The sequence below is a fragment of the Hoplias malabaricus genome, chromosome 8 (assembly GCF_029633855.1).
Source record: "Hoplias malabaricus isolate fHopMal1 chromosome 8, fHopMal1.hap1, whole genome shotgun sequence".
Taxonomy (NCBI): domain Eukaryota; kingdom Metazoa; phylum Chordata; class Actinopteri; order Characiformes; family Erythrinidae; genus Hoplias; species Hoplias malabaricus.
Genome location: NC_089807.1, coordinates 21420274 through 21492362, shown reverse-complemented (window position 1 = coordinate 21492362; position 72089 = coordinate 21420274).

Below are 72089 nucleotides of genomic sequence, written 5' to 3'. Positions count from 1 at the left end.
GTGTCCACCACCGAGTGTGGGGATTGCCACCTCGACAGGCACCGACAACCTTGCAGCCACAGCTCCGTTCAGCCGCCTCAACAATGGAGGTCTGGAACATGGTCCATTCAGACTCTATGTCACCGGCCTCCCCCAGGATGAAGTCAAAGCTCTGCCGGATGTGGGAGTTGAAGATCTTTCTGACAGGTTCCTCTGCCAAATGTTCCCAGCAAACCCTCAGCATATGTTTAGGCCTGCTAAGTCTGTCCAGCATCCTCCCCCACCATCTGATCCAACTCACCACAAGGTGGTGACCAGTTGACAGCTCAGCACCTCTCTTCAGCAGAGTGTCCAGAACATATGGCCGCAGGTCCGATGATAGGACTATAAAGTCGATCATTGAAATGCGGCTTAGGGTATCCTCATGCCAGGTGTACTTGTGGACACCCTTATGCTTATGGTGTTCGTAATGGACAAACTGTGATGGGCACAGAAATCCAATAACTGAACACCACTCGGGTTCAGATCAGCGGGGCCATTCCTCCCAATCGCGCCCCTCCAGGTCTCACTATCATTACCCACGTGAAGTTCCCCAGCAGAACAATGGAGTCCCCAGAATGAGTGTTCTCCAGCACCCCCTCTAGGGTCCCCAAGAAGGCATGGTACTCTGAATTGCTGTTCAGTGCATAAGCACAAACAACAGTCAGAGCCCCTTCCCCAACCCGAAGGCGCAGGGAAATTACCTTCTCATCCACTGGGATAAGCCCTAATGTACAGGCGCTAAGCCGGGGGGCTATGAGTAAGCCCACTCCTGCCTTACGCCTCTCACCCTGGGCAACTCCAGAGTGAAAGAGCATCCAGCCCTTCTCAAGGAGATTGGTTCCAGAGCCCATACTGTGTGTCGAGGTGAGCCCAACTATATCTAGCCGGTACCTCTCAACCTCGCTCACCAGCTCAGGCTCTTTTCCCACCAGAGAGGTTACGTTCCATGTTCCAAAATCCAGTTTCAATAACTGAGGATCAGAATGCCAGGGCCCCCGACCCCGGCTGCCTCCCAATCCACAATGCACCAGACCCGGATTACTACTTCTCCCACAGGTGGTGGGCCCATGGGAGAGTGGACCCATGTTACTCCTTCAGGCTGAGCCCGGCCGGACCCCATGAGTGAATGTCCGGCCACTAAGTGCACGCCAAGGTGCCCCTCCTCCAGGCCTGGCTCCAGGGTGAGGCCCCGGTAACCTTACTCCGGGCAAGGGAAGCCGTGTCTCTGTTCTTAATCTCTTCATCCTTGTCTTTATGGATCACTCTTTGTTTGGCCCATCACCTAGGACCGATTTGCCTTGGGAGACCCTACCAGGGGCTATTGCTCCTGACAACATAGCTCCTAGGCTCACGCAAGCACGCAAACCCCTCCACCACGTTAAGGTGGTGATCCGGGGAGGGGCCTACTTATGATGTGAGTGGGAAAACATCTCCAAAATTAACTTTTCCCACCTACATATGATGTGAGTGGGAAATGTTCATTTCGGAGATGTTTTTGTGATTTGAATTATTTACAATTACAGCTTTTTTGTCATCTGAACTGAAATTTTGTGTTTAATATCTATCTTTTTTTATTTAAAGTATTCATATTTATAAACCTGTTCATTATTATTGTAGTTCACACAATTAACACTATAATATGCTTTACCACCTGAAATGCACTTTTTATATTGATCTGATGAAACATTTTCATTCAAGAAATTTTTAATGTCCAGATATTGATTCTTCAGTTTAAGTTGGGCCTGGGGCTAGTAGTGAACCAGGTCTTCTTTGTAAATACATGTCACTGTCAGTCTGTTGTCCCCGCTATGTGCTTTATTCGCACATGGCTATGTTTTGTTTATATCCTTGTCTCCGCCCTCGTCCCGCCTCCTCGTCCGTGTCCTGTGTTAGCCCGTCCTCGTTATCTGTCCAGGTGTGTCTCGTTTGTGTCTGTATTTAAGCCCTCTTGTGTCACGTCCTGTTTGTCGTTCATTTCACAGTTCTCATTTCACGTTTATCCTATGTCTAGTCGGTCGTGTTTTCTAGTCTGTCCGTCTGTCTCCACAGTTTCTCCGTGTTTGTTTCCCTAGTCGTTGTTTCGTGTCATAGTTTCTTTTCCTCTCTCGTGCCTTCGTTTACTCTTTAGTCTGTCAGTCCCGTTTGCCCTGTTTAGCTCCCCTTGTTTAGTTTAGCCTGTTTGGCTCCCTGTTTGTTTTCGTTTTGTTAAAGTCTCTTTGTTTTGTTGTTTTCCTTTATTAAATATACCGTGTTTTAGCAAATGCGTCCACCTCAGTCAGTCCGCTCCGTGATTCCTGACAATACATCCCCCAATTCCTCTTACAACCTTCTTAGAAATTACACAAACATAAATTTGAACACAGATTGACTTGAAAACTAGAAACAAAAATTTACAGTGTATCCAAACAGCACAAAACTAGTTGTCTAAAATGGCCACCTGTTGCGTTCAGCTACATGGCGAAGTTATGTGCAGTTTTACAGTTTCAGAGCTAGTTAACTACACTCTAAAACCCAATAACTAGCCTTAATGAACATGTGGTTGTGGTTAGAGCAATTAGGAGAAGTTCTGGGGATGTATTTGTGGAAAATCTCTTTTGGTGTTTGTTAGCAGTGTTATCCTGTTAAGTCCAGTGCTAAAATGCAGACCCTAAAACTGCCTGTGCTGACTGACTGCATTTGGGGTCAGTACAACAGTTTGGGTAAATGACAGTCCCTCAGCTACAAAACTCATTTAAAAGTGATTTAAGTTTTCCTTTTTTCCCAAGTATTTTTCTAGAAGCTTTCAGTAAAGAGCAGTTTGTTGCTCTTTACTAATATGAAGATACACAGAGGGTGTGATGTTAGACTGGATCTGATTACTGTTAGGAATGGCTGGGAGGCTTTTTGTGGCGGAATGCTTTCTCAATCGTGCATTCCAGTGTCAAAACAAAGTTAAACTGCTCTCTGGGTGCTGAGAGAGAGAGAGAGAGAGAGAGAGAGAGATTGAGCAAATGTGCCTGAGGGAAATGTACTGTGTCTAGACCGGTCCAAGGCTAGGCTTTCTAGGCTGGGCTCTTGTTATTCTTGTAAGTTCTTACCCTTCAAATAGGCCTAATGCACTGAAGGCCTCATCCTGTTTTAATAAGAACATAATCATATGTCTCTATTTACATCACCATCAGCCCAGATGCTTTATACTAACTCATCTCCACATTGTGTTTCAAGTCCTGTGAAACCCATTTCACTCATACAACACATACAATGAAACAGTGTAGAATTGGGTAAGCAAGTAGGTAGAGATTTATAGGGGTTAGAGAGGAAAATGAGCAAAGAAAATATTGCTTGGTATTATAAAATGTAATCCCATTAATTATGGGATTTTTTTTTTTGGGATACTTTTTAAGTAATCCACCCAGACCAGTAGCAGTATTTTGCACACTGAATGGTAAAGATTCACCTGTGTTTCAATGTGAATTCCCCATTCCCAGGATTTGATTGCTATAAGGTGTAGGAATTATTGTTCAGCCTTGCAGTTTACTCAGCATGAAAAACCAGTCTTATACAGGTCACTGAATCTTCACAATGATTTTGAAGCTGTCATTTTAAATTCAAAATACTACCAAGTGTTGCTTTAAGAACTTAAAACTGTTACTTTACTTCACATGAAGTTATTTTGCAAATGTTATATTAAGCTAGAAATATTTCATAGTGTTATAATATTAAAGTAAAGTAATAGTAATATTACTTTAAAAATAAAGTGTTTTTGTTAGTAGCACTAACCAAAACACTAACAATAACCTGAAGCCATAACCATAACAATATTCCACAACACTAAGCTTAACCAAAAACCCACCTCCAACCCAACCCAAATCCCCAAAAGGTTAGAAGGAGCAAGGTTTTCTTTTGCTACCCTCCCATGTAACATTCTTATACAATATTTCAGTGCTCTTTCTGTAATTTCTCTGGCTACAGAACAGACAGTTTGTGTGGATTTAGTGAAACCAATGAACATGCACTCACCTAATGATCCTAAAATAAATGCAAATCATCACATAGAAATGTTTAATACATTTATAGGTTGTAACTTCTCTAGAGAGAAATCGGACTCTTGCCCAAATCTAATTCTTCCCATTCTCCATTTCTGAAAGGTGTATCAGGTTTAGCAAAGCTCAAGTTAAATCATTTTGCAATTTCATCAAGAATTAAATTTCAATTATTAAATGCTGCTACTGTTAACAGTTTTTTCAGCCATTGTCTCCTAGTCTGGTTTTATAATAAGAAGAAAAAAATCATATGAACTGAAAATGTGTTTACATAGTTGATTATTTGTCAAGCAACTTTTATTTCATAGTAACATCATTAAAACAAAATATTGAAAAGTCCTCAAAAGCCAATGGTTTACTGTGGATATAAAATTTAAAATACATTATTGAACAAATAAACAAACAAATAAATAGAGTGAAGAGAGTTCCTGGAGCAAGAATAGGTATGTTCACTCCATGAACTTATACAATACATTGTATAAGTATGTTCCCTAACTAAATGTACTGAAGACAACCTTGAGGATAATATTACACTGATATCAGGGGTACCACTGCCATGCCAGTGACAGTTTCTATAGTCTTTAGTCACACACACACACACACACACACACACACACACACACACAGTTCCACTGACCCTCAGTCCCCCTGTCCCTGACACCTGCTTTAGTTTTTGAATGAGCCTCTCTTTCATATTGGGTTCTACCTCCGTCATGAGTCGGTGGGCAGACGTGCGGCAGTTCCCATGCTGTAAGCCGATAAGGCGTCGTCTGAGATTGTTTTTGAGCGAGTGAATGCGGGCAGAGGTGAAGGGAGTTCACAGCTCTACTTGGCTCTTTTGTTCTCTGCTGTGCTGGAACCGGTAACTGAATTTTCAAAAGCTGCGTAAAATATCTCCCCCCTGCACTGTATGATTTACTATGGAAAGGAAATAACATTAACCGGCAGGGACTTTTTTGTTCCCGAATTTGTTTACTACAGTCTGTATGGAAAAGTCCTTCAGGAATTTGCAGGAAGTTGCTGTAGCTGTTTGGAGCTGCTGCTTTATGAGGCTGCAGATGAATGAGGGGGAAGGGGTGGGGGCACCACATATCCTGTCATATCTAGGGCTATGGCCATGCAAGAAATAAAGTGTTATTTTATAGATAGAGGGTGATGACACAAGCTGTGCATTTAAGGATTCCTATGGCTGATTCAAATAACTGGTTCAGCACCAGGGTGATATAATGTAGCCATGCTAATGAATGGAATTGCACTTTAGGAAAATCCCAACAGTTGTACACTCTGTAGCATTCCTCCCCTGGATCATTAAGTTATTAGATGGAATGACCCTTTCCATATTAACAGACAAATGCTGTATTATTGTGGATTATTGTGAAAACAGTTTTCATCATTTGCAAAATAGCTGTCTGTCCAACATTCACTCATCTTTTCTAAGCACATCTTTCTTGTTGGGGTGCAGAGCAAGAACACACTGGGTCACAAGTCCATCACAGGGCATTACACACTCATCTAGTAGCTAAGACACTGACACTTGTGGACACTTTCACACAGCCTATCTGCCTACCAATATGTGTTTTTGGATGGTGAAGGGAAACCCACGCAGACACAGGGAGAAAACACCCATCTCCTCACAGACCATGACTGTAGGAAGGGATAGAATACATAAATCCAAAAACCCAGAGCTGTATTCAACAGTTTATGTACATCAACAGTCCCACCATGCTCCTGCACTTTGAGGGTTATCTAGTTAAGACAGTGGTTTTATATATAGAATGCTTGAAACTTTTCAATGTATAAATGGTGTATCCTCTAGATGACTGATTCTTCTCCACTGTTAATTGGTAATTATATATATACATACTGGATTCCAAAAAAAGTTGGGACACTAATCAAATTGTGAATAAAAACTGAATGCAACGATGTGGACATGGCGAATGTCAATATTTTATTTGTAATAGAACATAGATGACAGATCAAAATTTTAATCTGAGTAAATGTAACATTTTAAAGAAAAAATATGTTGATTCACAATTTCACAGTGTCAACAAATCCCAAAAAAGTTGGGACAAGTAGCAATAAGTGGCTGGAAAAATTAAAATTGAGCATATAACAAACAGCTGGAAGACCAATTAACACTAATTAGGTCAATTGACAACATGATTAGGTATAAAAAGAGCTTCTCAGAGTGTTAGTGTCTCTCTGAAGCCAAGATGGTAAGAGGATCACCAATTCCACCATTGTTGCACAGAAAGATAGTGCAACAATACCAGAATGGTGTTACCCAGCGTAAAATAGCGAAGACTTTTAAGTTATCATCATCAACCGTGCATAACATCATCAAAAGATTCAGAGAATGTGGAACAATTGCTGTGCATAAAGGTCAAGGCCGTAAAACTCTACTGGATGCTCGTGATCTCCGGGCCCTTAAACGTCACTGCGCCTCAAACAGGAATGCCACACTCAAGGGCTCAGGAATACTTCCAGAAAGCATTGTCAGTGAACACAATCCACCGTGCCATCCGCCGTTACCAGCTGAAATTCTACAGTGCAAAGAGGAATCCATTTCTAAGCAAGCTCCACAAGCTCAGACGTTTTCACTGGGCCAGGGGTCTTTTAAAATGGAATGTGGCAAAATGGAAGACTGTTCTGTGGTCAGATGAAGTTTGAACTTCAGTTTGAAGTTCTTTATGGAACACTGGGACGCCATGTCATCCGGACCAGAGAGGACAAGGATAACCCAAGTTGTTATCAACGCTCCGTTCAGAATCCTGCATTTTTCAACAAGATAATGCCAGACCACATTCTGCAGCAATAACAACATCATGGCTACTTAGGAGAAGGATCCAGGTACTGAAATGGCCAGCCTGCAGTCCAGATCTTTCACCTATAGAGAACATTTGGCGCATCATAAAGAGGAAGGTGCGACAAAGAAGGCCCAAGACGATTGAACAGTTAGAGGCCTGTATTAGACATGAATGGGAGAGCATTCCTATTTCTAAACTTGAGAAACTGGTCTCCACTGTCCAACACCAGACGTCTGAGTGTTGTAAGAAGAAGTGGGGATGCTACAAAGTGGTAAAAAGTGGCCTTGTCCCTACTTTTTTGGGATTTGTTGACGCCATGAAATTTTGAAATAACATATGTTTCCCTTAAAATGATACATTCTCTCAGTTTAAACTTTTGATCTGTGATTTGTGTTCTATTCTGAATAAAATATTAGATGTTCCACATCATTGCATTCAGTTTTTATTCACAATTTGTTTAGTGTCCCAACTTTTTTGGAATCCGGTTTGTATAATATCAATATACAACCATTTGAATGGTGACCTGATTCTTTGCAGGTTGATGGAGAATATATGGAATATGGTTCTGTGTAACCCCTTTTTGAAAATGGTTCTAAACAACACAGCAATGTGTTCTATTGTTACAATGTCCAGCTTGTTATAAAAGAAAAAAATTGGTGCCATTTTCAAAAAGGTTTTACACAAATCTGAATCAACTTTATATTGTGTACCTCTTAAGATATAGAACCCTTGCCTTTACTAAAGTATCCTAGGAAGTGTTAGGTTTACAAATAAGTTTTTGCCAGACCGCCTACTGGGCTGGCCTAGAAGAGACATTTGCGCTCACTGACTGATTAACTGACACCTAATGTTGAAATGCACATGCGTGAGTAGGAACTGTGAGTTCAGCCGTATTTCACAGAGAATATTTAAGGTGGCACTACTACAGCCTCTGTTGTTCTTTCAAGCATATTTCACATTCCAGTTCCTGAATTAAATTTGGAACCATTTGGTGGTGACCAGATGTCCTCTTTTCCCTGGACAAATACTTTTTTTGGACCTAAAAAATGCATGGGGCAGGGATGAGATTTTGCTGTCTGCAGGCTTTCGCCTGTCCCATTTCTTGTTATAATCCATAAATCCTTCATTAAAATGTTCACTTTGATGACATTTGATGACAAAAGGTCCAAGGGTTGAAGTGTTCAAGGGGTCAGAGAGTTGAGAGCTGAATTGGGACACACTCACTCCACTTCAGCGCTGTAGGTCCACCATTCACCGCGGTGCAGCTCAGAGTTTTACTGGAGCCTCGAACAGAAATGTGTTGTATGTTGTTGAGGTAATATTTATCACAGTCTTTTCTTTATGTTTGGGGAATGTTTCTGTGACACAGCATTTTGTTTTCTACTATATATTTAGCAAACAGAAAGTCATCTTGTGTGTCCCTATAACGACACGAATACACGGACACACCTCATCATTACTGACTTTCTGACGAGTAAATTACATCTGCACAGCTTTATGTTTAACTTTACAAAAAAAAAAAAAAAAAAAAAAAAAAAATTATCTCTGGATTATTAAAGCCAGAACACCAGAGTGAGGTGTTACTCAAAATAAATGAGGCTGTGAATATGTTACAGTTCTGTTTTATCAGTCAGACCCTTACAGAAATATAAGACAGTAATAAATATCTAGTTCCTGCGATGCCATGTTCCTTTATCAAGTACAGATTACTTGGTTGATAAAATGTTAAGGTGCTTGGTTTTAGAAATGTTCAAAAACTTAAATGTTAAAATGTTGTCTTGTTGCTGTCTGGTAAACGAGTTGCTTTAATGTCATCTCAACATGGTGCTTCAGATTTGTAACAGGCTTTTCCATGATCATTCATACACTGTCAGCAACTGATGAGATAAACTATTTTTATAGTTTGTTATTATTTGTTATTGTTGTAAACAAAGTCATAGATTTGAAGCACATTTAAAGGTACAACAGTGGTTTAATTCCAGTTGAGTTACCTAAAGATTACATTCTCTTCTCCTGAGGGAGAGGTGAATATTAATAATCTTTCATTATAGACCAATGTAAAATAAAATAGCATGATATAAGTTCTGGAGCTGAAATGGAGCGTATGAAATCAACAAAATTTTAAAATCTACTATTATTATTGAATAAGATACAATTACGTTCCCTGACACCCAAGACAATCCAGGGAAAGGTTCAGTCCACCAATAGGTAACTACACACACCTACAGCTACTCAGACTTACTGATTCTTGTTTGAGTGTGAAAAGTGTCTGTGTAAAAGCCCTGTGTTTCTTGTCTAACCCTCCTATATGCCCCCCCCCCCACCACACACACACACAAATACACACATATCAAATGTAAAATGTAAAACTTTTATTTGTTACAAACAAGTCTCACACTAATTCCTCATCTACAGTGTACATCTACCAACAGAAACGACAAGTAAATAATAATTAAAAAAATAATCATTTCTTCTTGTCTGGTTTTCTAAAATCAGGCCAACCCGCATCAGTAAATCATATATTTTTACAACTCCCATACCGTGGCCATCACTGAAAAACTATGCTGTAGATGATACACAGCCATAGGATCATGAAACATACATGTTTAGAAATCAGATCCCACAATAAAGCTATAATTGATTTACAGTGACTAGAACAACTGCGCATGCTGGGTTGATGGTAAATGGACACTACTTATCACGTATGCAACAGGGGCAGAGAAGGTCTGTGCCTCAGCAAACCTTAAAATGAGTATTTAGCATTATCTGATGGAGGTGTAATCTGATCTATGCTGGGGCTGGAGATGGATGAGATGAAGAGCAGGACTGGTGGAGGGAGGGGGTGGACTGAGTGAAAACAGAGGATGGGGTAAAGAGCACAAGAAAGATCAAGTGGAGGATTTGAATCTCTGCAAATAGTAGTTACACTGTCACGCTCTCAATGTTATCCGTGATGTGTGAGTGCATGGTTACCACTGACTTTTCCAAAACATGAATTAGAATGCATTTCCATCTGTTCCTGTGTACAAGTTAGTTTCTCGAAATCAGACATATTCATATTCTGTCTGAGCTGGCTTCTTATTCACATTTTTATTTTTCACCCCAAATAATATCTAACTTCAGCATTTTTAGGTGGAAAGGAAAAGTAGAAAAAGGAGCTAAATACAGCGACCACACTAATTGAAGAAATCATTGAGAATGTATACGACTGAATAAGGTGTCTTATTTCATTCTACTTTAATCGTGCAGTAGTTACATTCAGGCTTCAAATGGGTTGGGGATTATTTGTTGCAAGCTAAAAAAAACTCAAACTGGATAGAATACATCTGCAAATGGTGATGTTAATATTTCATATAATATTTTGTTTTTTAAATGGTTTTCTATACTCTGATACTTTGAAACAATGGACATATTTTTTTTACCTTAGTATCAAACCTTTCAAGTTTCAAACTGTAGCACTTGTGCTCTAAAGGGAAGAGACAAGCTCCTCCACCAGATAAAGGTGGATCAATCCAGAAATACAGAGCACCCACACTGTCAGAGCTTTCTGTATTGTAGCTCCACCCTATCTGCAGGAAAGTCCTCTAAGCCTTTTGATCCAGATTTAATCTGTATCTAATTGAAAGGTAACTTCTTTCTGGGATTAAATGTAATAAGCCATCTACCTAGTGCTGAGGAAGACTTCAAGGCCAATCCCAGTCTTTTTAGGCTTCGGTTAGAAAAGAAATGTTTCCATAGACTAGGCATTTAGCACTAAAAACACAGTTTAATGCCACAACTTCTAGTATCCCTCAGTTTTCTCTGTAGGACTTTAACCTAGCTGTAGAAGCTACTGAGATCATTCAGGATCAAGAGAAATGAGCCCATGCTAGTAAAAAAAAATACTAATCCATGATTATTTCTTGTGAGAGAGACTTACATGTCATCAGAGCTGATTTGAAACCTTGTCTCCACTTTCTCTCCATTGTTTTTAGTTGCCCGATTTACATTGTGTGAAGATTCCATTGAAATCTGTCCAAAAGAGCACAGCAATTCTCAGCTTTGCTTAGTGATGTTAACCAAGAGTTATTTCAGATCTGTTTGATTGGACAAGAGAAATTCCCTAGAGAATATATATTAACCAGTAAGCACATATAGTTCAGTTCATACCACCAGGAATTTGGCTGTGCTTTTAGTCATTCTGGATCTGGGTTTGATTTCTCTGATGACTCTGTGATTGTCGGCCTCATCACAAATGAGGATGACAGAGAATACAGGGAACTGATTCAGGACTTTGAGAACTGGTGTCTACAGAATCAACTCCAGATCAACTTGGGGAAGACAAAGGATCTGGTGGTGGATTTCTGCAGATGTACACACTTCCCTTCACCAGTGAACATCCAGAGAACAGACATTGAGAGGGTGAGCTCTTATAAGTACCTGGGTGTTCACCAGAATAATAAACTGGACTTCACAGATAACACTACTGCACTTTACAGAAAAGGACAATGTGGACTCTACCTGCTCAGGAGGTTTAGGTCATTTGGAGAGCAGGGACCACTCCTGAGGACCTTTTTTTTTGATGCGGTAGTGGCATTAGCCATCTTTTATGGAGTGGTCTGCTGGCGCAGCAATATCTATTCATATCAGACATTAGGAGACTGGACAAACTCACTGTCCTGGGAAGCACCCTAGACCCAGTGCAGGTGGTGGGAGAGAGGACGATGTTAACCAAGTTAATATCCATGCTGGAGAATGACTCTCTCACCCCATGGATGAGACACTGGCAGCACTGGGCAGTCACCCCAAGTGTGTGAAGGACTGCTATCACAGGTCCTTCCTTCCTGCTGATGTTAGACATTACAACCAGCGCTGCTCCCAGTAAACCACTTTACAACCAACTTTACAATCATCAATGCTCCCAGTAAACCACTCACATCTATCTACACTGACACTTAACTTACACTAAGAATACAGAACGTAGGTTTATTTGGATGATATATCTTTTGTGCAATACTTAATACTTAATACAGTACTGTGATATTCTTCAGTATAATGTACAATGTTTCATTCTATCTACTAATGTGCAATATTTCCATATACGATAGTCATGTTAATTGTAAATATTCTTCAGAGCTTTTGATATTTCTGTTTTATTATTCTTTATATTCCATTATTTATGTTTATATTTATTATATAAAAATAAGTTTTGAGTACTTTACTGTCCCTTTGCTGCTGTAACACTGTGAATTTCCCAACTGTCGGACTAATAAAGAATTATCTTATCTTATCTTATCTTAGTGATGGGTAGCATTAGCAATGATTAATAATAGAGCAGACATTTCAGAGAAAAAATTAGGGCTAAAAAAAGCATATATATATATATATATATATATATATATATATATATATATATATATATATAACATAATGGACAGAATTTGAGCCAAAGATACTAACACATGAGAGGCCATATGAAGCTGCCTTATGGTGCTTGTTATACCCCACAAGCCATTAGTTTGAGACTCCTGATGTAGAGAATAGCTTCCATTACTCATGTCGGGGTTATCAGTGTTAAAGCAGCCATGGTGCTGGGAAAGTTTGGCTTGCTGTGTAATGTTTAGTATTGTGTTTTTGGACTGGAGCATCCACAATGACTTCAAAGAATTCCCGAGGCAGTAGGGCACAAGAGGCAGGAAGCTGACTGCAGTGCACTTCAGCAAGTTCACAAAGTTCTTTTCTACTCAAGGGAAAAGTTTTCTGAAACTTCTTTCAAGAGGACAAATAGATCTTTTGATTTGTGACTCTGTGAATCTGGCTGAACCAACGTTTGCATCACTCCAAATCCTTTGTGTGACTTGATGAGTGTTGCATGAAGCCCAAACGAAGTGTCTTAAAGGAGCCATATTATGAAAAAACCCACTTTGTCAGTGCATGGTCACATTAATGTGGGGATCTGGAGCCTAACATCCCACACACTATGAAATGAAACACCCCAGTCGTCATTATAGTGCTGCCTTCATTGAAAACATGGAATAAGACCAGCCGCTCTAGTTTTGCTCTGCTTTTGACATAAAGTGCTGAGACTTTGAAATCATCCCACCTCCTCGCCTGGGTGTCTCCAATCACAGCGCTGAACCTCGTTTATGCGAGAGTCCAAATAAAAGGTTTAACAGTATAAAGGTGAGACCAGCACAAAGGAGTGAGTGTACTGACTAAATGTGGTTTTTAGCCCTTTTTCACTTTTGCCAGAGTTGATGCTCTTCACTTCTCACTGCTGTGTGCTCAATCTGAGTGCCTCAATCTCATTTAAAAGAACAATAGCTGAAACAGTTTGTTCTGAACAGGGCTGTTTACAGAGTGCAAGAACCTTGTCTAACATTCCAGGCAAATGTATTGTGGCATTGTTAGCCGAAGAAAATCAGATTTAATCCAATCAGCAGAAAATATCTGCTGTTGTGTTCCCCAACACTACTCTGTTGACTTTACTGAAGTGTATTTAGAGCTAATAAAATTTTACTGGTAGGTCTAGGAACATTTTAGATCCACCAATTACTCAGTAACATAGATCATAAAGTTTTCCAGAGGTTGTTTTGATCATATGACGTATAAATGCTACACATTGAAAATTCACCACATAATATGGGGATTGTGGTTGATGTGAAAATTGAATAGTTTTTTGATTTTTGAACCTGGTGAAAACAAGAGCATTGAAGGAAGAGAACAAAGTTAAAACTCTAAAAATAAGTGTTGAGCGGGAAGAGATCCAAGATAAAATTAAAAAATGAGAGAAGGAAAGGAAGACAAACAGATAAAACTGTGAATATTAGAGTGGAGAAAGATGAGAACAAAACTACAACTATGAAAATAAGGTTGGAGAAAGTTACAGCTGAGAAGGAAGAGAACAAAGCTAAAACTCTAAACATGAGAGCAGAAAAGAGAACCAAGCTAAACCTGTGAATAGGAGAGCAAGTAGAATAGAACTAAACTGCAAAAATGAGAGTTCGTGTGTGTCAGTTTCTGTTGCTTGAAATTTGGGTATGTGCTGTGTGTGGCCTATTCTTATTTAAAGGTACAGGAGCTGAAATTGGTCTTTTTTAAGAGTTTAGGGACATGTCTCTACCAATACCCAGTGGCTACTGAATTGTTCATAATTATTTTGGACATAAATTAATACAATGGTCTATTGGTGTCTAAGCAATACTAGAGCATACAGAGGAGTGTTTCGTGTGTCCCCACCAATGTTGAGATCTAATCTATGCCCTTGGCTGCAGAGTTTGATTCTTGTGGTATTTTGGCCAAGGCATGGCAGATGTTTTTGTGAATATGGTGTGTAGATTTGTTAGCACACTTTTCTGTTGCTCTCCAGTGAAAAGTCTGTCTGTGTGTTGATTTAGGAGGTATGTAAAAAGACCTATCATCTAACAGAAATATCAGTCTATCTGCTATAAATTTCCTTGTAGCATTACAAAGCTGAACGGGTGGAGATCTCCATAATCTGTCCAGAATGGAAATGATACTACTTTGGAATTGTTTTGCAATAAACTAATGTCAAAATGGGCTGGCCACTGTGGCAGTGACCTGCACTGTAAAAAAAAAAAAAAAACACAGCTCCCATAGATTAAAGGAGGGGCCGGCCGTCTCTCTCCTGCTGTAAGTTATGAGGTGAGAATTTAGCCCATCTGCTGTTTGATTAATGAGGACTGAAGCAGCTCTCTCCTGAGGGGTCCACAGTGGCCCTAGGCCCCCTACTGTCGCCATGGCTCCTTATTTACAGCTCAGCATGTAGGAGAGGGCCCAGGGCATGAAATACACACTGTCTCCTCTCAGAGGATAAAAGCTCACTGCACACAGCTCACTGCAGAAAGCCTTAGATTAGCAGTCAATCTTAGTGGGGTAGCTCAGAGGACAGTGTTCACACACTAGGTGTGTTTGGATAAATTTATTATCAGGGCTGTTCTTTAGAAGGACATGAACAAACCAATGCAAATCACAGGCAAAACTAGGCTTCGCCTCTCTTTTTTTAAACCCTCAGCCTTACTGTGCTGTTTCTAAGTAATTAATAGGTAGAATTAGAATTAGTCATTTTTATCACAGTATTAAATACGATTGATTCTACTAATTCTACTACTAATAAATTGATTTGTAGAGGAAGAACATGTTTGCTTCCACTGTGTTCAATTCGGGGAGTGAAAGGGTGAAACTGGAGATAACAAACTGGGGATAAACTGATAAAAAAAAAAAAAAATACAAAAGAAAGCACATTTTGAAATATTAAAGAAAGTGTGTGACAAAGCAGAAATAGCTGTATTGTGTGTGTCTATAAACAAATGAACTTTTTCTAGAACTACATTTGACCCTGGTGTTTGGAGCCAGTTGTTCTCTGAAGCCTCTGAGAGAAAACAATTTTATGCAGCTATGAAATGAAGCAAAATAAAGCCTGTGCTGTGTGAGTGACCCAAAACACACTGGTTAGATGATGTACCAAACCCTGTATAAACCAGAGTGCATTGACTCATACATCAGTTCAGATGACTGGATTTATGAGGTATGGTCTTGGCTTACATGAAAAGCCACAACAAATACAAGACCACACTTGCATAGGATGGAGAGAGAGCCAGGGTGACTGTGTGTGTGTGTGTGTGTGTGTAGTGTTGTGTGTTTGTGAATTTGTTTTTGTATATTTTCAGGAAAAATAGTGTTTATTCTGAAATAGGAGTTAACTGTAAGCTTGTCCGCTCTTTACAAATCTAAAAGTTTTTATATCCCCTGATGTTTCACATGATGACTTGAAAGCATGTACATATATATATATATATATATATATATATATATATATATATATATATGTACATATCAGAGGCGATTGCTCTAAGACTGCAAGGGAAGCTCAGTTTCCCCTAAAATGTCAAAAAATAAGTGATCAAATATATACTGTTGAGTGTACATGTCATTGAATATATATGCACTACAACGCGCTCAACATTTGTTCAGAATCAGCTTCTTATCACTGGTAAAGACGCGACTTTCCCCTCAATCATTCCCGCAGCTTCACAGTGCTTTAAATGTCCACAGTGTTCAATGGCGAAGCAGCGAAGTGCAGTGAAACGAGACGAGTCATTGGATAAATGCTGGGCTTTGTCCCGCCCATCGGACACTCAGCGTCTCTGGGGGTGCTGCTGAGCCCCTCCACCGTCAAAAAGTACTCACAGGCGGACACACTTCACATGGGCCAAGGCTGTTTAAGCAGCCTAGCTCTGCTGGCCTTTGAGAGGACACTAGTCAAGTCCCTGGAAAAGACGCTTTGTTGTTACGACAGGGTCACAGATCATTTTCTTGAAAAGGAACGGAGGGTATATATATATATATATATTTTTTTTTGTATGGAGACTTTTTCTTATAAATATGAAATATTCAGTGTCAGGCAGATACACTTGGCGCACTGTGTAACACTATTATCTAGGAAAATATAAGTATGGGATCAGGACCGAGGGCAAAAAAATAACTTGATTATGACATCACTAATACACAGAGCATGTTGAACATAGACTGTACATGCTTCTATGTGTAGGATTGATTATTTTGATTGTAACTTTGCTTGGATTTAATTTGATCATTAAATAAATTTATAGTGAGTTTAAAAATGTGAACATTTGTCTTTCAGGGCATATTCCCCCTTTTCTAAAGAAGTTAGAACTTCAGTAGTACTGTACTGGGTATAATGTTCTGTGTGTTATTGTGTAAATATGTATGCAGTGCATGACATGACTGTAGTGTGGTCAGATGTAGAGCCACTGCTGAGGTTTACAGGCCAGGCTTGAGCAGAGCGATGACATCAGAGAACAAACTGTACTAACAACAGTGAGTGTTGCTAAGCAGAGAGTCTGGACTTGGCTCAGGGCAGCCGGTCTGCCACCGCTGTGATGGTGGTCAGCCCAGAGAGTGTCCACATCTCAGAGCAACGCCCTCCATCCTAGGCCCTCGCTATCATCTCATCATCATTTTCTCAGTTTAGCTTGGAGCAGAAGTCCTTCATAATTGCACCGAACATATTAGGGGCTTTTGGACATCTTTTCTCAGCCAGTAAATTTGAGTCCACATCTGCGTGGGAGTCATAAAAGCCAAAATATCAAATCCCTCACTACTCACTCTAATAGCTGTTTCCGACCAGTGAGCTCTTGTGTGTAGTTGTGAGGCTAAAAAAATACATGAGTTCAATCAGTGTACTGTACAGTAGGGTTTGAATTTATTATCAGCTTATGTGAAGAGTCAGACAGGTAAAGTACACTGTGTTTGAGTAAGACATGTTGTATACGCTGTGTAAAGTAAGTAATGGCTTTCCCTAAAACATACTGCACTGATTTTGACAAAGTTTGTTGAGTTCTTTCTATTAATCCTGTGAGGCTAAAACAAACACCTGGGTATTCCTTCTGTTTGCTTTCCATTAATCGACTGGTTTCTCAGTACTGTTGTTTCATGTACAAGATATGTAATGAAAATGAACAGTGTAGTTTTTCGCACCATTTACATTATTGACCCTTTCAAGGAGAAAATCAATTATCAAGCATGCCCAGTTTTAATTAGCACTACTGGTTCATCCAGTTTTAGCCATGGAGGTTAACAGTCTTTTAGCAAAATTAAAAACAATGTATAATATGCACTGCACTCTAAGTGAACTCAGGCACTCCCTGGAAAAAAAATCACAATAAATATCAAAAAATAAAGAAAGGATTGGGTATATTTCATATCTACATAGAAAACATACTTACAGGGTTTCCCAGAGATACCGCAGCTCTGTCGCCTGCAGATCAAGGTGATACCTCAGCCAAGGTGTTTGAATCCAGGTGATACCTCAACCAACCAAACCTGGGAGTCCTAGAGAGCACAACTGGTCCCCATTTTCTGATGGTGTGTGGCAGGACAGCCCCTTCCCCTCCATCTCTGCCAGTCTGTCAGATTGATGTCTCCTCCGGTGTTTAAGCACTACAGTGAAACAGAGCTGAGTCATGACAGGGTCGGCGTTTATTCTTTGTTTACAGCAGAGTCTGGTCAGCCTGAGATAAGATACATGTGTGAAAATGATGCTGAACTCTTGAGTCTCCTGAGCAGCTGGTGAACAGCAGAGAAAAGTGGCCAATACACCTCATAACAGCCCCAGAAACACACACACACACACACACACACACACACACACACACACAAATGGAGGGCATTCCTATTTACTTATGTAACATTCTGTAAATATACAATCCAACTCCACTGAGCCATAAGGCTTTATTTGAGGCTCTGTGCTCTTTCTGGAGCCCTTTTATTCCAGCTGGGAACTAACTTTTCTAGTTTGCAAACCAATTTATGTTGGTAAAAAGTGTAGAATGGTTCCAAAATTAGATTAACGAATGGCAACCAAACCAGTAATGGAGTAGAAGACAACTCATAATAGGGAAAAAATTCAGGAAAAACTGGGGATAAACAAATAAAATAAACATATAATATATAGGAATACATATATGCTCAGAAACCTGTAAATCTGTACACTGATGCATTTTATTTTATCCACATGCTGTAACTCCTCTGGAAGCAGATTTTACAAGTTTAAAGAACCAAAACAGAAACATTTGTAGGGATCAGTTTGGAATGGTGTACTACCGTGTACTACAAGGGGCGGAGTCTGGACAGAGACCAGACTGCTGTGTAGGAGAAAGACTTCTGACTACGGACACACCTGTGGCATTACTGAGGGCCAAACCAAAGACTCCCTGACCGGCCCAACAGTTGTCATGTAATGCCATTTGTTGTGTTTGGTTTTGTTCAGAAAATTCACGTCTGAAGCCTGCTTTAAAATCCCAGTCTCCAAACTGAGCAGGGGTTCACTGCCCAGCTCATTGCTTGCACACTAACCCCTGTATACACTGCTACTAAAGACACAGAATATACACGAGTTAACCAGGGCTTTGCAGAGTAGCAACCACAGAGGTTCTGTTCCCCCTATTACAGGACAGTTAATCTTCACAATGATTTTGAAGCTGTCATTTTAATGTAAAAATACTACCTAGTGTTACTTTAAGAACACATGCAGCCGATTTACACATTGTTTTGTACACAAACTCCAATTAAAGTGCAGTTTACAGCATCAGAAAGTATATTAACAAGCTCACTGAGGCTCAAACAAGGTCCTGGTGTTTGTTGATGTGGGTGTCAGGGAGAGACTGTCAAATCAGTGGCCTGGTTAGGATATCACTAGATTCATGGAAACAACCTGGCCTCATCCTTCTATACACGCACAAACACACACACACACACACACACACACACACACACACACACACTACACTACACTATTCTGCATAACATGCTGAATTATGTAATTACCTGTCCACTATTTTCAGTGCATGCAGCAAATTCAGTTACTATGGCAGCACTCCAGGGCATCTGGCATCCATTGTGGGTAATGATGGGCAGATAAGGCAGATGACGAATGGACATGGATGCCTGAGTTAAAGCTCAGCAGCTCCTGGAGGGAGCCAGACCTGGTCCACACAGCCCTGCAAGTGACCCACAACCCCACTGTAGATTTACACAAACCCAGCCTAACGTCTCTGATTCCACTCTTCTGTAGTAGTTAGCATGTGACTGATAGCTTCTATTGCAGAAACCTTCTTTCATATCACTTCATGTCTCTGAAGGTATCAAATATCATTGTTGTATTTGTGATCTTTCGTAAGTACGTATTTTTCCTCGTGCACATGCAATAGAAATCATTGCTGTCCAAAAAGAAAAGAAATCATGTATTTCCAAAATAACTTTACAGGAGCAGGAAAAACCTTCTTATTTAAAAAAAATATTTATTTCCAAGCAATCTGGGAGAATTTCTATTGGTGCATTCATCATGAAAATTTACACACAATGTGAAGGACCTGGTTTGATTCCACAACATTGCTGTGTTAAAAAAAAGTCCAGCGACAAAATTGTGGAATTACTTTGATAACCATGGCATTACACTTCTACCCAAGGACATTACTGAGTAATCTGTCATCTGTTTTCAGATACCAAACATTTTGAGGAGCTGGTTTGTATGTCACTCACACACCTACGGTGTGGATCATTGGCCAGGTTAGTGGTTTTCTTGTGTGTTCTCACAGGAGGAGCTGAAAATGACAACAACAACAACAACCAGTCAATTAACTATAGTATGGATCCATTTCACACACCTTTTCTATAATATTTTAATCTTTTTTCCCCCAGACTCTATGATAAATTGAAACCTAACACTGATAAAAAATAAAAGTAAAAAAAAAAAAAAAAAAAAAAAAACTGTCTAACAGTCAGCCCTCACTTTTCCAGTGGGAGAAAGGGTACAAATTAATAAAATTACTGTTCGAGTCGAATCACAGCAAAACCTTAAGCCTTACATCTGTGAGCAGTTGTGAAAGGATTATTTTTGCCAAGTGCACAAGTTACTTCTGACAGTTCATAGTTCTTCTGTCAGTGGAGGAAAAAAAGTGCCTTAGTCATAACATTCCCAACAAACTGAAGTGTCAAGTTATCTGCCATATGATGACTATTATTAGTCCCAGATGGAGCCTTGGGTTCTGAGCAGCTAACATTTACTGTAAATGAGGTTTTCACTGAAGCTGTGTTGATATTTACACAGTACAACTTGTACAGATTACTCCAGTATTATTAACGCATTTGATACAGTCTTTCTGGTTAATGAGTTTAGTTGCAGACTGCACTGTATTTCATCTGAAAAAAAAAAAAAAAACTCCCCAAAAAACAGCCTTAACAACCCTTATCAAAATAATCTTTCGTATTCATGAGTCACACTTTTTCCAACCGAACATCAAAACATCTAACATAATTGAGCCTAAGGCTGGACAATAATTCAGCATCAATATATATATTGCAATATAAGATGTTTCAGTAACAATTATATGGTTTTTAATCACATTTTCAGTCTTTCAGTATACATTATTTACAACGTCAGTCATTACAGGGCATCAATTTAAAATTTACAAAAACAATTTTAATATTTACAAACTAGTAGGTTTATTTTTGATGGTGATGTCATGTTTCTTGTTTGCTCTTGGAAGATTCTCAGTGGATTTTATACTTTTCATATCAATATCGGAATTAATTATATTGACCTAAATTAAGAAGTATATTGTGATATCAATTTTGGCCATATCATCAAGTCCTAATGGAGCCCTTGCAATGAAGAACCATAAATGTTAAAGCTTTAAAATCATCTCTTTAGCCTGAAATGATGTTGTTTGATGCACTGTATTTAAATTTTAAATTCTGTATTTATTCTGTATTTAAATTTTAATTTCATGGGTTTATTAGGATATATATGTTTATGCTGAAAAACTTCTTATCCATAATGCTAAGACTGTACAAGTAAACAATGCTACTGAAAATGTAAATGGCTGATATTTTAGAAGGCTGAATAGGTCTATAAAATAGAACATGGGATTTGATATTCCTCAGCTCACCCAACAGGTTTACATTAGACTTTGGAATGACAAAACATGAAAGCAGGTCAGGATTGGTACTGCTATGTGCCATTTGCAGGTATGTGTTGGATCATTGTCTTGCTGAAGGATCCAAACATGACCTGGTTTCAGCTTCCCGGTAACACACAGACTTCCATTTAAAATGACCTTGACCTTAATGATGCCATGTGTCATAAAAATGTTCCTAGGGCATCTGAAGGAACACTAGGCTCAGACAGTTGCAAATTAGCAGCCACCCCCATACTTCACAGTGGCATTTTTTTTTCTTTATAAGCATTTTTCTTTTTAACAAATCCAACTTTAAATGTTTGCTTTCAAAATCCTCTAATATTGCCTCATCTGACCATTGAACCTGGTTCCAGTCAAAGTTCCAGCAGCTTCTTGTAAAATTCAGCTGCTTAGTTTGTGGTTCGATGAAAGTAGAATTTTTCTACTTACTCGTCTTATGAAACCTTTGTTGTAGGTAGTTTTGTAGACTTGGTAATCTCAAAATGCTAACATAACTAGGATTTTTCTCACTACATCTCATTTAAAATTCTGGATCATTGCCCTCACAATGTTTATAGTGATTTCTGAAGCTCAGCACAGTTTCATATTATTTCATCTCTGCACATCTCCAGTCTTCTACATGTAGGTGAATGACTAGTGCCCAAAGAGAACCCTAAAGAACCTTTCACTTGGGTTTTAAACAACCACAAGTTACTCTTTTGTGGAATCAAACTATTAAGAACATTTCCGTCTTTATTTTCCATAAAATTACAAACATATTTCCAAACTATTTTTAGATATATAATTTATTTTAATGTTCTCATTTTCTCTTTGTCTCAGTGCTCTGTCTTATTTCAGTCTCTACATCTGTTTTTCTCTGTCTGTGGCGCAATCACGGTTTGACTATTTGTCCCCTTTTATTTTTTTCAGTGTGAAGAGAGGGCAAGTCAGAAGTTCACTGAGGGATTTCAAAACAAAGATGGCAAGGCATGAAATAAGCTCAGCACAAGTCCAATAACCAGAACCGCTCTGGTGGCCAAAATCAGTGCACTTCCTCGTTTAGGACATGTTGAGTTTTTTGTGCAAAGCTTCTTTTCTTTGAATTCTCATTGCCGTCAATATCTCCAGGTCATAATCAAGATCTTATCTGATTTGGAATTCATGTAAGAAGAAAACCATGTATGCAGGGTGTAATGTACTCAGTTTTCATTGTTGAACTGTCATAATACATGTACTGTAGAGGCACATCTTTGCTCACTATAACAATGAAAGAGACTTAATGTACCCTCAAATGTAAAATAGTGGTCTTAAATTCCATGTAAATTTTTTTGTGTACATTTTAATGTCTATATTAATATAATAATATAATGTCTTTAAGGTCTATAAACCAGTGCTACTTAAACATCTCCAACTGCAGTGGAATAGGGCAACAATGTGTTCTCTAAAGTATGAAAGATTCAGGGTACCACCATACTGATACGAAAAGCACCGCCCCCGTTGTTCTGAGAGTGTGCATAGGGTAGTGTGAAGAGTTAATCATTTTGAGGATGAGTGGTAAGTGTGACGCAGGCGTGAGAGAGGTAGCATACCTGCTGTAGATAACACACAGATTATCAGGCTCTATAGCAGCACTGCATTAGCTGTGTTCCAACATGCCTCAGCCTCACTTTATCACTCCACGGCTCAGTGTTTTGGCTCTCACACTGAATCCAAGACGGATTTGTTCCAGTGCTCTAGTGGTATACGAAAATCATGTAGAATCATATCAGTAGCACATCTCATGTTCGACACATCAATATCACATTCAATATCACACTGATTCTTGGCACTTGACTGTGGCCCTCAGTTGTGGATTTGTGCTTATTAAAATATCCAAAATACAAAAAAAATAATAAAAAACCTTAAGCACACACTTAAAAATGATGGTTCTAAAAGAGTTATTTGGTGAAGAATATGGTTCTACATTGAATCCTGAACACTTGATTAAAGGGTTCTTTGCATCATTAAAGAGTTCAGATTGATGGAGAATGTGCTATAGATGGTTCTACATGGTACCAAAAAAGGTTCCTCTATTGTTACAATGTCAGTATTGACCCTTTTGCTACAATATATAATTTGTTTATAAAAGGTGCTATATACAACCATCTATAGCACATCAATCAGAAGAACACCTTTATCATGTAATGAACCCTTTAATCATGCAAAAGATTCTTCATGTGTTTAGGGTTGTATTTAGAACCATTTTCTTCACTAAAGACCGTTTGTAGAACTATCATTTTTTCAGTGTACCTTAATATTAAAAAATAACAAGCTTGATTTATTTTGAAAGGTTTGTATAATTCTAAAAGGAACAATCAGTATTTTTCTCCTGTAGTTCTTACTGAGTGAGTGAATTAACTAATGATATTTATACTTGTATAATGTTTCTCTTGACACCCAGAGCAGGTTACCTTTTTTTTTGAGCATTTGGAAGTTGCCACAGTGTGATGCATCATTAGGGAAGATTTGATGGCAGTCAGTCTGCACCAATACGCTCATCATACAGCAGCTTTCAGGTTGAGAGAAGGTAAGAAAGAATGAATGAGCTGATTTTGTTTGACATGGTTTGACTAGAAGGCCAGAAATTGGCACAGCATGAAACCTAGTATGGCCAAAGTTCACCTTACGCCATTAGATTGACAGCTAGTGGCTTTGAAGTATTTGTAATGGAGGTCATTTGAAAATGGCCACCTGTACGAGGGCCCTGCTCTATGGAGTATAAACTCGTTCACTCACCTGCTTCAACAAAACAATTTGATGTTTCTTTCCAGTGAGATGCACTTTTACAATTTTACAATTTACACTGGTTATGTAGTTACCACTGATTGTTTACCGCTGTTTGCCAGTTATTACCTCTGAGAAAAGTGTCAAAATAATGAATAATCACTTTCACAAATATATTTTGCTACTCACTGTTGGTAAGTATGACTTACAGCTGTTTTATGTATTATTGGAATAATGAGTGTATGTACTTAAACTAACTGATTATTTTTTTGGAGGGAAAAGAAACCTTCTGCAACTGCTTCTGCAACATCATTAACACTGTAAGTCACTGTGGATCAGAGCATCTGCTACATGCCTTTAAATTACCAGTTACTTTAACGAGTGCTCCCTCCACCACCAGTTTTTAACTATTGGATCACTGGGTTTAATGGAATAAAGAGCCTGCTGATACAATAGCATTTGAGATGAAATATTAACTGCTTATTAAAGGATTTCCGACCAATTCAGGTTTTGTGTTAGGGCATTGAAAAGTTGTGAAACTTGTTCTGGTGTGTATGTGTGGTGTGTGTGAGACGTCCCTGTTTCTCCCTATGGCCACAAGTGCTTTTACTCCCACGCTGTGATTTAAAGGAAAGGTGAGGTGTCTTATTAAATCAGAGCAGAGAGATGAAGCCTGGGGGAGTAATACAGTGGAACAGATCTGTAGACATGTGCACTCACATACACAGACCCTCACACACATACAGATCAAGACACACACACACACACATCAGTATAGAGATATACAAGCATTGTACAGTTATACACACATACACACATATAGACACAGAGACAGAAACACACATGCACACACACACAGCACACACAGGTGGAAAGGATCCAACAGCCTCCAGCAGCAGAGCTCCAACCGGCCTCTGAAAAAGCAGCAATTACAATCAGTAAGGAATTATGGAAGAGATAAAATGCAGCAGAGCAAAACAAATGACAAAGTGAAGGAGGAAGTAAGAGGCTGCAGAAATCAGTATGTTGCAAATTACTCATTTAGGTCATCGGTAAATGAAGGGAATGTGGAACCTGGAGCAAGATGTGTCTGAATATTTTGCTTGATATGTTGTTATATGTGGTCATTGTGTCATGAACATGTTAATCTTTCTGGAAATGTATTAAAATAATTTTAATAAATACTCTACAAAATACTTGATAGAAAATCAGATGGGACACATGAGCTTTAGGACACCATGCCCATTCCAAGCATCAGCTAGAGGGTTATAATTCCTGCACCCCCACAGTGGAGCTGCATTGTCTGGACTGATTAATACTTCATTAATGCTTTTGTAACTGAATGCCATCAAATCCTCACAGCAATCTTCACTGTAACCAGCAGTAACAATGCAGCCAGTGTAACTGGAAAGCAATGTTAGTCAGTCTTACTTTAAGTAATGATTTAATGAGTGTAGCTGGTATCCAGTGGTAGCCAGTTTAACCAGAATTCCTGATAATGCATTATAACCATTTAACCAGAATTCCTAGTAACCAATGATAACCATTTGACCAGAATTCCTAGTAACCAATGATAACCATTTGACCAGAATTCCAAGTAACCAATGATAACCATTTGACCAGAATTCCTGGATGCCAGTTTTATACACTTAACACGTAAGTGTGAGTGTAACCACTGGTAACTACTTGCCTTGCGTAATTGACAATTTAACCAGTAGTTACCATTTAATCAGTGTAGCTAGTAACAAGCTGTGACCACAGTTGTTGCTGCTGACCAGTGTTAACCACTTAACTAGTTTATCTTGTAAACAAAGATTAGCACTTAACAGGAGTAGCTGGTAACCAGTGATAACCACTTTACTAGAAATACTGGTAACCATTGAACCACTGATACACCTAAACAATGGTAAATGCTACACAGAGTGTATTCTGTCCTCATTAGGGAAGGCAGGACAACTTAACATTTTCTCTAAAACTCACTGATACTTTCTTTGCCTCAGGCATCTGAAGAAGGTGGGGGTGTCCCGAAGTGTGTTTACAAACCTCCGAAGGTGCACTCCAAAGTTCATCCATCATTAATTTGGTGCACAGAATTAAATGTGTCTTTGACAAAATGGGTGGAGTGATGCAAGAGGAGTGCGATTTAAAATAAATAAATAAATAAATCACTGGAGCCACATTAGTTGTAAGCACATATTTCCACTCATTGGCTAAATACAACAAAACTATTCTGTTGTGAAAATTAAACGTGATTCAGACATCAGCTGCGGTGTCATTACGCATGGAACGTCATGTTGACTAATAAAACAATCTATTTCAGAAGTAATTAAGCAGCAGATGTGAGAAATGTATTCACAGAATCACAAGTCACCAAACACAAAGGCTTGCAATCATGTATGAGCAGTGAAATTCTTTCTTTTAGGTTCTCTATTCATATCCAACAGAATGCCTGGTGAAATAAATTGATTTCTGAATCCACGTCCTGCACATGGCTGCTTAATCTTGGTGAATTCTATCATTACTTCAGTCCTTTAGGACTGTGACCTGAAAGGGGGACTGATGGAAGAAAACAGCTATCCATTAAAGCAAAGGTTGGGTTAAACAATGTATTACGCCAAGAAGTGGTCAAGGGAGAGCCAGCCTCTCTCCTTCCTTTTGTGCACACAGTGATGCTGCATTGCTGGCTGTGCATGTGAAGACCCTGGGGTGTGAAGCAGGGATGATTAGCACTCAGCAGGGTTGGCTAACATATTGTCACTGTCCAAAGAAAAACATGTATCTCCAAAACAGTTTGGAGTGTTCTCTTTTCAGGAGAAGGAAAGAAAACCTTAACTTCAATGGAAGTCAATGTAAAAAGATTGTATTCCAAGTAGTTTTGGAACATTTCTATTGGTCCATTCATCGTGAAATTTTCACACAATGTGAAGGACAGTGGCTGTGTTCAAATGATGCAGTAAATGTAGAGTTAACAAAAACTGAATTGTCCACTTCTTCATATGTAGAAGAATATGTAGGCTGCCTTCTAATGATGCCAGCATGTCAAAGTCAAAATGCCTGGTCTTCTGTGTGCTGCATTCTCCCTGCTGCAAGGGCTCCTGCTCTTCTACCATGAGCTCCTCTTCAGGTTCCAAATCAGGACCTACACCCCTGCAGCATGTGAAGCTGCAGACATTATTGCTCATTGAAGGGAATGTTATAGAGTGTTACAAAAGCAGATGCTAGTAAAACTCTAGAACCTTCCATCTGACTACATGAAATGACACAACTTTATATTTTATTACAGGGTGTAACAGGACTGTTAACTAAAGCCTGAAGAGCCAGTTTCAGTACCCTACATCCACAGATGCTCTTGTCCACAGAAGCAGCTGTGTCCTTTCCTGGAGTGAGTGACTCACCAGCTGTGGATGGATCCCCTCCTGTGAACTACAGGTCATGTCAGCAACTGCAAGTTTTTACTTAGCTCTTCAAAGAACATCATTGAAACATGTCCTGCCCTGCATAGCAGTTGTCTTTTTATTTCTATTTATGTGACCTCTTCCCAGGTCAGTTTAATCTCATTGGACCTGGGAGGTCTGAATGATTTTCTCATCTGTGAGTTTGTTCGTCAGCTTATATAATCCAATGACATACCTAACTATGCTTGTTAATAAAGTAAGATAACACTTCATTGATACCAATGGAATTTTCAGATCATTCATGTTGATAATATATTCAGTCCAACACAAATCTTTCTTGAAATTGTGCTCCTCTGTCCTAGATTAGTGGTTCTACCACCAGTCACGTAAATAGCAGACAAAACCTTTGTGCCTGTGCCTTATTTCTGCACTTCCACTCTGTCATACAGAAAAAAAAAAACAGCCCCAGATGATTTAGTGTCAGAGTTAGTGCTAGTGCTATGTTTTAATATTCAAGAGTGTTTAAATCTGTAGGAAACAACAGGAAAGTAAATATTCTTTTGCTCATCTCCATACATGGAAGAAAGGGGGTTTGATTTTGGACTACGACAAGCGCTCAGCAAGCCAAATGACACAACTATCTATCAAAGGTGGGTTGCCAGTTCACTCGTTGGTAATGCCTCAACTAATCAAGAGTCCAAGAGAGCACAGTACACGGTATAAAAAATGTCTGTCAATTTTACGGTGGAAAACAGTAAAACCTTGACAGTAAATGACCTAAAAAAGGTTAAAAATTTCTTTAACAGTGACATGCCATAAATACTTTTATCAGTCAAAACACTAATTTTTACATCTCTTTACTGTAAAAAAAAAATACATTATTTCACGGTTAATTGCACAAACTATTAGGGGCGGTATGTGTCCAAATACTGGGAGGAGCTGAAACTCATTAGGGAGCTCCCAGCATGCCTTGCTGCTATGAGACTTTCTGATTTAGGTTGCATTGGGGTGATTATTTTGTGTATTTGTGTGTGTCTGTTTGTGTTTCTGTACAAGGACAGGGACAAGATGTGTGTTGGTCAGGATCACCATCAGCCTGTGTTCCAAGTGCTGGAGTGTGGCACACAGATACTGCACATTTCGTTGCTCCTTTTAGCAATACTTCCTTTTAAGGACTAAAAATAGGATGCGGAATAGCTATATTGGAGTATGGCTATATATGCAATATGGCTATATCTCATTCTCTGTTCTCTCATTTGTCACACTTTTTACATGTTAATTATATGGCGAAACAAGTGGTTTCCTTGTTTTTTTTTTTTTTAATGTAGATACAGTGTGGTTTCTGTGCATGTCTCATTTTATTAACAGAAAAATACTGTAAGCAATCAGTTCTTGAGTGTAGATTTTATAATTGCCAAAACTAATACTGTCTTATACATTTTGATCATATATTTTACGGTGAAATTTTGCAACCACAGCTGACATTTTTTTTATCGTAAATTTTACAGATTTTTTTTTTAACAGTGTAGGTTTCACTCAGTATGTGGGTAGGATGACACTTCCTCTTAAGAACCAATGTCAGTTTGCTGACATGTTTGGTCTGGACAGTTAGCATACTCCTCTAAGTGTGTTAAGGTGATGGTTTTGTGTGAAGTATAGGCCTTGATACCAAAATGTGCCACTAACCAGATGTTGTTCTAACCCGAAAATGTTCTTCTTTCTCACATAAAGTTAGCATTTATTTGTCATTTTCAAAACAGCAAAATTTTGGAAATCCATTAATGAGTAAAACGATCTCTCAGTGAACATCGCCCTTTATTATCCTAACAGAAAGTAAAAACCAATGGATTCATATTTACTGCTGTATAATGCTCTAACTTGCTTCACACTGGCTGTGTTTTATTAACCCATGTTATCATCAAATATCAGCAGCTCTCAGTGATTCACCACAAACATTGTTTACCATTGTTTTCCAACAGAGCACATCACCATAGCAACTTAAGGCCATTACGGAAAACTAAGCATTCCCTCTTGCGCAAGACGATTATGCCCAATGTGAATCAGGATCAGTTTTATTCACTGCTGTTTGCCATGAACATGGGATTAGTCCATCAACATCTGGTTCTGTCTTTTAAACACAGTCATTAGCATGTGTGTGGACTGACCAAAAGAACCGTGCTCACAGGCCTAATCTCTCTTCAAAATAAAAATGCCAAATAAGGCTTTCTGGGCTGAAGTCATAGAAGACCCACGTTTGGTTTCCCTTGAAAAGATGTGGGGAATTTTTCAGCATTTAAAGAACTTCCTTGTAATGTTCAAATCACACACTCATGAATGTTTCAAAATGTCTGTTTAGCTGCTCTTAATCTGCAATAATTATATGATTTTTCAGTGCTCCTATTACATTCTGATATGTGAAGAATTTGAGCTAACATGTTTTGCATTTTGTTTGTCTTACAAATTACCATTCATTACAGGAAACGATGACCAGACTATAAAGAATAAGGTCGCTGTCCAAAGAAAAACCTGTATCTATACTTTTGTAGATTTTTGGTTTACTACATCATTAGAAAACAGTAGTTGTTCTTCACATAGTGTGACAATTTTATGATGAATGGACTAGCAATGCCAAAAAATGCTCCAAAATGATCAATTAATTACAGTTTTTCTCAATTGCCAAGACACATTTCCTGAAACCATGCATCCATTTCTCCAAACTGTAAACATAAAACCCACTTCACACACTAAAATCACAAAACCTCTGACTCTTCCTGCAAAACCAAACTATTGCCTTAAAACAGTCCAAGCAGTGCTCAAAACCAAACAATATTGTCAAATCAGGCCTCGAGTCAATTAAAATGATAAACAGCACTGAACAGTCATTACACACAACACTGAAAAAAACATAGTGATCAGATCATGAAGCTGTAGATGCAGTTTCAAAACTCTTGTTTACAGTTTTTCTCAATTTCTAAAACACAAAACTCTGTTGTCTGAATAAAATTCTCAGTGTCCTAAACCCATTTATTGTCACCTATTTGGCAGAACCATGAGCACATTTCACCTAGTTAGTCACAACAGGTTCACCCTTTTGTCAGAACCTTAAGCACTTTTCACCTATTAAGACAAAATTTGCAAACATATTTTCACACTGAGAATTTTATTCAGACAACAGAGTTTTTTGTGTTTTAGCAATTGAGAAAAACTGTAATTCATTCGTTGTCTGTAAGCACTTTGAAGTTTTTAATAAGTAAATAAATCATTGTGCATCTTTTACACAGTGATAGAAAACACTGTGTAATTGCTGTTAGATTGAAATGGGTTAAACAGAGCAATGGACAATTCTAAGCATGATGGAGTTAAAGAGAACCACTTCACTGAAGAGTAGCATTCATTTGACACATACATCAGCCTTAATAAACTTTTATACATGCCCTTCTCCAGCAAGTGCCCATTGACTGCTGGCCTCCATTTTAAACTTATAATTTCAAGGAGTATTATGACAATTGGTGTTTATTGGGATACACGTTTATATATGTTTAAATTGGCTTTTGCCCGTTGCTATGAACATTGTTACTTTACTTTAGATTTTCTTAAAACCACTCAGGAACCTGTGTGTTCACTAGCATATGGTGCAATGTGAGACCCATGACTTGCCAAAAAACATGATTCAGCTTAGCAAAGAAAATAACTGCCCCCTTCTCTATCTCACCCTCATAATTAGTGTCAGATTTTATCCCTCCTCCACAGCTGTATACTTCTTTCATCTGGGCAAGAATGTTTATTTATCTCTGTCTCCCTTACATCCCCCCTGCTCCCCTCCACCTCAGAAAAGGCTTGTTTGTTTGTAGGCCATGTCCAAAGTGATTCTCTTTAACATGGGGCTATAATAAAAAATAATTATGCAAGGTTGTTTTTGTTTGTGCTGTTATGCAGATGTGTGATGAGGTTGTGTATGTTGATCTGAATGAATGCAATGTGTGAATACTAGTAGCACACATCATGGACAGGGACACAGACAGTTCTCTCACTCACACACTACCTGCATTTTATTTTGATAGAGAGAGAGAGAGAGAGAGAGAGAGAGAGAGAGAGAGAGAGAGAGAGAGAGAGAGATGTGAATATATATATACACAGTAAATGTGCACACAAACACACACAGTAAACACAAACTTTCTCTCTCTCTGTCTCTCTCCTGCTCCTTCCCTCCTCAACAGCTCACACATGGATTCCCTCTGACCACAGTGGCCTGAGAGATATATGGGGCATTTTTTTTTTCAGAAGAAAAACATTTTTAGGAGCTCTTTTTAAAGCACATGTGGGTCCTTTCAGTGAAAGACTTCTGTGAAGAAAGGCAAAGCCGGAGAATCCCAGCATGGCAGAGGAATGCTGTTTACTGTTTATTCAAGTGTTTATTTAATGTCCCAAGGCCAAACAGGCCTTAAGGAGTGCAGCTCCCTGACTTACATAGTTGTTCCCATGACAGCACGGTGGCGCATGTAGTGTCCCTAACACACAGCTCTGGGATCTCAGGGATCAATCCCAGCATCGGGTCCCTGTCTGCGAGGAGTTGGGAGTGTTCTTCCAGTGTCTGGGTGGGTTTCCTCCGGGTGCTCTCCCACAGTCCAAATACACATGGTGTGTTCTCCACAGGTGTGAGTTGACTAGGTGAGAGTGTGTAATGTTGTGAGTGACTGGGTGAGAGTATGAAATTGTCCACAGATATGAGTGTGTAAGGTTGTGCTCCTGCCTTTCACCCAATGATTTCCAATGTTTCCAGGTAGGTTTCAGACCCACACTGACAGACAATTTTACATATTAGATACGTGTTATTTGTAAATACATCCATGGCTGAAATGTGCATTATCCTTTCAGACTGCTCCCTTGCATGCAGAGGTGGTTGGCAGCCCACTGCACCAGTTGTGTGTGTGTGTTTGTTAACCCAAGTATGTGTAAAGAATTGCTCACTAGTGTGTGTTTATGTGTTCACTACCATGAATGGATTAAATGCAGAGACAAATTTCCTAAGGGGATTAATAAACACAAAACTTCTTCTAGAGACTTCATCACCTTTCTAAGCAGGGCTGTCAAAAACACACACACATGTTTCATGATTCATCACTTCCTGTTACCCTGGGGTATAAATATGGCGTTACACAGAGTCCTCTTTCTCTTACTCACTCTTAAACATGGGAAAGACAAGCGAACACACTATTCAAGTAAAGCATATATGTGTCAACCTTCATAAATCAGGCAATTAATGCAAGAAAATAGCCCCTCACCTGCAGATGCCCTTATCTATAGTCAGAGCAATTATCAAAAATTTCAAAACATATGGAACTGTGACAAACATCTGGAACTGTGACAAAGCCTGGAAGGGTACGCAAGTGTATCTTGCACCACACAGAGTGAGAAGGATGGTACGAGAAGTAAAAAGTTCTCCAAAGCTCACTGTAAGAGGATTGAATCAAATGGTAGGATCTTGGGGTTACGAGGTTCTCTCAAACAACCATCAGGTGCTATCTACATGTCAACAAGCTGTTTGGGAGGCATGCATGGAGAAAGCCTTTTCTGAGTTATACTCATAAGCATAAACGGGTGGAGTTTGCCAGCGGTACTGGGATTTTAACTGGGACAATGTGCTTTGGTCAGATGACACCAAGATAGAGCTTTTTGGCCACAAACACTCTAAGTGGGTCTGGTGTAACACCAAGGATGAGTACGCAGAAAAACACCTCATGCCCACTGTTAAGTTTGGGGGAGGATCGGTGATGCTGTGGGCCTGTTTCTCCTCCAAAGGACCTGGGAACCTTGTAAGGACACATGAGATCAAGAACTCTTTGAAATATCAGGACATTTTGAATCAGAATCTTGTGGCCTCGGCCTGAAAGCTGAAGATGGGTCGTCACTGGGTGTTTCATCAAGAGAGTGACCCTAAACATGTGGCCAAATCTACTCAAAAATGATACAAAATCAATGTCCTCTCATGGCCATCTCAGTCCCCAGACCTCAGCCTAATAGAAAACCTGTGGTGAGCTGAAGAGGAGAGTGCATGGGAGAAGGACTCTGGATGATTTAGAGAGATTGTGCAAAGAGGAATACCTCTTTCTGTATTCTCCGATCTTATGAAGAGCTATAAAAGATCAAGTGCTGTCTTGTTGGCAATAGGAGGTTGTACAGTACAAACCCAGGGGTGCCTATTATTGTGGCACACATGATTTCATTCAAAAGATTTATTTCTTAATGAGTACATTTTATATACGCTGTATATATATATATATATATATATATATATATATATATATATATATATATAATTTTTAATTAAATATGACATTATTTTGAATCGTTCAGCAAAAAAGCAGAACATTTCTCAGGAACACAGCATGAACCTTTCTTCCAGTTTTCATTGTGGACGTCAAGTGAACGCAATAGTGGCTGTGTGTTCAAACTACTTTGGTAGTGCATTTTTCTTTCTCCAGTGTTGACCCTATGATCAGGAGATCACATGTTCAGTTCCCAGTGGGCAGCCAGGTAAAAGGTAAAAGAAATGGATTTGGGATTCAAATGTTGCTGGTTTGGGCCCCTGTAGGAAAAATTAGAGGTGGAAGCAGTGAAAGAACTGCACAACTGAAGTGCCCTTGAGCAAGACACATAACACACAACTGCTCCCTGAGTGCAGAGATGGCTGCCCATAGCTCCAGTTTTGTTGTATTATCTTACAATGATCATCAAAGCATGTTTCACATTTTCAAGTTGCAGAATAGGGCTCTCCTTTAAACATGAGTTGTCTTAGGCTGGATTCACATACTTTAGAGTAGTGCTGGACAATATGACTGCAAATCAATACCACAGTTAATTGCTTTTACTTCTATTATGATTAATGAACAATTATTATTATTGTTGTTGTTGTTGTTGTTATTTTATTTATTTATTTATTTTGCCCTCAGAGTTCACTGATAAGGCTTTTACTGCAAATATGCTCAGATGTTAAAGCTGGGGTATTTTTTTCTAATGTTGCTGGAAGCTTGTCAGTCTCTCAGTGAGATTTCATAATTGAAACTACTTTTTGTCAATGTTTACATTTAGCTTCAGTTAGTTAAATGCTGCTCGAGTCGCTCGGTCGCCTCTGTGTTTAGGTTCTCCTCCATGTGGCAGATGGGATGGGGCAGGATCATGTGACTCCACACGATGTATTATGGTTTAATGGGACACACAATGGGGAACATAACAGGATTATCAAATTAAATTATAATATGAACAGAATTCAAAGAAAGTTTAATTTTCTTTGATGACATCCATTAGACGTTCTGAATGTTGCTTTTTATTTATTTATTTATTAAATAAAAATAAACAATTATTTACTTATTCCCACCACCTCATAAAAAACAAGTGCTTGCCTTCACCTGCCCACCTTGTAATGTAATGTAATTACACTTGGGAGTTCTAGCTAGAAGGTGGAATTGGCAGTGACTAAAATTGGGAAGAAAATTGAATGAAGATACAAGGTCTTTTTCCAGCAGCAATGATATATAAGTGTGTGTGCTTGTTTGTCTGAAGGAAGTGGTAGTGTGGGACCGTTCAGCTGAATGTGAGGAGGTTGAAGGTATAAAAAGGTATAAATTAAAGCCAGCTGCACATCCAGAGCGACTGTGATCCAAATGAGAGCCAGGCACAGCTTACATATTCACATCATTCTTTCTCTCAACACATCATCTCCCCTCCAGTCCATAGAGCCCAGCACTGGACCCACGCCAAGCTCATACAAAACTCAAAACCCTGCACAAATCACATAACTTAAGCGGTGTGTTATGGAAAGTTATTTGACAGCATTACCATGGTTTGACCTTCACTGTCTGCTGGTCTGTCTGACCCCTTATTTTAATCAGGGAACCCTGATAAAAAGCCCAGAGAGACCCCCACTTCCACTCACAAAGGCTGGGGAAAGGTCACCTGACCAACAGAGGTTTGAAAAGGGAAAGAAGGATACCGCAGTGGGTGAAGATTGATGAGCTTGTGGCTATAATGCAAGTTGAGCACATTGTCTTGGACCAAGGTCTGGACACTCAGCAGCCGGACCAGAGCCTGCTTCCCTTCACTTTCCCTCTCTCCTATTTTTGTCCCTCTATTCCATCATCCATCTGCATGTGCGGTGTGTATGTAGTCATGGAACACACTAAAGGAAGGACATTAAGCTTGTAAACAAGAGATCCACAGTTTATGGACCATTTGATGATTAACAACACATTATATTTCCTCACAGTCCCATGCCATTTCTGCTGAGTTATAGAAAGGAAGAGCTTTTTCCTGCTTTGCCGTTTACTGTATTTCTGCATAGCTCACTGAAATATGCTGAGAATCTTTTAAAAAAAAAACATTCATGGTGTGTTTGTGTTGATGAGTAAAAAAAAAGGTGTGTTTTATTATTATTGGAACTTGTACAATACAATCTTGTTTTGTAGAAAGCAACAAATATTGGATGCAATTTGTAATGTCTGTCATTTGCTGAACTCAAAACAAACATAATTAGTCAGAAAGGCAGGCTCAAACTGTTAAGTAAATTTCAATGTAATTACATGTAAATAACAATGCAATAAACATGTAATTGTATAATTACATCAAAAAACATAGTCAAAGCATAATAATACCTCTGGTTAGGACCCCATTTAATAAGGTCATTTTTCATATCATCACTGTCCTGCATTTTTGTTGATTTGAATACAGCAGCTGTCCTTCACAATTTCACGATGAATGGATTAATAGAATTGCTCCACCATTACTTCCTTTTACATTGACTTCTATTGTAAAGAAGGTATTCCTTCTGTAAGGTTACTATTGTTGTATATAAACATTCTTTGCACAGCAATGATATGTTCAGTTTCAGCTGTGTACTGTCATTTCAGAAACACAATTAAGGCAAAGGAATCTTTGGTAATGTATCATTTATTTATTCGTATAATTCTCTAACTACTGCATCCTGATCAGGTTTGCAGTGGGTGCAAGCCTGCCAAAAACTGTTGGGTTCAAGGCCAGAACACACCCTGGACAGGCCGTGTAAAGTCCCTTCAGATCAATAATTAGTGCATTGGAGTTAGCAGGTCCAGTTGAACTTTTCTAAGAAACACAGGAGGCACCACAGGGCAACAATCTTTACTCTTTGAATCTAACACAATTTTCTCATGACCACAGTCGCCTGAGCCAGTGATTGTTCTAGCCACTAACAGCTCAGGCCTGCTTATACTGCTGGGATTATTAAAGAGCTCCAGCCAAGCACTTAACACCAGAGGTTTGTGTGTGTAAACTTATGAGACAGTTGACTGGACAAAATTTGTGAAACAATGCTTAAAACGCAAAACAAATCTTTCATTCTCTCTCTCTCTCTCTCTCTCTCTCTCTCTCTCTCTCTCTCTCTCTCTCTCTCTCTCTCTCTCTCTCTCTCTCTAATGCCTCCAACCTCTTTGTTTGTTTGCATGAAGACAATCGTTTGAGATGTTTACCCTAATTTAATTGCTGTCATTTTCACATTTACTGAGCTCATTTTTTGTTCCTGTGTAAAGCTCTCATAAACAGTAAACGCTGCTGTTTTGTAGCATTTCTTTGGGTGCAGACCAGAGTTTCAGTGCATTTAGGGAACAGCACCATGAATGGATGGGAGCTCGCTTAGTGATCACTAAATATCTACAATTGATAATGTATCACAAACTACAAATGTTACTAATATATTTTATTAAAACATTAGCTCATTTTTGACAGTCTGTTAGAAGCAAATTTCCATCATACATAATTGCTATTCATCTCCACATCTGGTTTATGACAACACCGTTCCTCAAAATCTGTCAAAAACTTAATAAAAATAACTTTACAGCAGAAGGAAAATCCTTCTTAATTTTCCTTGGAAGTCAAGATAAAAAGATTTTATTTCAAGTGATTTTGGAGTATTTCTATGGCATTCCATGAATATAGACATAGCAAACAAGGAGACTTCATACAATCTTCTTACAAATTCAAAATAAAAAAAAGCTGGAATTCAAACCTAAATAACTTGTATGTTTTATTAATGACAAAGATAATAACCTTCCTGACTTTTGGTAAAAAAAGATGAAGATATGAATCTATTATTAATAAAGTGGTCCTTAATAACCCCTTGCACCCCCATTGCAACAATATAGACTCATTCCAAATCTAATGCATGCAGCACCTTTTCAAAGAGTTGGGACAGGAGAATGTTTAAGAACATGTCCATCACCTAGTCATTTCAAGTGACAATCATTTGAGGACTGAAGACACCAACAGATTTGGGTTTGATTTGGGCTGTGTATTTTACCTGTTGTGCATTTTTTTGCCTCCTGAACTTTGCCTGTGAAGATTGATCTCAGTTCCCTGAAATTTTGATATCAACCCTCGGGAGTCACTAATCACACTGGCGTGATCAGATATTGTCACTGGTTCAGGCTGAGCATTACCACCAATTTCTTTTGAAATTACAGGCTTGTGCTCTATGTTAATGTTTGTTTTATGAGTAAAGACAAAGTAGAAACAGACAGATCATAGATAGATCCCATATGAGTATATCTGAGTGAAATGGGATGGGACTGGCACTGCATTTACCATAATATATTTGTCTTTTTTTTTTTTAGTCTTATAACAGATATGGAAAAAAAGGAAATCTACTCACATTTTACTGCAACATGAATAAAATAAGTGGAGTGTGGAAGTGGCAAACTTACTCCATCAGAAAGAGAGTGAGAGAGAGAGAGATTTGTGCAAAGGGGAGAGACGACTGAAATAAATATACCAAACACTACAGGTTGAGCATCTGTAGAAAGAGAAGAAAAAAAAAATAAATAAAAAAAATTAAAAAATTCAAATATTCACTGATGAACATTGTTCCTAAACAATGATTTCTTGCTGGTGCACTTTTTGGCAAAATGATGAGCCTTGATTTATCCCTGCTCATGAAGAAGTCTACCTTTCCTGGATTATGTTTCATACAAACATATGTTTAGAGCATTTGTTGATGGTTCTAATTTAAAAATATCAGTGTCCTAATGATTTTCAATATTACATGTTCAAATCCAGAGTTTATTTTTACAAAAAAACATGAAAATTTGAAATTTGAAATATGTTGATTGAAGATCGAGTTACCCTGAATGTCAAATATGCTACAGCCAGAGTGTGGAGAAGTCTCCATAAGTAACTGATGTTGAGGTATCATTTTCAGCCCAGTTATGTGCTCGATCTGTAGAAGACAGTTGCTCATTTGAATGAGCTGTAATAGCTGCTGGCCACTAGGCTAGACTAAACAGCAGCCTGTTAGGGTGCTGGTTCTCACAGTCTGCGTATATGGACAAGACCCTGAGTGCACAGCTGCCTGCTGGGTAAGCCCCTGATCCCCTTAGCTAATCCTCCAGTAATGATTCCTCTATCACCCAGCAACGCCATGGCGGTTTTTTAGTTGTAAGAGTTCCCCCTACCCCCCCACCTCTTGACCCCCCGAGGGCCCCCGAAACATCCTGGAGCTCCAGCGGAACCGGGCAGGATGTTAACTGGGGTAAAGGCCTTGGTCCTTCATGACCAGTACAGAGCTTCAGACAGGAAACACAGTGCTTATTGTATCAAATATTTACCCCCCAGCTGAGGGTCTTGGAAACACTACATCCTTGCTGTACTGGAGCTCAAGAGTCAGAGGCCAGCTATTACAGATGAAATAGTGCATTATTTAATTCCCACATCTAAGATAAATCACCACACTGCAGCTTTGATGCTATTAATAATAATTTCTGCAGCACAGTAATGCACAGTTCATGTGGTGTTTAAGTGATTGACACCATCCCAAATATTTAGAATGAATTTATTACTTTATTACTGATTATTTAGCTGTTTTTGTCACGCCCTCGTCTCGTCGTGTCTGTTTTCCCCGGTCATGTGCTCTTTCTCAGCACATGGCTATGTTTTGTTTATGTTCTTATCTCCGCCCCTGTCTCCGCCTTTGTTCCGCCTCCTCGTCTGTCATGTGTTAACCCGTCCTCCTCGTTATCTGTCCAGGTGCGTCTCGTCTGTGTTGTGTATTTAAGTCCCCTTCCCTCACTTCCTGTTTTCGAACATTACTCATTTCTCCGTTGTCTTCAGTCCTGTCGGTCATGTTATCTGTCTATCTCCGTAGTTCTCCCCGTCGTCGTTTCATTCCCTTTGTCGTCGTTTCGCTTTGTTTTCTGTCTGTCCCATTTACCCCGTTTATTTCTTAGTGTCCAGTCTAGCTTGGTTACCTTCTGTTTAAAGTCTCTGTGTTGTCATTTTCCTTGAATAAACGTTTATTGTGTTTTAGCGAATGCGTCCGCCCTCAGTCAGTCCTCTCCGTGATCCTGACAGTTTTTCTACTATTGACTATGCAATGTAATTATTGCATGAGTTGTATCATTTTAGACAGAAGTTTTTTAAATTGCAGGATTTTTCTACATGTTTTTGTTGTCCCACTTCTGCAGTCATTGGACTGGAATCCTGTGCGGCAAGACATTGTGACAGGACCCGTGAGTCCCGTGAGAATGCAGACCTCTAGTTCATGTGTAAAATCAACTTCAGTTTTGAAAAGCTCTTGTCATAGAGGACACTTTGTCCCAATTACAGTGACCTCACTTCATTGTCTACTTACCACTTACCAACTGTAAAGCACTTTTAAGAGATGTTAAGTGTGGTTTTGCTATGCTGCTGGGTGCTTCATAGCCTCTTTAGCCTCATAGTTTTTGAATTTGAGCAAGAAAACATTCTCAAGGCCCCTGCTCCAGTGTTTGAGGAACATTATTGCAAGATGCACATTGCATCATTAGCAGTCCTGAAATCTTTGACTTTGGTTTTGTTGCTACTATAAAAAGTAAGATGTAGTCTGTGTGCTTTTGTTCTCAGCAAAGTAGCAAAACAAGAAAGAGGATTTAGAGCAGAAGAGGGCCTATTCTGCTTACATTTTCTCACAAACTTCAAGGAGTTGTAATTTCCTTACATCCACCACAATTCAACTGCAAGGAGTTACAACACGTCTTTTGGTCGAGGGAAGCGTCTGATCTCTGATTGCTTCTGAGCCAAGAACATCCCTTACTCAAACGTACAAACATACTCAAGCGGCTAAAGCTCTCGACCACATCTCCTCTGCACTGATTGGCTGTCTGCTCAGCCCAGCACATGTCACTGTTCATCAAAAGCAGCAGTGGAAAGAGTGAGAAGCTGCAGATGGTAGTTTCAACATGAGAGAGGAACTTTCTGGGGGTAGCTGTTTTTTTGTTTTTTCCCTGCCCACTAACCCAGCAATCTCAGCTCAATCAAAGCCAGCTCACAGTGGAACTGAATGTGCACGTACTTCCCTCTTCCCATCACTTCCCAGCTGAATGTGGTGATCTGCGGGATTAGGGGCTAAACCCCATGCTTGGTTTCCCACCTAAGAAGAGGCAGTGGGTAGGGAGATGGTAGAGAGAGAAGGGACAAAATGCAGAGGCTGAAATATTGGAGGAATTAGATGATCAAGCATCCATAATTATAGCCGTCACTAATGTAATTATGACTCTGCCATCCTGACATGCATTATATTTTATAAGCTGATGTCATTATGAGTGCTCTGAAAACATATGGACACACTGGGAGCATTGCATACATCCGGACATGACCCAGCCTAACTTGACCAGCTGTTCTGTGTGAAGGTATGCCGGACATGGTCTGTATGTCAGGACCCTTGGGGAGAAACCCGACCCTATCTCAGGGGTTATTGTATGAGACTTTGTCTCTGTTACCAAGACAACATTTATTTTCATTCAATTTTTTCATAACAAACATTTTAGATCTACATTTCTGCATGAACGGCTCCCACAATCTGATCCTCAAGTCATAATAGTAAGTAAAGTATTGTTTAATAAACAACCCACACAAGGTTTTACACTACCGTATCGTTATTAAACAAAGGATTTTAACATTCAAAATCATTGATTGAAAAAATATGTGAACCTTTCTTTGTAGTAATTGGCAAGTATGAACACTTTTATTGGCAGTAACCTCAACAAAACACTTTATGCAGCTCTGGCAGCAGTTCAGGGGTATTTTAGCCCATTCCATCATACAAAACTAATGCAGTTAACATGTATTTAGGTTTCTTTGGGATGTCTTGCTTTAATGGTCTGCATTTGAATGGGCCTGAGGGCAGAATGTTGGCGTGACCATTCTGCCAATACATTGCGGATTTACTTCTGTGTTTTGGATCATTGTCATGCAACAAGACTCAGTCATTTTTTTCAGTTTAGGTCACAGACAGTCCTCTTTTCTGCTGAAGAATGATCTGTATGAACTCTGAAATCATTGGTTGCTCACACTGTCCAACACAAACAGGACAGCTGGAGCGATAAAGAAAAACAAATTTAAACAGGACCACAGTCCAGATTCAGTGTTATTTCATACATATTCTACTACACGAACTATCCAAGTATTTTTTTTACTATGTTTACTAAATAGATTGGACACTTTTGTAGAGGTAATTTCTGGCACCTACCATCAATAATTTTAACCCTAACCCTAAACCCTAAGCATATATCTAAACATAAACCTAACTTCAACCCTAAACCTAAACCTGAACCTTACCCTAAATCTAACGCAATGCCGTTAGATGATGGAGAGCACTGGGCTCTAAAGAACCAAAAAGCGAAGCGAGCGTTCTGCCTCCACTATTATTCACAGTTGGGATGAGCTCTTTGTGCTGGTATGCTCTTTTTTTGTACACTTACTCACAGGTTTGCTGTTTACTAATTTTCCTGTTGGTGTATTAGAACCGGCCTTCAGCAGTCACACAAGCATCACAAATCCTTTTTGCTTAATGCATACAGGATATATTATATAGATGTGGCCAGAGCCCCAGCAGAGTAGATGCAGGGAGCTTTCTAAAGCCTTGCTGCCGAATAAATATTTCTTAATTCTGAGGTTGTAAAAGGTAAGCTTTGGTAAGGTTCATGTTGCTTTGGTCAAAGGAGCCCAAGTCCACTGATTACAGTGCATTACAGCTGAATGGAAAAGTTGTTTGTCAGATGACAGCGCAGTTCAAAAACACATTGAAATTGACTGGAACACCTGGCTCATCTCTCCCGGTTCACAAAACTTGTTCTCACACTTTGAGTCCCCTAATAACCTTTAGGAAGTAATGACATAAGAGGCAAGTGTGTATGTTCAATCAGGAAATTCATATGTACATGATGTCATTTTATTCCACATTCCACAGGTCATTAATGTATTCCTTCATGTCACAAGCTGTAATTTCTGAGGATATTTAGAGCACCATAGCAACCCGTACCAAAAAATAACCCAGATGTTTGTGTGTAGAATTTGACATTTATATCCCAAGAGACCAGTGAAGAAATCCAAAGGCTCTAGAATACAGAAGGGTGAAATGTTAAGGTCAAATTTGTTGTTTTGTTCTTTATCTGAGATTCTGGTTCAAAAGAGGCTGTGGTCAAGTGACCATTTACTGAAATGACCATGTCTGTACATGAACACAATCCAAATTGGAAATGAAAAGATCTCTTTGGATGTGTTTGCTGTTTAGAAAAACATTAGATGCCTATCAGACATGGGAACACAGCACTGATTTGACTGTGTACATAAAGCAAACATCTTAGAGTCATTACTGAATGTGGACTTAAGGAACCCCACATTGTAATGGTATTAGACTGGCTTACAGTGCTCTTAACCAAACTCGCCCAACATTAATAAACAAAAGGAAGAATCTGCCACCGCAGCCGCATCCCAGCTTCACAGTAATGAAAATTAATGTCAAAGTCATCTGAGGAGGGCTGTGAGTTAAATGGACCTGAACCAAGAAAACTGTCACCACCCGAGTCGACAAAACTTATGCAACTGGAGCACATCCTATTTGAGGCAATCAAGTAAAATAAATGCTGATGTGAATTCCACAATCGAGTACTCTTATATAATGGTGAAATTGCTACACAGATGAATTTCTCTTGGACGCATGTTGATTCCCAAGGCCTGTGTTTATTTTCACTGCTCTCGGAATAACGCAATGCTGAAATCTGATCCAGGCACACATAAGGTTGGAGAATGGAGTGAAGGAAAAGAGATTTTAGAGAAGGACAAGGAAGACAATGGAGTTTATCCAGAACTACTTTTTTGTTCCTTTTTTTCCCCTCCTCTCTGGAAGACTTCTGTCTATCAGTGCAAGCATATGTACACTCTTTCTCCCAGCCAAGTTTCAGCATACCAGCCCATACAGGGCAGTTCTGCTGTTTCTGTTCTGTGTAATGTTACCGCTCTGGGCCTTCATTACTGACTCAAGGTCAATAAACCCAGAGCATGTACGTTTGGAGCTATGATTGCCCTATAGATCTTAAATCAGTCAGAATTGGCTAGAAAGTCCCTGGAGCACTTCTGGCAGTCGGGGCCAACTTGCTCCAATCACACCTGCAGGCATGTGACTCAAAGGCCTCGCCCTATGCCTTCCACCATGTTGTTTTTGGAATGAGCCCTGATTACGTTCATGTTCTAACAAGACCCACATGACAAAACCTTTGGGGTAATGTTAGTCCAGTGTACGTCTACATACTGTTGCCCTCCATGAACAGACAGAGACATAGACATATCTACCTCACACATAGTGCTGTCTTCAGCGCTGTTTACATTATGACTGCGATAAACGTAGACCCACACATATTTTATGCAGCCCCCACCTGTAGCCCAGTGTTTTATCCTTCTTACCCCCCCCCCCCCCTCACTCTCCCCAAGCCTCTGGGCCTCTTTCATCTTCTGTGCTGCAGAAACATTGACTTTGGCAAGGTGCTGAGTGCTCAAAATAGGCAGGAGATTATCTTTTTCTAAACTCAATAGGGAAACAGAGTCTGACCAAGTCACTTGGTCTGTATTTATGACTGGACAAGGCCACAGAGCACTGCAGTATCTGGTGATGGTTTTGATGTTTGGCCCATCAGCCATCGCACAACACCTAATAGCCATGTTTCCACTGTCAAAACGAAGAAATATGCAGCTCAAGTGGGCTGCTCTCAAACACTGCGTTACAGACCTTTCACCGAAGCAGAGTTATGCTTTCGTCCATTTCATTTTGGTGTTTGATATGTGAGTGCAGAGGTCTTGATCTTTGTGTTTGAGATAAACAACACATGTTACAGTTTTTAACCACATGATACTAAGTATAAAGGGAGGTTTTATTCAATGTTAGACTGAATTCCATAACAAGCACTAAGCCTGATGGAGAATCAGCCCAACATGGAAAATGTCTCGGGCTCTGGCATTCAGACAGTTTCAGTATGGTGCTACCTGCTTTATAATTCCATTAGTGGACATAAATAGCTTTCACACACCATCTGGATCAAAGTGTCACTGAAGTGAAAGTAGACACTAAACCATTTGTAGAGGAAAGCATAAACTGGCATAAAATGAGACACATTCAGGGACTAAATCAAATAAATCGTTCAGGATTATTATTCACAGATGTTTAAATTACAAATTAAATTTTAAATTTCAAATTAAAGTGTGAATATGAAATAGGTGTAGATTTGTATGGTCAGTGCTTCCTAAACTTATTTCCTGAAAGCCCCTGCTATCACTTGAGGCAGAAATATCTCCAAATATGGGAGACAGCTAACTGCATGAAAGTAAACAGGCCAAAAGTGCTACAAAACTAAACATCATGAGTTACAAATGAGTAATTCAAACAGATAAATACAAATAAAAGTGTTTTTTCCCTCTCAAACATGCTGTTTCACATTAGAAAATGTGGCACTTCTGAACGTAAACAAACCAGAGAGAACTGCAGTTCCACAATCATAGACATTCTCTTTAACCTCAGTAACCACAAAGAAAGAGTTTTATGACTAAATCAGTACATTTGCATTCTGAAAATATATGAAAACAAATTTATGTACAGAAGGACTGGTGCCCCCTCCAGGGTGTATTCCTGCCTTGTGCCCAATGATTCCAGGTAGGCTCTAGACCTACCGTGACCCTGAACTGGATAAGGGTTACAGACAATGAATGAATGAATGAAAATACATGTACATGTATGTAGCTATGTGGCACTGGGAGGGCATGGCCTCTTCACTTGAAGTACTGTGACATTTTTCAAATTGCTCTTATTACATTCTCTTATTGCTTTAAGAACACTTGATGAAACAATTCTGTAGAGTAGCCTAGTTGCATTTTTTTTCCACATTAAATTAAAATGTCTGCCAAAGCTCTGTTTTGCTCCTCACTTGTTAGAGGCAATGTAATTTACATTTGACAATGGTGGAGGATGGTATAGAGAAAGTTCTCATGCTACACATCTGTGTCTAGAGGACATAACGTGAATGTAGTCCTGTTGTTAATAAGCCAGTACTCGCCACTGTATGCTGTCAGCTGTATACTAACTAAGCTACGTTAAACACAAGGTCACTAAACATAAGTCTAAAAACAAAGGTCAGAATTGCCCACAGGTATGAGTGTGTGGTGAATAGGTGGTTGTGCGATGCCTGTGATGGACTGGAACTCTGTCCAGTGTGTGTTCCTGCCTTATGTCCAGTGATTCCCTGTGGGTTACAGACACCCTGTTGAATGAGTGGAGTTGGCTGGTGGTTGTCAATGTCATTGTAATAATGTGTCTGGGGCAATGCTTCCAAACAGTACCCAGGTCCTCAAAAATGGTTAAAATGAAATCCTTGCTGTTCTAGCTTAACTGCAAATATTACGCCCATACTGACTAGCTTTTCCTCTGCAGTGGACATTCCTCATACTCCATTTGGGGGGCCTGGACCAATGACCCAAGCCTATGGCTTTGGCAAAGAGTCTTTGCTTTCAGACGTTGAGGCCTGATAGCCCAGCCCAAACAGCTTCTGTAAAAACACATAAATTTAAACCATTCCCAACACTCTGGCTAACAAAGGCCTCAAAACTGTCAGGAAAGAACAGGGGAGGGAAAGGGGGGGGGTCCTCCAAGCACTTCTGCAACAACAGGAAACACATGTCGGAGCAGGGTGATGGAGAGCACGGGGCTCTAAAGAACCAAAAGTCATCAGCAGGGCAGGTTAGAATGGAGCTCCACTGACTAGTGGACACCACTCACATCATGCACAGCACTCACACTTCCCCATCCTGGCTGGAGATGACCATACTGTGCAGAGGAAGGGCCAAGGACAGGCAGTCCACCAGGCCAAGGGAAGCAGCCTGTTTTATCTCCCGCATTGAAACATCCTATCTGAGCTGGGGATGGGAAGCAGAGTGATGCAGTTATATCAGTGAGGAAGACCCCACCCTACAAACTGATTTTTCCCTGATCAGCTCGCTAACCTCATACTGAGTTTCTGCTTTTTAGATGAGCCTGAGGAAATCAAATGGATTCTGTATCACACTGTGACTCTCACAAAGAACTGTAGCTTCGTAACTTTGTGTTTGGGTTTGTTTATCATTTCAAATAACAAACGACTCATCGAAACTCAATACGATAAATTATGTTCCCTAATGTTTATAAAACTACCATCACAAAGTGATCTGATGAGAATACATGACTAGTGCTTTTCCCCAAAAAAACTTTGATTGTTGAATTGGTACCGTTCGGTAATCGTGGTGCTCTCCAATGAACCGGCCATGTTTCCACCAGTTTAGTTTAGTTGGGAACCGAGGATGCATCTTGTTTAGTTGCAGCTGGAAAAAAACATTTCTGATTCTGTATGCTGTTAGAAACAAACCAAAAGATTCTAAATTAGGTTTGGTGAAAAAGTGCTATACAGTAGGGGTGTTTAATTAAAATTCAGTTAGTAAGAGTTAGAGGGTGGCACAGCAGGTAGTGTCACAGTCACACAGCTCCAGGGACCTGGAGGTTGTGGGTTCGTGTCCTGCTCCGTGTGACTGTCTGTGAGGAGTTTAGTGTGTTCTCCCTGTGTCTACGTGGGTTTCCCCCTGGTGACTGTCTGTGAGGAGTGTGGTGTGTTCTCCCTGTGTCTGCGTGGGTTTCCTCCGGGTGACTGTCTGTGAGGAGTGTGGTGTGTTCTCCCCGTGTCTGCGTGGGTTTCCTCTGGGTGACTGTCTGTGAGGAGTGTGGTGTGTTCTTCCTGTGTTCGCGTGGGTTTCCTCCGGGTGACTGTCTGTGTGGTGTGTTCTCCCTGTGTCTGCATGTGTTTTCTCTGGGTGACTGTCATTGAGGAGTGTGGTGTGTTCTCCCTGTGTCCGCGTGGATTTCCTCCGAGTGACTGTCTGAGGAGTGTGGTGTGTTCTCCCTGTGTCTGCGTGGGTTTCCTCTGGGTGACTATCAGTGAGGAGTGTGGTGTGTTCTCCCTGTGTCTGTGTGGGTTGTCTTCGCGTGACTGTCTGTAAGGAGTGTGGTGTGTTCTCTCTGTGCCTGTGTGGGTTTCCTCCGGGTGACTGTCTGTGAGGAGTTTGGTGTGTTCTCCCTGTGTCTGCGTGGGTTTCCGCCGAGTGACTGTCTGTGAGGAGTTTGGTGTGTTCTCCCTGTGTCTGCGTGGGTTTTCTCTGGGTGCTCCAGTTTCTTCCCACGGTCCCAAAACACTTGTTGGTAGGTAGACTGACAACTAAAAAGTGTGTGTGTGTGTGTTGCCCTGGCGCCCCCTGCAGGGTGTATTCCTGCCTTGCGCCCAATGTTTCCATTTAGTATTATGATTTCTATATTGAACTATCTTTATGGTGAACTGATGCTTGCCATGAAGAAATGGGTCTTTGGATTAATGCAGAATACTTTGTTTATGGTTCTCTGTAGCACCTTTTGAACACAGTCATATACAGCAGCAAATGGTTCTTCTATTGTTCAAAGCAGGACATTGCAACAGTCGAAGGACCCTCTATAGAGCCATGAGCTCATATTGCATGATGTCATATTTTGTGCTATCTCTTCACACACTTATATCTGATCCCAGTACTGTAAACAGTGTTTTTCTGAATGTAAACATTCTTTCAGAGCCTTTTTGAGACTCGTCTCTTTAACGGCTGCGACTGTTGCCAGTTTTAAATGAAGTGTCTCAACATCATGTCTTTTGAGACGTTTTACAAGTGTTTATACAAGTGCAGACGTGTAATCAGCCATACACTCTTCCAATAGCTCCACCCTTTAACTGCATGACCCTAGCATGTTTTGTGTGGCCCTCCCTCTAATACATATGCATGAGGAGGAGAGGCATATTTTGTGTTTTCCACAAACACAGCTTGTGTGCAAGTGCTGTATATGCCACAAAAGGCTCATTACAGTGATCCTTGACTCCCAGTGGAATGGCCATGTACTGGTCAAGATCACAGCATAATGAGCTTCCTCTTTTTTGTCTATTCAAGGACACAAGGACACAATAATTCAGTTGCCATGGCACCTGATCGCCAGAACACCATCTAAATCCACTGAAGCTAAGGAGGTGTGGGTCTGGACAGTACTTGCATGGGAGACCTCCAAAGAAAGCTGTGGGCTGTGTACCCGAGTACAGTGATGGGTGACACTGTACTGAACAAATGGTGCAATCCTTTGGATAAGATATAAAACCAAGGACCTGACACTTTGAAGTCATAAAATATATTAAAAAGTAGGCTTAGAAATTTATTACATATAGGTAATTAAACATATGCGATAGATGTAGCACATATGTTACCTATACAAGGCCTGACATTGTATAAAAACAGACCTTCATGTTTAGGTTGTGTTATGGGTTTATGGAATGCACTGAAAAAGTTTAAGCATCTCATGATGAAGGTGTTATTAGGATTCGGACTAGGAAAATGGAACACAGGAAATCTTTTTGTTATTCAACAGACTGGAACTCTTTTGTTGTTGTTTTGTTGTCAATGACAGGCCCAGGGAAGCATCATAATCCACCAATCCACCAAAACCAATAACAAGATATTTCCAAAGACTCATATCATCTGCTTCTGGGACCATGTCTTTAAGTTAAACTTCAATGGTGGTGTTGTGTTGTGGGCTTTAATTGGAACGGTGTGCGGTATTCTGAGAGGATTTGTAGGCCCGGCGGCCTGTCGGTGCGGTAATGTTTTTCATCAGGGATCGTGTTAATTTATGGTGTGGTGAAAAACTGGAGGCTCAGCATTTCATAGCTCCCCCTGTTCCTCCTCACGCCTGGTTCATCTTAGCTGCCCCACTCTATCCCCCCTCCAATCCCTGCCCCCCTCCCCCGACTACTCCCTCTTATCCTGACACAGCAATTTGCCGCCTGTGCTCCGTGACATCACAGCGCTCATCTCTGTAAACATTCCCCCGCCATGATGAGTCTCAGATGCCCCGACTTAATGGCTTCCATATGGGGGCCTGTATCCCTTGCTCCCCTCAGAGGGGGAGGTGGGGGTGGTTGAGTAAGGGGAGGAGGGATGAGGGCAAGGCAATGAGAGAAGCTTGGCAGCTTCAAGGCGATGAAGGAAATGCTTTCTCCTATTTCTCTCCCTCCCTCCCTCTCTCTCTCTCTCTCTCTCTCTCTATATATATATATATATATATATATATATATATATATATATATCTTTTGCCCAGGAAGCAGACGTAGGAGTGTTTTCCAGTACAGTGTAGCTGCCTGCACTCCAGTGGCAGCTACAGGTTTGACTTGGCAGGGCTCCAGCCAGCTGCCTGCTTGCAAAGCCTGGGAACATCCTGTCTGCCTCACAAGGGTATAGACTCTCTCTCTCTCTCTCTCTCTCTCTCTCACACACACACACACACACACACACACATACATGCAATATCCATCTTAATTTTGGAACATAGTGTTATTTTGACATCTTCCTGCTGTTACCTTTTTCTTGTGACGTTGGATGGAAACAGTAAACAACATTCAGCTTAAAGTTCATTGAAGCATCTACTTGGTAAAAAAAAAAGATTTTCCTAAAAATAATACAGTCTTTGGCACAATTCACAGATCACAAATGTTTTCAGTGCAAACATACAACCTTCCGTCATGTTCTTTGAGTTACAGCAGGTAGTGTCACAGTCACACAGCTGCAGGGACCTGGAGGTTGTGGGTTCGATTCCCACTCTGGGTGACTGTCTGTGAGGAGCTGGTGTGTTCTCCCCGTGTCCGCATGGGTTTCCTCCGGGTGCTCCAGTTTCCTCCCACAGTCCAAAAACACACGTTGGTAGGTGGATTGGCGACTCAAAAGTGTCCGTAGCTGTGAATGTGTGTGTGTCTGTGTTGCCCTTTGAAAGGACTGGCGCCCCTTCCAGGGTGTATTCCCGCCTTGCGCCTAATGATTCCAGGTAGGCTCTGGACCCACCGTGACCCTGAATTGGATATGCGGTTACAGATAATGAATGAATGAATGAGCCACTAACTACATCAAACTAATGGGAGCCTGTTTGTGTGTGGAAAGAGCCTAGAGAATTCCATTCAGACTGAGAGGTGGAAATGTCAAAAGTCTGAGCCTGCTTTTCTTTTGCTGGTGGCTGCAAGCTTGTGTTCATTTGTGGGACCATGAACTCAGAGGAATATAACAGATATATGTCAGATGCAGATACAGAAGACCTATATGGACAGGATTACATTTTTCATGGGTCCAGGGGTAATTCTCTCTTTTATAGGGGTCCTTTTGTAGTTTTATTTTCATCTGAATTGACCATGTCTGTGTTTTTCTCCAACGTCCTCTGAGAAAGATAGAGGCTGAATTACCTACTGTTATTCACTGAGCTCAGCGGTCATCTGATTATTTTAATCCTGTCTGGATGCAAATGTCTATGTGAGGCAGATCTCAACTCACATAGGATAAAATGAGTTTTGGCACTGGAGGCAGCCATGGCCTAGTAGTTAGAGGACTGGGCTAGGTACCAGAATTTTGCTGGTTCGATCCCAGTGAACAGCAGTGGCTGAAGTGCCCTTGAGCAAAGCACCGATGCTTCGAGAATGGCTGCCAGGTGTATATGTTCACTGGGCCTAATCACTAGTGTGAGTGTGTTCACTGTCTGTGATGGGTTGAATGCAGAGGTCAAATATAATTGAACGTTTATACAATGACCATAATGCATGTCAGTATTTAACCACTGAGCATGCATTTCTATAGATACTCCAAGCATTTTTTTCCAGATGTGAATCAATACAAAAATGCTAGAGTTAAGGAATTGACAGGATATAATTCAGGAACTAGAAACTTGCAATTTTTCATAGCCATGAGAATTTTATTACAGGTGTTTCCCTGAAAACCAGATCCAATCCAAATCACTCTAAAAACTCTTAAACACACCAGCCAGATTTGAAAGAATTAGGAATGGGCTGATATATGAATATAAATGAATACAATGTTTAAATATGGCACACAGTATGGCTGTGTTAACACTGCATACACAATGACAAAGAAAGCATTGTCCTCAAACTCACAGAGGTCAATGTTGTCCACACAGACTGAGAGAGAACGTGATGGAAATTGGTATCTATTGTGAATGCCAGATCATATTAAGCAATACTTTCAGTGAAAAAACATTTTGTCTCACAAAAGAGCCATAATTAGCTGCAATATGCTGTGTTGCTGGTTTGATTCATGATACATATGGAGGCCAGATTAGCGGGCCCTATGCCTTAGGGCCAGTGTCTGTGATTAAACTAATGTCTGTTGCAACTTTAACTCGGCTCCAGCTTAAGTCCCGCAACTGGAGCCTGTTTTTTTCCCTCCCCTCATTCACGTTGGCCATTAATCATCGTTAATGTTCACTTAATCCTGCATTGTGGCTTCTCAATTACTGCCCAGGGGTCATAACTGGGCTCTCATCCATGTTGGTGGAATAAAGATTAACTGCTGGACACTTTTGACCCCCCGACCTCTGTCCATTGTCCCCTTAATTGATCAGCACTGATGGGTCAGGGATTTTTCAGCCATGGAGATCAAAGACCCTCCTTCAATTAATCCGTCAGAGTGCCGTGCTGGATTAGATGATTTCTGAATTCCATTACTAAACAATGCTGAAGAAGGAGAGGGAAGAAAAGAGTGGGAAGTGGGGCAGGGTTTTGTACTGGTTTTCTGTGGTATTAATCCTCTCCACTGGATCAGAACCATTAAGTGTGAGAAGCCAGGGCATGTCCCTCGCTTTAATTAGCCGCTTAATCAAGCCAAAGCAAGGTGGCGTTTTGGGTGTGGATCCACCTGTTTTGTGGAGGGAGAAAACACAAGTACAAGCCAAACCTGCTCTACACTATCACTTCGCACCTCGTCCGTCAGCTAGTGGAGTGGCAGAAGGAATAAGCATTTACAACAACAGAGGAAATGAAAAGAGGTTATATGCAGAGCCCTGGCACAGCTATTTTATTGCTTTGCCGGGTCATCATGATCATAATCACTCAAACACACTCTGTGCACACACCTGCAGTGCCTCCTCAGTCTCAACAAAGCATGACTGTGGCCTGTTGTTTTCATTCGGCCTCATGTTAGATCCAGCAGACAAGGGATTAGTCCTTAACCCACTATGTCTCGTTCCCCCTCTTAATCTCCATCTCATGTTTTTAGTATTAATCAAGCATTACAGGTGACGAGTGAGAAAAGCTTTGGCAAAGGACCCACAGCCTAAATACAGGCCTTTTCTTCCCTCTCTACCACGTATCAGAGCAAAAAATCAGAGCCCAAAGTTTTTGCCAATTACCTGAGCTCAGCTCTGTTTATCTTTTGACTTCTCCCTGAGTGAGGAGGACCTGTGGTGGAAATTCCCATCCCGGAGGCTGTTCCCAGTTAGCCTTATCAGTTCCCTTCCAGACCAGATCAGTAGGGAAATATGCTCACACAAACCGAGCCACCGATAACAGTATTTCCAGAAGCAGACCTGGAGTAACCTGCTCAGCTGTTGTGAGTAGGTGGGTAAAATTAAATAATGTGTCATCCCTTGCTCACAGAAGCTGATCAGCACAACAAGCCAACCAAGCCTTGTGTATGTGTAGGAGAGAAAAGGGAGAACAGGGAGCAGTGGTGACATCACGGCTTCCACGATGCCCCCTGTTTTGGATTGTTTAGGGGGTTTTGATGTGTAAACAGTTGTTGTTTGTAGCTGTTTTTCTGTGTGTTATCAGAATTCATGGGTAATTTCTCATATGGCTAAGTCTCATTTATCTCAGACGCATTTTTGCTCAGATTTGATTATCTTCACACTGTAAAAATGTCTGTGAATTTTATGGTGGAAAACTGTATAACCATGACAGTAAATGACTGTAATCTCTAAAAAGGTTGATAACAGTTTCTGTAACAGTGACATATCATAAATACTTTTATCAGACAAAATACAAATAAAAAAAATGTAAAAAAAAATACATTATTTCACTGTTTAACGCACAAACCATTTGGGGCGGTACAAGTGTCCAAGTACTGGGAGGAGCTTAGACTCATTAGGGAGCTCCCAGCATGCCTTGCTGTTCCATATTTTCAGTGATTTTAAGAGTTTCTTTGTTTTGTTTTTCTGTCTTTAAAACTTTTTGATTTTGGGCTGCATTTTGTGTATTTGTGTGTGTGTTTGTGTTTTTGTGCATGTTATGACAAGATGTGTGTTGGTCACTAAAGTTCACCATCAGCCTGTGTTCCGAGAGCTGGAGTATAGCACCCAGATACCACACATTTATTTGGTCCTTTGGGCAATATCTCCTCTTACGGGCTGAATATAGGATGCGGTTTGGCTATATCTAAGTATGGCTATATCTCAGTCTCCACTCTCTCATTTGTCACACAATTTACATGTTAATTTTATGGCAAAACAATGTTTCTTTTATCATTTTAATGTAAATACTATGGCTTTTTATGGTGTACATCGTTTTTTTTTATACAGAAAAGTACTGTAAACAAAACAGCTCTTAAATGTAAAATTTGTGATTGGCAAAAACATGGCCATATATTTTATGGTGAAACCAACCACAGCTGCTAGTTTTTTTAACGTATTTTTTTTTACAGTTTTTTTTTACAGTTTATTTTTTTGTTTTACAGTACACAGTTCACATTCACAAATGTAAGTGACCTGTAATGTGAACAAATCTGTCCCTGAAATGGAACGCAGGCACACATTGATAGGTTTAATTACGTCACCTCTCAAACAACTAAAAATACTTTGTATTTGAGAGATTACTCATACATGTAGATGTTAGTAGTGCATGTAGATGTGTGCATCAGATTTGCTTGGCTGTATATTTTTAGGAGGTTAAAGCTGAACTGTTTTTACTGCTGCACTAAGAAATTGGCTGAATGCACTGACATAGTGCATTTTATGTCATTTTATAAAACTTTTATAAAGGGATGTATGCTTCACATCTTGTGAACTAGGTATATTCATTTTAGTTTAAAAATTCATGCAGTCCTGGGACACAGCTCAAGCCTCTCCTCCATTGTTGTTATGCTGGTGCTGACTGATGTGACAGCCCTAGGCGGTCCAAGCATGCAAGCTAGAACCTGCATGAAATCAGATCTGATTGTTTATGTTCATGTTGCATGCCCATGAATCCAGTCTAAAACCACATATATATAAGTGTCTCAAATCTGATTTGAAAGAAATGGATTTGACATGTTCACACAGCCTTGAAAAATTCAGATCTGTGTCACATTAAGGCAAAAATAAATAAATGAATACATAAATAAATAATCAGATTTGAGTCACTTCAGCCTGGTAATGTGAATGCAGCCTATGTCACTTATGAAGGGCCAGTATTGGGTTAAGGGTTAGCTCTCAGTCAGTGTCCACATGGTTCTGGTCAGAGCTGGTAAGGTTACACTAATAAAGAGTCAGTGTGATGGAAAGCCTGATGCCTGCCCCACTGTCTTCTTTGAAATCACCACTAGGCTTATTATCCTTTGATCCCATAATCGCCACAATTCCGAGATACTTGTAAGCCTAGTGCCAATTTGCATTATTGGCGTTCCCAAAATATGCCATAAATTGCATTTAATGAAGGCAGGCAGGAAACTGGGTTTGAAAAAAAAAAACAGAGGTAAAACAAAATACCCGCATTCTAGAACAAGTTGGCATGATCTATCGGACATTTTTACGCACGTTATTAATGTGTATAATTACTTTCTTCAGAAAAGAAATGCTACAACAACATTCCCACATCTGTGGAGAGTAAGCAGTCACTTGTCCCAGAGGGTGAGCCAGCATGTTTGGACAGGGGGAGAGGCCTGGCCACAAAACTGAGGCAGCAGAGAAAACATGACCGTGTGTGAGGAGTTGCTCTCTGTTCTACGTGTAAGAAAGCAGTCTATATACACTGATCAGAGCTGAGGTTTGTCTCAACTAGGTCATGATGCAGTGACTAAACAAAACTTTATATACAAAGTTCCAGTATAAAGGTGTTTGGACAAATAATAAATATGAATAATGTTTAGCTTTTTTTTTTACTCTCTAACAGTCCTAAGAGTTCTGTTTTTTTTTTTTTTTTAAATGAACTGCAGCCTCATATGTTTGGATCTTTAGCTTAATATTACAGTTTAGGTTAGTATTCAGGTTAATATATTAGTTATTTGTATCACTTTAGTACCATTTTATGGAAAGCATGTTGGTGTTATTGGTAAACTCCTCTGAGGAGTTTGGTGTGTTCTCCCTGTGTCTATGTGGGTTTCCTCCAGGTGCTTCCTCTCATAGTCCAAAAACAAATAAATAAATAAATACATTTAAAAACACATGTTGGTAAAGCTGTGTGAAATGCTGTGTGAATGATTGGGTGAATGTATGATGTCCTGATCTAGACAAAGTGGTTGTCATCTGTTGCTGTTCAGTTGGTGCTGGTCCTTCAACAGTGGACACAGGGCACTGTTAACCGGATATTTTTAGTTGGTGAACTATTCATAGGGCTTTAAAAACCCCAGCAGCACTGAAAATTAAAATTGACAATGCGTGCAGATACAACGTTCAGTGTGATAACGTGATAACTGAAGCTGACAAAATGGACAGCAAGTGTAGAAGCAAGGAGATCTTTTTAGAGTCCTTGACAACATGGTTCTTTAAAACCAAAATGGAGCTTTTTCATTTAGTTAGTTCATGTTCCAGGGCATATTAAAAAGAGATGATTCTGGTTTTCCTGTAATTTTCCCTCAAAATGTAATGACTATAATGTTATGTTTCACTTCCTTCTCCCACCACCCCATCTATCTTTGAATCAAAACTCTGGGTTAGATCAGAGACCTTCCCAGATGCTGTGTTTGTGTCAGAATCATGTATGGATAGAAAATGCATCATTATTGCAGACCCATGCTAAGAGCCATTCGTTGAAAGGAGCCAAAATTGCACTGTGTGTGGTATTATGCCAATTCTAAACAAAGGTGACCCCTTTTAGAGCTCTCTAATGAATTCTGAAATTGTGCAACTTTGTTAAATCAACAGTGAAGGATCACAAATCTGGATTCCAGAGGGGTTCAACTCTGTGCATTGGCACTGTCACTGAGAGATCATGTGTTCAATCCTTGGTGAATACACAGTCATGCATGTTCAAGAGTCTATGAGAGCATAATTAGACTTGGCTCTTTCATGGCGGGTAGGATGGCCCACCCACTTGCCATCACCCAGCTAGCATTAACAGAAAATGTGAGCATCTGTTAGCTAACATAACAGGACCGGGTGCATAGTGTTCTTCTCCAAGCTTGTTGTGTTCCAGTGATGTTGGATTAACGACAGTGGGTCAGAGGAAATATGTGTTGTCAGCCTCCCAGTTTTGGTAGCATTGTGTGGCTGATGGAGACTGAGCAAGAGGATAGGAATTAGTAATGTAGTACTTTTTTATTATTGCAAAATTACACATTTATTACACATTTATAAACCATTTCACAGTTATGATGTAGGCACTTTTAAAGCTCTTAAAGCTTGGACAGTTCTTTAAAATCCAGAAGAAAATGTATGAATTTTGGAACTCAACCGTGTGGTAAAAATACATTTTAAACAATTAGGTAGCAGTGAACACTCACACACATGCTGACAAATAGAGAGTGCTCTTTTATGCCAAAAAAGCAGTCTTAATGTTTATGGCAGGATAAACCCAGCAGTGTTCATGTCTCCTGTTTACTGTAGTACAATCATTTCCACGACCGCTTTCCTCTCAGAGAAAACAAAACATGGGCTTTAAATGAGGGCCTGTCTTGAAAAGCTGACTCATTGAGAAAACAATTCAAAAGGTTTACAATAGCAGAGCAGGCAGTACACCGTAAATCACTTATTGTCCGAGCAGGCTACTGCATCACCTGAGTTCTCTTTTGTTTTTATTTTTTGTGTGTGTGTGTGTGTGTGTGTGTGTGTGAAGAGATGTGGTTCCGCTTTGAGCAATTTAGCCTGTAACTTGATAAGCTGAGAACCGGGTTCTTAAGCTGCTCCAGGAAGATGTGCTCTGCTCTGTGTCGGCTATACTCTGTGTCACTAGGATTGCCTTTGTATGCGTAGATTTTGAGGAGAAGGGGAAAGGCCTGGCATGATAGGAATCCATGAGAAAGTGGAAGAAACTTTATGGTCAGAAGAGTTCAGGGATTGAAATACTGTCAGGAGGCCAAACTCTCTAAAGGGTGTAGGAGTTTGAGTCGAGTTAGCCACGCTTTACAGGGGAGTGTACTATATGTATGGTATGGTATGGAATGGTATGCGTTTGAGTTTGTTTGGATGATGAGGGACAAGAGCAGGCTGCAAAGGAATGGTGGGCTATTTGAGGAGCTTGAACTTTTAGAAACACAAGGTGCTGTCACCTGGGTGGAACACTTGAGGGACATTACTGTATGTTGACCACTGCATTTATATATTTACTAATTCCATATGCCTGGTTCTCACACCTGATACTATGACCCCAAGGGGGCACATAGTTTTGGATTTTTTTTAATATCCAGGTATTAAAAATGATTATATGAAAATATGCATATATATATAAATATGCATCTTTCTCTCTTGGAGGTGTGAATGTTACATAAAGGTACTCAGTCGGGCCTTAAGGCTGTACCTGTACCTGTAATGGATCATTTACAGTAGGCTACATTTTTTCTGACAGTGTAGGATTCCACTCATTTTATCCTGACATTGAGTAATTAGAGAGTAATGATTGTGTATATGTATGAGTGTGTGAGTGTGTGTTTATGTGTATATGTGTGGGTGGGTGGGTGTGCCCCCCCAGTGCCAGCTCCTACTTCGCTCCATTTACCCTTCATACCCAGCCGCAATGAGGAACACATGGGAGCTGTTTGGAGCCCCTCCCCCCCTCCGCTTTTTCATTCAAACTGTTGGAGCATAACAGGCGAAGCCAATCGACCTCAAAATTTCCATTCGCAGAGCAAAAAACAAAACAAATACATTAAGGGGAAAGAAAAGACAAACGAGCGCAACAACAACATTTGCGAGCGTGATTCTGTTTGGCTTGGCAAGCCTTGAAGTGCCTAATCTAGAGGTAGAAAAAAGAGACGGAACGGCTGAGCCAGTGATGTGGTGCGCTTGCCAGGCGAGTATGTTTGAACCTTAAGAGATGTCTCAGATGGTTGTAATTTTCATATTAGGGTAATGGGGAGTTATATCAGGGTTTGGGACACATGATTGTATGGCAAGGGCTCTGGTGCTGTATGGTTGGATGGTGTGTGTGTGTGTGTGTGTGTGTGTGTGTGTGTGTGTGTTTGTGTGTCTTGCTGGTCTTTTCCAAGCTTCTTACTGTACTTCTTTGTACTTTCCCTGCATCAAAACCCTCCTCAAATCTCAGATTTCATATGTTTCCTGAAGATGTCTAATAGTTCTCACCTAAAAGCTTTGGCAAGAGGCTTTAATACATTTCCACTCATAAATAAAATGGTTACACTTGCAAAACATTTGCCATTAACCCTCTGGGGTCTAAGGACATTTTCTCAACTTTTTTGCAAATCTTCATTCAAATCTTAAATTCACATTTTTTTAAATGGGTTAACTCAATTAACTGGGCGGCACGGTGGCGCAGCAGGTAGTGTCGCAGTCACACAGCTCCAGGGGCCTGGAGGTTGTGGGTTCGATTCCAGCTCCAGGTGACTGTCTGTGAGGAGTTGGTGTGTTCTCCCCGTGTCCGCGTGGGTTTCCTCCGGGTGCTCCGGTTTCCTCCCACAGTCCAAAAACACACGTTGCAGGTGGATTGGTGACTCGAAAGTGTCCGTAGGTCTGAGTGAATGTGTGTCTGTGTTGCCGTGTGAAGGACTGGCGTCCCCTCCAGGGTGTATTCCCGCCTTGCGCCCGATGATTCCAGGTAGGCTCTGGACCCCCCGCGACCCTAAATTGGATAAGCGGTTACAGATAATGGATGGATGGATGGAACTCAATTAACTCTTTTGGGTCCAAGGACATTTTCTAAATTTTTTGAACATTTTCTGAAAATCACCTTTTTAAAGTATATGGATTATAATTATATTGCCCATATACTTCATATCAAAATGTTCCAAACAATCTCAGCTCACTGATTAAGAGATTTCCATGTGACCTACAGCATTGTATGAAGAGATAATCTGTCTCTAACATTGAAAAACTTGATTTTAGTGAAAACATCCCTTTACTTATGTGATTTAATTGTTTTGTGATTGAAATGGTTTTAGCAGAGTGGTAGGGTCACTAAAATAGGGGACTGTATGAATTAAATACTGTACAAATGTGTAATAAACATCTAAAATTAAATTTAGTAAAATGGTTATTTAGTAAAAGTGCCATCTCTCACTCTCACAGGACAAAATGTTCATTAAATTTTGACCAAATGAAACATTAATAACACTTATGTTACTGTGTAAAAGGACATTGTCTGTCCATAAGTATATACTTCACTGTGTAAAAGCTATTACCAGCTATAACTTGTGAATAAAAACCCTCACATTCTGAACCTCCGTTCTCCTCGTTGCTGTTTTTCAAATGTACCACACCAACTTCAGCACATGTATACTTTTTTAAGCCATTTCTCTGAAGTCGACTGAATAAAACATGGAGGGTAACTGAAGGGATGGGTAAGTCCTTAGTGATTTCTTGATAGTCCATTGGTCAGTTTCAAACAAAACCACTGATGGATGCACAAATTCACCACTTACAAGAGTGATGCAGATAACAGACAAGTGAATCCACCTTTTAGACATGGCAGAGGAGGTCTGCCTCAAGCTTTTTCACAGGCTCGCAGCTCGGGATGTAAGTCCCGTAAAATCTCACGATCAGATGCAATCGAAAGAGAAGTTTCTCCACATTCAGAGATCTGTTTTCAAGAAGAACATTCACAAACAACTCTATGCCATATTGCATTTTATTAGTTTACTCTGAAGTATGACTTATTCTTCAGAAATGCACTGACTGAGCTCTGTGCATCTTTTACACAGTGATAGACACTATGCTAGTACACAAAAAGTGACAATTTTACATACTGATTTTGCATATTCATTTCCAATTGTTCTCTCTTACACTGAAGCTTTTGATAATAGATATTTAAAAGCAAAATAAAAGAATCAGTGTAAGATCAACACAATGGAATTATACTTATATTAGTACTATCTATCGATTAAAAATTTAATTACAAAAATAAAATCAAAATGCCAGTACCTGTGTTATTGAGAGGGAGATAAATGTGTAGTGTGATATGCATGACAAACTGGCATAAGAAAAGAGCTCTTATTTTACTTCTTATATTATCTCAGTGTAGTTTTGATGACTTTTATATTTGCTGAGTATAGGATTCAGGGAGGGCTGTAGCATTGGACACTGGAGCCTTAATTCAGAAGATTTATGCTACAGTGCAGCTTGTGGCTCAAAAATGGAGATGAAACAGAAACTGTGTGTGTGTGTGTGTGTGCATGTGAGTGAGAGAAAGAGGAGGAAGGAGTGGGAGTTAACTATGATATTTGATACATATTTCAGCATTAATAAAATGTAATCTACTTTCTGAACTCAACAGTACAGATGCTGTTTACATCTTTAAATGGAATATGTCCTTAAACTCTTTAAAAAGAGTGAATTATGGGAGGATATTGGGGACCAGTTTGGTAAAGTGATTAATTACCATTACACATATTAATTAAATTCCCACATTAAGGCACTAATTAAGCTTATCAGCAAGGATAAGCTCATCCAACCACCTTTGATCCATTTTTCACTTAAACACAAAGATCAAGAGTACAGCACAGAGCCCAGACTAAATTTTGATGTTGGTGTTTTTGAGGCCGAACAGACCTCAAATGAGTAAAATGAGTACTTCACATAAAAGGGAAGAATAAAATCTTTAAGAAATTCGCACTAGGACTTAACATATCTAATGCACATTTTGTTACAATTCTCCCAACTTCCCAGACATACATCTAGCAAACTTAGTATTTCTGATTTAAAATGCAAAATTATACTGCGTTTGTTTACGTCTGGGGCTAAAGATGGAAACACACAGTAAACAGTTCCGAATGCTAAATGGAAAGATTATGTAATTGCACCCTTGTGTACTGAAAGAACTTTTGGCTTATGGGCTGTTGGGTTCCAACACTGGAAATGTGGCTATTGACACTAAAGTCACCATTAAATGGCTTTGGAGACCAATCAGTCTTCCCTGTCTAGTGCTTTCCACCACATTTCCCTCAGAGCAGATCCTTGCTTATTGTGGAGAATACACCCTCTGATTTGGCCCTCAAATCCAGTGCTGACCTCTCCAAGATGTTGATGCATTGCAATTCATGTGTGGCATCCTCCCATTCATTGCTCAACATTGGGCTTTCATTTGGGTCTTCTGTGTTTCCGTTGAATGGGTGGTCAGGAGGTCACTCAGCCAGGCCATTGATACCATTCCACCAATCCTGAACGCTCTGAGTATTAAAGTAGTGCTCTGGGACTGAGAAGCTACTCATTGAGCTAACTACCAAGACAGCACTACCACAGCTGTACAGTGTATCAGACTTGTGGGTTACTTTCAAAAGTTCTTGCTCATTTTGAAAGTTTCTTCTACACCTCAGTTTTACTTTCTGCTTCAGAGATCAGGTCTGTCTCAGGTTGGTTACAAGTTTTTAAATTTAGAACGGAAAAAAATAAAGTTCTGTTGATGAAATGAGAAGGAAATTCTCCTCAGGCTAAAGTGGCTGTTCTTTAAAAAGGAGTCTGCTGTATGTGTATCACCAATGTGCTTATAGGAGTGTTTACTTTTGGGGAAATCTGGACTTGTGAAGCCATGTCCATGAAGGATGTTTTAAATGAATTACAGAAACAATCACAGCATTGAAAGAATAACATTCCCAAAACAAACAAAGAACCTGTGTGTGTGTGTGTGTGTGTGTGTGTGTGTGTGTGTGTATGTATGTGTACGTGCATGAACATGTGCGCATATGTATGCACAAAGCTCAATGGCTCTGTGGCCTGGAAATTAGTAAAGAAATCTTCCCCCGATTAGAGTCTGCTGCACTCTCAGGACGTTCTCGTAACTTGCGAATGGTTTGCAGGTTTGCGAGTTTTCCAGAATGCCGTTTGGCCTCCACAATGCCTCTGAGAGCAGCTATTCGAGAAGCAGTTTGTGCCAGAGGAGGGATTAGTCAAAACTGTGTCAGTACAAGTCAGTACATTTGACAGGGATGAGCGTAGGTGGAGAGAATGGGGGTGGGTGGGGTGGGGGTATGTGTGAGTGCACACACTAAAGGGAGGAAAAAGTTTGGCAAGGAGTTGTGAACTTCCCGTGACTGGACTGGAAAACTTTTGAAGATATCTCTCTACTGTGTGTGTGTGTGTGTGTGTGTGTGTGAGAGAGAGAGACAGAAACAGAAATATAGAAAAGTAGGAAGGGAAAAGTAAAGTAGTGTTGTGGCATAAAATTAACTGCAGAACATGTTCCCCTTACTTCAGACGCAACTCTGCTGGAGTACCATAAGTTCATAAACCCTTACAATATGACATGTGTAGGTTAATGTAATGTTAAGAGTCTCAGGGGCTGTTATTAGTATAGCATGGTATTCCTGCCTGCGCTAGGAATCAAAGACCAGTTTGCTGTGTGGAGGGCAATGATGTCACTGCTACACACCTCAAAACCTCGCTGAAGTTTCTCGCAAATGACTACATCATGAGAGCGAGATCATGAGACCCGAATCCCGCATTTTGCGGGGTGAATAACACACCTTATATAATCAGCTTTGTAAGTCTTGAATGTCCGAATGCGTCTGTGAGCTCCGTATACCGTTAGAAAGCGCAGATCCTACCGTTTCTAAAAATAGCGCTCTCATCGCCATGCTGTGAAGCCTCTGGGAGTAATCCAGTGTGAGAAACCACCTAAAAATCAAGGCGCTCCTTCAAAATTTTTGTCTTATGTCCTTGTCATGAAAGATTTTAACGATATTCACTATAATCAGAAAAAAAGACGCTGCAAAGGGACAAGAAAGACGCTGTTTACTTTCAGTTTCGTTTTGACTCAAATAACGTCAACCCACGCTGTCTCTGGGCAGAAAAATATGAGTCATCAACAAAAACATATTCCTATTATTGATTTATAGTTTTTCAAGGTTTTTTTTAGGTTTCACATCAAATAACACTGCATTAGATCAACAAATATAAACTAAAAAGCTTAAATAATTATTTATTGTGAGTTTTCTAAATAAACAAGTATTATTTCATCATTTTTTAAAAAGATAATAATAATAATAATAATTGTAAATATTATCAGCATCTGAGAAAACTGCCAAAGTACCAAAATGTTTTTTATTTGTTGAGATATTGTCCATATTTGCCCTGAACTAAATTCCTGAAAGTCTGTGATTTGTGAAATTGTGAAATTGCTGTGACTGTCAGAACTTTATCAGTCATACATCCCAGAGCTTAGAATATCAAGAAATATATGTCCGTCTGATGCTACAAATTTATTTTGTCACAGTAATATGACATGTAATAAATTAGCATCAAAAATGCTTATGTTTTCAACTAACAGACACCTCACACTAACAATCTGTGTCAAGATATCTGATGTGAGAGTATGATTTCAAGGCTATACATTGAGAAATATGAAAAAAAAAGCAGGCGCTAGGTAAAAAAAAAAATTGATTATTGGTCAGCATGAAAACCTCAAGTGATTACATATTTGAGTAGCAAAGGTTCTTTAGAAAATAAAACAACATATTGAATATGGCTATGTCACATAATTACTGTTTAAATGCAACTGAAAGAGGCACTGACAAAAAAACGGAATAGCAAAATAGCTATATATATAGGGTCCATCGAGTTAAATTTGATCTAATTTGACATGGTCGATCCTTTAAACAAAGTCTGGCTTTATAGATCAGATCTGATCAGATCTACAGCCCTGAGAGGGCTGGATCTTGTTTTGTTAGAATGTTTGACTGAAAATGATTAGCATAGGTTTTCCAATAACTGTGAGGGGAAAGTAACCAACAAATGCAATGCTGTAGATTTCCAAACTAGTGGTCAATAACAGACTCTAGACTAACCCAGCCCCAGGCAAAAGCATTTTTAGAGGTGAATGGCCATTGGGAGTGTAACTTAAACCAAGCCTGGGTGTAATCTGTGTCAGGAAATTCATCTCTGTTAGTTTATGTAGAATGATTACATGGGTTCTTTGCAATACCAAAAGAGATGGTACTGATGACTGTGTGTGTGTGTGTGTGTGTGTGTGTGTTACCTGATCCCCCTCTGTCATTATTTCCTGAGATGTGGCCTAAAGTTGGAGTGAGCACATCCACCACGTGGTGAGATGATTGTCAGATGGTGGTCTGGAGGTGGGAGGAGGTGGAGGGCTGCTGACTGACAGCAAGATCAGGTAACTACTCGTTAGAGGTGGGGCATACCCAAGCAGCCAATTGTCACATACTCACACACACACACACACACACACACACACACACACACACACACACACACACACTAGCTGAAAGTCATTGCTTCATTCTGGAGAATGAATAAAGGTAAAACTCTTATAGCAATATTTAGGTTGAAAGAAACCCAAAGGATCTCTGCAGATGTTCTGTCCAGACCTGTTTAGTGTCTGATGTTTGTTTTGCAGTGGAGCTCTGAGGCTAAGCATAAAGGTTCATTCACAGACTATAAAGCATTTTGATTTCCTGTGAGTTGCAGTTTAAAGGGGGAAAATGTATAATAATAATAATAATAATAATAATTTAACACTTTTGTAAGCATTGTTTGCTACTTTATGGCGGTATAAATGATCGCCAATGGTTTCTTTAAAGATATAAACATACCAAGCCTACTTTGGGTGTGGCCATGGTTGTTAACATTGTTGTGTCTCACTGCATTCTGGGAATGATGAAAGAAGCATTATACTTAGGTCGTGTGGCGAGATGGTGAAGTTGTACATTTATAAAGTGACCTACTGAGGCGGCATTAACATCCTCATTTTGAGGCTCATTGGAGCTGGTGGCTCTTGTGGCCTTGTGTATGAGGTCTGTCTTTTTTAAACTTTGGCTACCCTGCTGTACACTGTGTATCTGATACAACCACAGAGCATAAAATATCCACTGCAACAACTGGGCATGCTTGTTTTAAACCAGCAATGCCCAGTGGAACATTTCAGCCAAGTTTTATTTTTCAACAGTAAATTGCAACTTTAACATATCGCAAAGATCGCCATGTTTTGGGAGTTTTATGAGCATGCTGCAAGTTGTGGGATGAAAAGATTTTTGACTGTTACTGGCTATGTAGCATGTAAGTTAAAAGATGCACACACTCCTTTTGTCTGACTGTAGGTATTAGAAGGTTTTCAGGTGTGGCAGATATGTGCAGGTTACTTGCACTGTACACAAAAATGCACTCAGTAGGTGGATTGTCTGTGGAAGATGTGTCCATGTGAGACCATGAAGACAGGCCGAATGAATATATGATTGTATAATATTTTCACAGCAATGCCTAAAAAACAGTGTGTAAACTTCAGCTATGCGTGTACTAACAACTGAATCAAACTTCACAACAATGTTTGTCATTATTCATTATTTCATTTCTATATATATTTTGTTTTTTAGTTTATTTTGGTGCAGTTTAGCTGGATTATGTCCAGTGTGTATTCAAGAACATATAGTTCAATATCTTGTCGACAGTATGTTATTGTAAACTTACAAATACATTTTTCACTCTGTACAGTGTAAGAAAAAGGTACAGTAAAGGTATATTATTCATTCATTCATTCATTATCTGTAACCGCTTATCCAGTTCAGGTTCGCGATGGGTCCAGAGCCTACCTGGAACCATTGGGCGCAAGGTGGGAATACACCCTGGATGGGGCGCCAGTCCTTCACAGGGCTAAAGGTATATTAATGGTCTCTAAAGGCACAAACAGTGTAATTGTACATTTAAAGGCACAACAGCAGTTTTAAATCCATCTTTTTTGTGTAAAATAAAATGACATTATAGAAGTCCTTTTGTTGAATGGGGACTTACGATACAAACACAACTTTAAAATCTACAATTATAATAGAATAAGGTATAATTATGTGCCTTAATTAAAGGTACATAATATATACCCTTGAGGATACCACCACATTGACAGTTTTCTTCACTTTCAAAAGAATATCAACATTTTAGTTGATGTTTAGTCATTTGAACACAGCTGGCCCTCACATTGAGTGAAAAGTTTATGATGAATGGCCCAGTAGAAATACTCCAAACTAAAAATTTAAAACTCAGATCTTCTCACATAGACTTTAATTGAATGATAATAATGTTTTTACCTTCTCCTTTAAAGTTACCATTTTGGAGATAAATGTTGGCACGCTATGCAAAGAAGGCCTCTACTAAGTTTTACAACAATTTAAAAGACAGGTATTTCTTCATGTAATCACTCTCTGTGTTGGATGGTGTCTTAGAGTTAGGGCAGCTGTAGTGTGGAAGACAGACAGCTCCATTCTTTGGTGGATTTGAGTGAGTGAGACTGACCCTGACTATCTTCTGTTCCCCTCTCTCCTCGCTAACGCTCAGCGTCAATATTTGCCTTTTCTGTTTGCCCATCTTTTAACTCAATTACAGGCCCTATGTGTGGCCAGGCCTATTGGACCATGCAAATACTGTTGAGGAGGGAAAAAATGCCAAGGGAAGGCTCCTTTACCTGGGTGATTGAGAGAGGAGGTGGCAGGGAGATGTTAGAGATTGAGGACACAGGGAATTCTGGGTAGAGGGGATAGTTCAAATTGAGATGAGATGTGTTGGAGAACTCTCGTCCTGATTGGTGTTCCTGTGGGGATCAATGTGTTGCGTACATTTACCTGTACACACACATGAAGACCAAATACACACACACACCTACAAATGTCAATAAACAACAGCTTCTAATAGTGCAAGGTAATGCCGGTGTTAGGCTTGTGGTGTGCGGACTGACGGATGCGGACGCACACGCTAATAACACAGACTTTATTAACAAGAAATTAACAAAACAAACCTAAACGAACTCGAGGGCAAACACGAAACGAGGAAAGAACAAGACTAAGAACGAGAACCAGAAACAACATGACTAGGGATACTAACACATAGAGCACTTGAAACAACATGAGAACAACATGGGCCGACACAGTACAAAGAACAAATGAACGACAACAGGAAGTGAGGGAAAGGGACTTAAATACAAAACACAGACGAGACGCACCTGAGACAAATAACGAGGGTGACAAACAAGGAGGCGGAACAAAGGCGGGACTAAAACAACAACAAAACAAAGCCATGTGCTGAGAAAACAGACCAGATGGGACGAGGGCGTGACAGTCGGTTTAAATATAGCAGTCCACTAATAAGCTTCTTATTGCCTCCTTTTTGCCCCACACCCATTTACCCCCGACACCAAGCCTTGGGCCCAATGCAAACGCAGCCCTTAAATATGTCACTGGGTGGCTTGACAAACAAACTCAGACAGATTCTCTCTCTCTCTCTCTCTTTGAGTGACACAATTTCAAACACAATAAACTCTTTTGCTGTGATTACTAACTCTGCCCTGATTGGAAAGGAACATTATTGCTTGTTTGCAGAGGTATACATTTTCACATTGCTCATACATTGCTCATACATTTATACCTCTTTCTCTACACCCCAGGGCAAAAACAGTTTCAGTAGGTGTAGTTACATTTACAATCTGTAGCACTGCGTACTTTGTTAGCCCCCACTCATTGGTCAGAGGTTTGTTCCTGCTCTCGTCTGTGCCAGCATGAGCAGCTTCCAGCAGCACCAAAAGTCTAGAAGTACACAATCGTCACTATGGTGCACTTCGTGCCACACCCGCATTAAATATGAGCTAGCTTTAACACATAACCAACACATCAGTGTCACTGCAGTGCTGAAAATAATCCACTACACACAATAACCACTCTGTTGTGTTTCTGTGGTGGTCCTGGCCATTGACAAACAGGGCCAAAGTGAGCAAAGAAAGTATCCAGAACAGATGGACTACCATCTGTACCTTTAATTTGAAGTGAGTCACATAGAGGAGAAAGTTGCAGCCATGACAAATATACTTTAATTAGCGTAAGGTTGTTGGAGATTATGCAGCAGATAATATTGTGATTAGTTCATCTAGTGTTGAAACAGCAGTGCCCTATAGAGTTCATATAAATGGCAGCTGCTACAACCAAGCAGTGTAATACATGTCATGTATACAGGTAATATGCAGGTATATGCAGCCATATACAGGTAATACAGGTATATGCAGCCATAAGTTTAATAGTTTTTAATGCAGTGTAGGTCAAAGGTCACATGCATTCACCTGGGGTTTTGTACAGTAGAGTCTGAAATACCTAAAAATCTTGAGGAGTGTTATTAAACTGTGGAATTATTCACTCATGCTTTTTTGGCAAAGTGAAAAGTCTAAGGGTGTACCCCTCTTCATTTCTGGCATAGGTGTAGGGTGTTTACATTTTTTTGGGGAAAAAGGGGTAGGGCCATGTAGGAGTGGGACTATATATCCCATAAAAATGCAGATTTTTCAGGGGCACACAAATGAAGGGCAGTGAATGCCTTGTGAATCACCGGCAATATTGATAAATGTCATGATTTTCTTCTTTACAAACTATGATAACCATTGTATTATCTTAGTTCAACTTAGTTTCAATGCATGGTAGTATCCTGATGTCTCTGTAGGCCGCTAGTAAATTTCCAGTTCCAGCTTAACCAGTGAAGTAATTACATTCTAGTGCCTCTGGCTACTGCAACATTTAAGATGGAATGGAAGTTTTGAAAAAACAAACAAACAAACAAAACACAAGCAAACAAACTGCATTCAGCCTTATATCAGTGGTCACTGACACCGTGTTTTATTTGGTGGTGTGTCTCTCTGACACTGGGGACAACCAGTGGTGACCCAATACCTCTGTATAAAGCTGTGTGTGAAGGTATTAGGCCTGGTCTAGTTTAATCTTGTTCTGCAGCAACATACATGGTTATTTAAGATTTAATGACTCAGTTGAGTATGCAGTAGTTATATAACAGCCTCTAGCATACATATATTCTAAGAGTTCAGACCTCTCTCTCTCTCTCTCTCTCTCTCTCTCTTTTCTCTGTTTTTCTCTCTCTCACTCACACGCATACACACACACACACACACACACACACACACACACACACACACACTCTGAATCTACCTTCACACCCTTTGTGTCTACATCTGACTCATTGTAAGGTGTTCTCAAGGGAAATGCTATGGGATAAAGCATGGATTTTCTGTTTTATGACTCCATCAATAGGGACTGAGGAAGCTTTTAAAGGTGCTTAAGTTCAGTCAATAAAGCTAAAGAATCAGTTGCTTGCCCTGCTGAAGGACAAAGCTGGCAAACTTTACATTCAGTTATCAGGCTGATGACATTATCTGCTCAGACTCCTAATCCCCGCAGCTCGTTTCATGCTTTTTTTTTTTAACTGTTCTCAGATCAATAACAAGAAAAGCACTTGACACTGAAGTCCAGACATGACCTAAGGGTAATTTATATAAAGCCAATCAGCTGAACAGAACATTCATAAAGCTACCTAAACACAAGGCCCGCAGGAGTGAGCTGGAAGAGTAGTTAACTCTTGCCAAAGGCTTATTACTTTGGGTTTGCAATATTAGGCTAGTCAAGTCCACTATATACTGTAAGTGCAGTTAGTGTAAATATGCATAATTAATGAAGTTACATTATAAATCTGTACCATAATATCTGCATTTGGTTTATAGTCTGTAATGGAGTTTTAGGATTATTTCACAGCGCAAACAAATGTAAAAATTAAAACTAAAAATGTCATCTGAAGAATTTCTGGTGGATTATTTTTATGCAAAGGGAATCTCTTGTGCTCAAATGAGAATTAAAAATAAAATATGAACATGCATTTTGAAGAGCATTGATATTGTAAGACAATATAGAATGCTGCATGACAACAAATTATATAAAACCTTTGTTTTCAGTTGTAAACATTTAAGTTAAATGTGTACAATTGTTCTGACTGAGCCATGTGTAAGAAATTAATGATGGTACCAGCATTTTGTAAAACTGAGTTGCAATTGATACACTGTATATGTGCAGGTTCATTCATTCATTCATTGTCTGTAATCCAGTTCAGGGTCGTGGTGGGTCTGGAGCCTACCCAGAATCACGGGGCGCAAGGCAGGAACACACCCTGGAGGGGGTACCAGTCCTTTGCAGGGCGACACACACGCACACTAAGGGACACTTTTTGAGTCGCCAATCCACCTAACAACGAGCGTTTTTGGACCGTGGCAGGAAACCGGAGCACCCAGAGGAAACCCATGCAGACACGGGAAGAACACACCAAACTCCTCACAGACAGTCACCCTGAGCGGGACTTGAACCCACTATCTCCAGGTTCCTGGAGCTGTGTGACTGCGTGATCTTTACTAGGAAGTCCATGGTTATTTCAGCAAGCCAAAGCTAGACAGAACATGCTAAAATAACGTGGCTTCGTAGACACAGAATGAATGTGAGTTACTGGTCTGCCTGCAGATGTGTTTCTTCTGGTGCATCTTAAAGAGAATATTAAGGCTGGTGTCTACAGACTAAAGTCTTTTAACAAGTCAGAATGGGCAGAAATTCCATCCAACAAACTTCAACAATTATTTTTCTCAGTTTCCAGATAATTAAAATGAGTAATTGAATGGAAATGTCTTGTATCATAGTGTTAAAAGGAGGCTTGGACCCGGATCTCTGTAAAGCTGCTTTGTGATGACTTTTTGTTGTGAAAAGCGTTATATAAATAAAATTTGATTTGATTTGATTTGATTTGATTTGATAGTGGTAAACATGCCTCTGATCCATCTTATATGTTGCAGGCATCACCTTCTAGTGAAACACTGGAAATATTTGTGATTTAGTCAGTTAAAATAATAATGCTTCAAAAGAAATGATTCATAAAAGATTCTTGTTTTTAATGCATTTTTCACTTCACACACTCACACGCAAACCTTTTTCTGAAAACAGGGTTTGTAGAATGTCCCACTACTTTTCTGAAAGTAAAGCTTAAGGTAAAGTCCACTGGTCAAGACTAATCTTGGGGTCTGCACGAGCTCACTCAAAGTCCTTCCTCATGAAAATGAAAGACGGACAGCAGGACCTCGCCTGACTGTATGCTCTAGTGGAACAGCGGGGTTGGTTTTGGCTAAAGGTGAAATCTCACAGCTTGTCCTGCCCAGTGTGTGAAGCAAAGACCTCTTGGCCTGTGGTTACAAAGTGCGTGTGTGTGTATGTGTGCATGTGTGTTTGTGTGTTTGTGGGAAGACTTCCCTGTCTGCTTCA